The sequence below is a fragment of the Battus philenor genome, unplaced genomic scaffold (genome assembly GCF_028537555.1).
Source record: "Battus philenor isolate CCGP_79_NKW_IND1 unplaced genomic scaffold, ilBatPhil1.0.hap1 SCAF_5, whole genome shotgun sequence".
In the NCBI taxonomy this organism is placed as follows: domain Eukaryota; kingdom Metazoa; phylum Arthropoda; class Insecta; order Lepidoptera; family Papilionidae; genus Battus; species Battus philenor.
In genome coordinates this window covers 7,876,037-7,937,992 of record NW_027181715.1, presented here as the reverse complement: position 1 = coordinate 7,937,992, position 61,956 = coordinate 7,876,037, and the positions used below count along the sequence as shown (strand labels likewise).

General features: G+C 31.0%; 1 protein-coding gene across 1 annotated transcript; it reads left to right on the top strand.

Annotated features, from left to right (window-relative positions):
• Positions 1-8,080: 8,080 nt before the first annotated feature.
• Positions 8,081-59,567, top strand: LOC137929650 (uncharacterized). Its single transcript, XM_068772698.1, has 2 exons — positions 8,081-8,297; positions 56,257-59,567. The coding sequence occupies exon 2, from the start codon at positions 56,632-56,634 to the stop codon at positions 58,426-58,428; it is 1,797 nt and encodes a 598-aa protein (XP_068628799.1). The 5' UTR covers positions 8,081-8,297; positions 56,257-56,631; the 3' UTR covers positions 58,429-59,567.
• Positions 59,568-61,956: the final 2,389 nt, after the last annotated feature.

The window sequence follows — 61,956 nt, the reverse complement described above, 5'->3', positions numbered from 1 at the left end:
ATATATATGACGGAATCTAAAATAATATTTGGTTTAATTACACGTGGATGATTATCGGGTATAGTAACGGTAATATTATAATTTATTTTTCGTATTGTCTTTAGAGCTATCCATACTTTAAGGGTACCTTAATTTAGGTAATAAAAGAAGCTGATGAACAATTCAGTCCGCACTTTCTTTTGAAGTATTATGTAAAATATATTATTCACAATACGCCCATGTCTTTTCAGTTACCCAAGTAACGGAAAAAAAACTGCTGATACCAAAGTATTCTATGAACGTCTATTTCTTCCCTGGTTTATCTTAACGACCAACACGTACTTATATATTTTATTTATAACAGTTAAATTATTCAATAAGATGGTTATTGGCATTTTTTCTAAGTAGACACGAATTGACGTACCTTCTGCCTTGGTAATATTTATAGATTTTAACACTAATTACTATAAGAAATTACATCAAACATGTTTATACATGCTATTATTAATGTTACTATAACTTCTATACACTTAAGTTGACAAATAAATGACAATTTATTTATGAAGCTGTTTATAAAACGTATACACACACTTTCATGATAATCGAATCACAATTTCAGTAGAAATTACCCATCGCCTAATGTTACCTTTCCATTACGTGAAATTTCCTTTTCATCCAATTATTACGTGTTTTTTTAAGTATTGTAAATTGAACAAAGCGATGAAGGTGTTAAGTTTTTTACATATAAATAATCCTTTATCTGTCATGTTTTTTTTAACTCGTTTAAGTCTAAAGTCAAGTAAAATATTGATGATGAACATATTTTCTTGTAAATGAAAATGTTTTTTTAAAAAGTTTTCTTTTACATTAACTGTTTTCAACGAGTCATTTTTTGGCGACAAAACACCTGTAATTGCAGGCAATGACATAGAATTAGCGATACATTTATTTTTTTGCATTTCGAAGGGGATAATAATAATGGATTAATATAAAGGATTAAAATTTAGGACAACACTAATAAATTCCCGATTGTAAGGTGTATCAAGTGTTGGACAAATAGTGTTATGCAAGATCGAATTAGTCCCCATTCTTATTTTTATTCTAGATCCTCGAATTAGTCCCCATTCTTCATTCCCCATTAGTGCTTTACATAATCTGTCCTTAAACACTAGTAGTAAGGCTTTTTTAAATCCTTCCTTTACTAAAATATGTATTAACATAAGATTTATTTTAAGTTTAAATTTATTTCAAATATAGGTCTCTTTTTTAACACATTTCCTTAGTCGTAACAATTGCTGTACGCTGTACGTTCAGCTCTATTTCGATCGCTGGTTTTCTCCAGGATGACATCAGAGTTTTACGAGGTATAGTGCACACTTTAGCCCACAAATCCTGACATATGTTGTAACCGAAAAAGGTCTGGACTGAAGGAGAGCCAATCTTCATTTCTGATGGAGTCAGTCATTTAAAGTTCAAATCAAGCCTGGGTAGTCTCAGCCTCGAGTGTCGGTGTAGAGTCCTGCTGAATTGCCTAAGGCCTCCGTCGAAAGAAGGTGCGAGACAGGTCTTCCAAAACCTTCCAAAACCGTTTGTTGATAAATTTTAGTTTGTACCTAATTCATGGAGTGCAGTAGCCCCTTAGTACACTACTTAGATCACTAACCAAATCGTCACTGATGACGAGTGACGACCACCCTAACTTTTGGGAATAGTGTAGTGCGTTTTGGAGATTGAAAGATTGGAGATTCTACGATATGGAAAATTTTTCCATCTTTAAATAGGATTTGTTGTCTATCACTGGCGTGCTGTTTCAATAATACTCTGATAAATTTCATCATTATTGTCTACAAATGCTGGGTGGTGACCTATTTAATTATAATTAATTATAATTGCTAGTATCTGAACAAATCGAGGGCTGGCAAATCCTCTCTTCAGTTTAAGCACTTCAATATAATTCTTAATACACAATCAAATCTTTGTGCGATATTTAAATTTTTCTGCTAGTCGAAATTCTTAGTTGATAAGTGATCACGACCGTGTAAATCAATTACTGCTACTCGGTCCTCTTTAAGTGTCCACTCCATCGTACAAAATGAACAAGATAATCTAATTCTATTGTGCCAGTGACAATATTATAGGAAAGTGAAACAAGCAGCAGATAGTGCATGCTATGAAAGAAATATGTTTTAACATACTTAATCAATTATTTATTCAAAAATGTTAAATAAATTTATGTTGCACAATACTCTTGTTTGCTTAATATTCTTATTACAGTTAGATAAATTAGAATAACTTTTACAGTTCAACATAACAAATACCTACTTACCGTGAGGATTAAAGATAAAGATATACTTTAAGGATTCAAAAAAGTGACTTTTTTTGAGGAGAATAAGTTTAATAGTAATACATAAGCAATAAACAATACCCAAAAACAAACGGAAGAAATTATTCCAAAGTATCCCTCCTAAAATAAGGATGTCATATTTTCAAAATATTTTAGCAAATTTAATGCACTGTCGCAGTATAAAAATGTTATAGGAGCAAACAATTGTTCGTCTATAGACCAGTAAGTATTATTTGATATTGTTATCGCTTGGCTTAGCAAACCATATTGAGAAGAATTCTGTAACTCAAAATTTAAAATTTAACAATTTTCTTTGCACTAAAATTTAAAATAGAGAAAAAATTAAGTTTGTGGAATTTTAATAACGTCAGTAAATGTGATGATACGTTATGGGAATATGTACAATATTGGTTAAATTACATTTTATAAAAATATTCTGATCGCTGAAATTTGTGTGAATTATTAAGAAGAGTTTACTTTAAAATCATCTGAATAACTTTTGTAATAGTAACCACAAACATCACGCTACATAAATATGAAGGGCTAGCAGATGATGTAGGAGTATACATGACTTAAACAAAATTATGAAAAAAGTGCAGATTAAATCCAGTTAAGGCAAACGAAGCTTTAGTCTGGCCATTTCTTGTTTTCAGCCGATGGACGCCTCCTGCAATGCATAGGCCTCACCCAAAGATCGCCAAAATGACCGGTCCTACGCTGTTTGCAACCTGAATTATGTCGTCGGTCCACTTAGTGGGCGGCCCATTCATGCTGCGGCTATCGGCTCGTAGTCGCCACTCGAGAACCTTTCGGCCCCAACGGCCATCAACTGCATAAGCGATGACCCGTCCATTGCCACTGTCTACTTCAAGCGAGCAATTCTCCGAGTCATGTCGTTGATCTTAATTATTTTGCGGCCTCCTTGTTTGTGATTCGATCTCGCAGCGAAACTCCGAGCATAGCTCTCTCCATTGCTCTCTAGGTGACCTTGAGCCTTCTTATGAGGCCGGACGTAAGGGAGGCCTGGTCATTTACCTACACCAAATCATCAATACCAAATCATCATAGAGTAAATCTTCATCAAATTCTTGTTTATGGATTTTAAAATATATGTTATTATATTATAAATATATTTGTTTAATTTATAAATATATTAACAAGGTGTTTAATATATTTATAAAAAATAAAAAGTTTTTCAAGAAATTTCCTACTTTTATTATAAATTTTGACTTTACTACGTCTTGCTAATAGCACTTTTGATTGTGATAGCTGCAGTCCACTGAAATGCTTTATTAGCCCAGTCAGAGATATGCGAATATAAGGAATATAATGAATGCAAAAATCTTAATGTTAATATCATCAGAAATTAAAACGGCAGTTACTTTCCTTTGCATAATCTGTTTTTTTTTTAAAGGACTTTCACTACAGCCATAGTAGAATTTGCAGATTCCGCGGGTTCGAAGCCGCAGAGCGTTGAGGACGTCTAGCACAAGACCTCTGTTAAAATAGAAAATCTCGAAGGTTCCCGGGGGAGCTTCGGGGAGGATTGGGTCACTACGTACTACTATTTCACCGGATGACGGTGACCACTGAGCTCTTAAACAACCTTGGCTAGCGCTTCGTGGAGCAACTAAGCCCATGGGCCCCCTCGAAGTGATAGGCTTGGACGAGTGACACGTCGAAAATACCCATTTTGCATTCCGAAACAGGGGCGCCCAAGAAAGCATCTTGACTTTGTAAGATGATATTGCCTGGCTAGTAATAACACTACTACCACTTCGGAGTATGTTACCACCAGGAGAAGAATTAGTGGAAAAAACTTCAGTAATATATCTAGAATGGAGAATGGCGTCACCTGTTATACAAATATACGAACGCATACGAAGAACGATACGCAAACGGAGCCGAACGACGGTGTGAACATGGCTTGTGTACATATGCGTGTGCGTCGCGTCATCCAGAAACTCCAATATATGTTTCTTTGTCAAGATAATGCGGTAATGGAATGTACCGGGTGTGATTGTATTGTAGCTGTCGACACCTACTATCAGTGAATATTGTGTATTGGGCGGCAGAGTCAAAATGGTGAATCGATGCCTGTTTTAAGAATTAGGCGATTGTTGACAGTTCCAGGTCGACATGCAAACTATCATTATGGACATACCATGGCGTGCCCTGAGCATATACGTGGCATGAACTTTTTTGTACGATCTGGAATTTGAGGAACACGCCTAGTACAAGGTTTGGGTCTGAACAGGACTGAAATTGAGCTTGTCATTCAGGACGACAACTAGATAACGGGATTGACTCATTCAGGACATTAGACTAATGTTTTCCAACGCGGGGGCCACTTCCCACAGGAAGGCAGATTGGTTGTTAACGGGGGAAATTCTAAAATAGACATGGCACGACTTTAACTTTAATTTTCGCATTAATTTAAATAACATTTTTTTGCATTGGGTTGTTGGTTGCAAGAATTTTTAAGTGGGGTATGACAAATAAAAATTGAGAAATACTGCACTAGACTCTCAATGAATGTGGTTGGAGATGTTGTGCTTAAAAAAGAGCATTTTCGCAATAATAATTTCGATATTTTATTTAAAGAACCATCGTTCTAAGACGTTGGTTGCGGTCTAGAGGCATTTATTGATGATGCTGTTGGCAACAACTGGTGGTGTAAAGTGTAAGGTGTGTCTGCGAATAGGGCGAACTCTACTCTCTTGATGCGTGAAAGGTCGTTAGTGTAGACCGTATTTGGAGTTGGTTCGAAGGACGATGTGACGTGGCTATGACCAGACCCCTTCGAAGCGATACTGAAACGTTCCTTTATATATAACTCTCCAAACATTCCTGGTTTATCACCTTAATAATGTTTAGAATGGAGAATTTAGACTGACGCTTAAGATTATTAATGCACAAAAAGGAAAAAAAAGTTATGTAAAGAAAGGAAAAAATCCAAGTGATGCAGAGCAATCTGTAATGGTAATCAGAAAATTGTCTAAAATCGATAGAAATAATTTTAATTTAGCGTAGAGGACTCAGTTTTGCGATAGTAGGCCACGGGTTAGATTCTCGGGATGCAATATTACATAATTCACACTGCGATTGCCAACCCGCTGGCCTAGCGTGGTGGTTATGGTAAATCCCCCATTAGATATCTTTGGAGGAAGCTCTGCAGTGGATATCCATTGGCTAAAAAGAGTGTAGTTTTACCTTATTTTTTTTTACAATTAAGTAAGGCTTTTATACACGGAAAATGGGTTTCTAGATAAACTGCCTCGGATTTTATGGACTAAAGCTATATGTATGGCTTGAAATTTAGTGATAGATTATTGGAAGTGATACCTGTTTTGAAAAAGTAACATACTTACTAAAAATAATAATCTTAATTTAATACAATATATAATTAATCTTAATTTAATACAGTAATTAATCTTAATTTAATACAATAAAATTTAATATGTGAATATAGGGCCGGTAGAACTGTAGTCGTTAGAGTAATAACAGCAGTTGTTGACTATGACAGAATCACATCAAAGTTTTTATTATTTTATTAAAATAAAAGATAAGCCATGCACTGTGCTGTTTTATAAGTAAAATTAATATTTTTTTATCCAAATACATATTTCGAAAGTTTGATAATATTGCATTAGCATAATTTTTAAATAACATTTTGCATAACTTTATATAACTTTAAAATGCAACGTACACCGTCTGTCTAAGTTTTAATTATATGATTTCTTCTGGTTTATCAGTGCATTTAATTAAAAATTATAAGAAAACTAAGAAACGAACACGTATTTATATTTTACTTTCTTAAATCATCATCCTCAATTTAACAATCTTATTGTTAAATTGAGGATGTGTAATTAAGCACCTGAAGTTAAAGTCGTTTTGTCGAATTTATCACACAAATGAACTCATTTATTACGTAAAAATTGATATTGGTATACTGTTAAAATTAAAAATAAACAAAATATTACTTTGAATTTGGAATCTCATTGTTGTATGACTGTTCATTGTGTTTCTAGTTTTGCGCCATGTGTTGTAACATATTTTGTAATATTTTAGCAAATGGAGATATTAAAATAATTTTAAAATCCTCCATTCGCTTGGTGCTAATCAAATGTTTGTGTCTATTAAAATGTACAATGAAACCTCATCTATTTGTGACAGAAAAAGATCTGGCCATCCACATAGTGTTCATAAGAAAAAGGAAATCAAAGCAGTAACACAAATAATCCGAAAAAATCTTTTTCGAAAGCGAAAGATTTTATCTCGAGGGATGAAGATAGCACCAAGTCGCGTATTTTTAGGATGACTGAGGACTTGCAGCCTATAAGAGACGCATTGGTCATTTCATAACTGATAATTTAAAGAAGAATATGGTGGTAAAATAAAAAATAACTACTTAACGGTACGCAACTGAAGTCACAGAAAATTTTCGTATACGGATGAGGATAGTTTTACAATTAAGCTATATTTTAAATAACAAAATGTCTGTATTTATGTTAAAAGCTTTAAAGAAGCTTCCTAATTGCTTACAGAGTACAACGTTGGTATTATCCGAATTGTATGAAAGGCAGCTGGGTTTATCTGTGAAGAAATGATTGTGCCTAATTTTTGTGAAAAAGATATCAAAACATCGGCACAAGAGTATCAAGATCCCATTCACAAGAAGGTAGTTAAGCCTCTTAACAATACCACGTTCAATACTCAAGAATGGTATTTTCTACAAGACTCTGCGCCGGGTCATCAAGCTCGATCCTCACAATCTTTGATAGAAGCGAAAGTTCCGGACTTTATCGGAGCTGAAGACGGGCCCTTATCTAGTCCTGATCTTAATCCACTGGATTATGATTTATGGTCAGTTTAAGATTAAGACTTCTCTTATAGTCAGTTTTAAGAGAGTCCATATAACAATCCATAAGATTGGCAGGGAAAAAAATTCCCATAGAAAGAGTGCGTGCTGCTATTGATAATAAGCCTCAACGTTTAAAGGACTGTATTGCAGACAATGGTGACCACTTAGAATAAGCTTCATATGACCGTAATGGTTTTATTTTAATGTATTACACTAATAGTAATAAATGTTACTTAGAATAAAAATGTTGTTTTTCTTATTTTTAATACTAATATATATGTGTGCCTTGATATGTCTCTTAATTGGTATAAAAAAACAAGTCCTTTATATTTAAAAAGGGTCTTAAAAGCCAAAACAAGAGACGTAATTTGTAATAATGTGGAAGTATAAAGGGAGTAAAATATTTTCCAAGGAAGCAGAGCTGTTCGGTACCGGTTTTGAGTCTAGTTATTTTACGCGCCGTACGACGTATGTTATTGCACAAATACCAAACTAAAATTATTGAGTAGATATTATAGAAGTAAAGTACAGGCGCGCTGCTACGTGCTGCGGCGCGGCCGTGTATACCGAATCGTAAGATCAAAGCACGCATAGGTACTTTACCAACTTCGCCACCCACACGTCTTCGCCACGTCGCTAGCGTTCATTTATTCGTTGAATAGAACACACAGATGCATGCTCGAGACAACACTAATAAAAGTATAATAAAAGTTACCAAGACAGAAGTGCGACGTACGGTACTATTTGTTTGGAGGGAGGTTCGTGGCACTCATACAGGCGAGGGAGAGGCTGTGTTGGCGCGGGCAGCCAGTTTACCGTTGCGAGGCGCGTTGTGCGGCCGGACGCTGGACCGTCACCCGCGCGCCGCCGGCACCCCTAGCACTGAAGCTTCGGCTTGCACCCCACAGCCGCAACCAACGCCCCCACTACCCTGGTTCACAAACCAGGACTCTTGAGTTTAACCGCTGTGTTCACAACGGGCTGCTGACAAACTTTATATTCAAGTCTTGTTCTCTAACGTAGAGACGAAGTGCTGCAACTCGTGCTTATTTCACTAAAGTGCTAATCCGATTTCTTTTTCTTTTTTGGATCGCTTTTTCTCTGACCAAGGTAAGTTTCATATTCTTAGTATTGAAACTTTATAATTAATCTAAAACATATCGTTTGTATATGAAAAACCCGTAAATTACTAATTAAACTAAATTGTATTTATATACATTTCTTTATTTTTATGGTTATTTGTACAAAAGCTCGCATATGATATATTTTAAAAATAAAAGTTATTTTATACAGCTCCAAATTTATAGGAAAAATAGAAGAGATCTTTGTGTTAATCAAGTTTTAAATTAATTCAGATGCAAAGATCATATCGATATATGTACGAATGAAATGATATGTATTGATATTACCTGTTGAGAATTTAGAACCATTAGCATTAACAATGAAAATAATAGTGTCTATTAAAGATAGAGCTCCTAGTTTTTAGTATGGGAAATTTGGAATAACTTCAAAAAACAAATACAAAGCCAAATCATAAGAAAAAATTGTAACTTTAAATCCATACAATATATTGGACACTGCTGTTGATTTGTGAAACAGATATAACGGATATTAAGTATATTTTTCTTACCAATATGTTAAATGTTTCATTTTTGTTAGTGTCGTTATATAGGATAGATTTTTTATTTTATTTGGATCATTGTGATTATGCGGCTTATTGTATATGAACTATTGCTTTTTGCATGAAAGAATCAACTTATAAATACTATTCCCTCTTATATGAAGCATTTTTATATAATTATTTTATGCTTCGATTACTTTTTTAATGACTTCATCCTAAACATCGAACGCGTGGCTTGTCGACTAAGACAGCGTTGTTTCTGACTCACAAAACCCGGACTCGAATACAAAGTGAATAAAACTTCTGGGCAAATCCAAGACTTTATTATGAGAATTCACAATACTGTGTATTGATAATGATTGGTTTTAAGACTACATCCAATTGTTTATATGTTTATTTATTTAAACACACTGAAAAATACACTCTACTTGACTACCTTCAATTATTTTTTTGTTTTAATTAAGGTAATATTTTCAAGCGCAGCGGCCTGCAACTGCTAATAACGATATTCGTCTAATTGCTTTAATAAGTGAACAATAAAGATGCCAGAGTTATGTCATGATCCATAGCTTATTTCCTGCTTACTTTTATTTCAAAAGACATGTTTGAAGTGTTTTTTTTTTTAAATGACATCTCATTTTAAGTTTCAAAAGTCAACAGAAAATTGTACTAACTTTCGTCTATTTATCTTTGGTATGCGAGTAAATATTACATACATGATATATTATTTGCAAAAAAATCAGAATCGCTAGTGGGCCTGAATAAAAACTGACTTTTGAAGGAAATATTTCGTTTTTAGCTGCTATCTAGTTCATTAGGGATTAACTTTTAGTTTCCATGTAATTTACTTCTTTTCATTCGTTAAATTTTATATTGATATGGTTACCATTTTGCTTATTTTTTATCGATCATTTATATATGTAATGGGAAATATGTTAATAGTACTCAATTTACAAGAATCTAGAATTTATTTCAATTCCCATATGAGAGCATTCTAAAATTTAAATATGTGGGGGTTGCAAGCGCGCCATGATCTAAGAAAAGTCCATATCTAATTTAGTCGGGTTCTTTCGTTTGACCATTTTTACAAACATCCTTAAAACAATAGTTAAAGCAATTCATTCCCGAGTTATACTAGCACTGAAAAATCATTTACACTTTAATTTATTACACGATAATTTAAATATATTGTGTACTGGAGTTTAATTTAAAAGAACCCAGTAGGGAGAGTAAAGAGTTACTAATTGAATTTAGCACGGAAAAAGGTATCGAAATTGTCTTTATTTCTAGTGCTACCCTTATAAATATTGCCATTTTTCATATATTTATTATTTGTAATGGCTGATTTCATAAATCTAAAGATACCAAAGACAGAACACAGGGTCGTCGATAACAATGGCACGTTGCTTGTTAACGTGAAGGTTACCAACAATCATTTAACTTATCAAATTTTGGCAATTATCACAAAATCGTTATTTATCTCTTTAGTCTGGTAATGCAAATATATCAGGAGGGTCATGTCTTCTTGCTTATTTTAGTTGAACAAATAAAAAAGGTAAATTAATCATATGTATGTATGTACCCTTAAATCGTTTTCAAAGGTCTATACGCTATTTAATTGTTATTTTTGGGTAAATAACTCTATTACTACAGTTTTTGGTAGCAATAATTATATCGGTTTTAATTTTAACTCCTAAGGTTTACTTGTTCCAATGTGCTACAGCAATAAGTACAGAAGTTTTAAGGAATTTGTGCATAAACGTAAAATAAATGATCTCTGTCTTGTCTGATGTTAAGCGTTGACGAGGTCTACGGTGGTATACGCTTGCCTAAAAGATACCTATTCAGTCTTGACTTGAAGACTCCCAAGTTATAGCTAGCGGTAAACTACTACGCTATTAGTATGTAAGAGCTTCTATTTTTATTTTAATATAAGCAGTCTGATTTATTGTTTGAAAACAGCCCTATTTTTAACAGAAAACATCATTATTTTCTTTTGTTTTTGATGCGTTGATGTCTTTACTTCATACCAAGTTGATGAAATTATGTACTGTCTATATTTCGAAGAAAACAGATGAATTTTCATATGCAATTGAAATTATTAATAGTATGTACATAAGTCTGTTACCTTGTTTTGAGGATTCATATTTTAGCTGCTGAATTTTTCAGTATAAATATTTAAAAAACGCTCTTTATAGAGTTACCTAAAGAATTTACTGTACATATAAATTCAGTATCATTCATTGTTACTAATGTATAGCGGCTCGACTAGCAAAAATATAATAAGATGCGTGTATTAATATGTAAAGTGACATTTATACATATTATTAACGACATTTTGGACTTTAGAAAACCACCCTATAAAAATAATAACTCTATCCAACTTAATCTGTTATATATCAATATTCATTTTGTGAGTACTAGTAAAAATATATAAACACCTATATTTGGTAACACCAATTAGCTAATATAATATCTTTATTTATTAAGAATAACGTGTTAATTTCTTTGAAGCGAACATATGCGATACAATTAAAACCCCGGCAATTTGAGCCACAGTCCAGATTTACCAAAATCACTTGTTTCGACATTTATTACGTTAATTCCAATGCTGCCGTTACTTGCATGCATCACGCACACGTAGTGTTGTTGGTATAATTACAACTCTTTGATTATATCAATTCAATAAATGTTTTTGACAACATATTGGAATATAGGATACCGAAAATTGTTCAGTTTCTTTTTTAATTTAGATCATAGCGGAAATGAATAATTTTAAGCAAGCATAGTGCTTAAAGTTCGCATAAAATGAGGCATACATAAAATACAGAAAAGTGTTCTATCAAAAATTTTGATAATGTTCCGTTTTATTTTAATTAAATAAATTTTAAAGCTTATTTTTTTTTAGAACAACATGTGTGAGTAGTAAGTGTTATATTGTAAAATAAGATATTGATTAAAAGTAAATTATTTCGGTTTCAGAATATGGTTAGGTTGTAAAGTATATTTAATATTCGTTAATTATATCTATCAGCTGTACTAAGATATTTTATAGCTTGCTAATAATTGAGGTCATGTCTCAATTAAAATAAATTTGATACGTAGGTTATAAAGTTATTCAGTGCTTTAAGAGATTGGTCATACTTAAGAGTCCATGATTTTTTTGTAACCTTTTTAAAAACAGTTATTTTATAAAGATGTTATTTAAATTAATAGGATCAAACCGAATTTAATGAATATTGATTGTGAGTTTCCACTTGAGGTCTACGGACAGTTTATAGAAGAAGATTCAATGAGTCATTCTAAAAGGAATATTTTGTAAATTATGTACCATTATTAAAATTTCATATATTAGAATTATATGAGTCATAATATAAATAATGATTATAATAATAGTGTTCTCATTATTGTTCCCATAATATACTTATTGAACTATGTACATAGAGTTAGAAAAATGTGCTTAATACGTAATCGAGTAGGGTAAAAGAATAATATACGTGATTTTAAAAATATATATGATACCAGTTTATTATATATCACAAGAAATATTAATGTTTATAGATTAAAGAAAGCGATAAGCGATTTATTGCATGTATCGTGTTAAGCACCCGAATTTGTATATAATCAACGATATCAATTCACAAATAATCGATGATTAAACTTTGTCCTTTGGCAGAACGTTTTTTCTGCAAACAAAGCTTCTATTTTTTTCATGTAACCAAAACCGAATGACCGGTGTTTGACACCTTGACCCTTTCTAGGTAATACTGACGAGGCACTAGGCGGAAGATTTGTGTTCAGCCAAGCGAGACACACTCCTACGCAGAAAGTGTTTGTCCTTGCTCTCCCATTATGTTTAACCTTTGGCCCTGAAGTTTTACTTTTTGATTGTCCTGTTATACTTTGTTGCTTTGATAAATTGTGCGCATTTTGAGTATATTTACTAATATTCAATAATTCATCCCGAATTCTTTCTAACATGTGTCTTTCTATATTTCAGTGAAATTAGTAAAATTGTTTGTATTAAAGTTATTAAATGTTTTCCTCGTATTTCAATTTTCATAATTATATTATAAATAAACTTGGACGTTGTAAGCAAAAACAAGAATCGTTTTTATTACTAGATATTAAAATAGAGTTATGAAAGGTCAAAAATAGATACGCAAAGAATTCTGACTGTATTGTTTTGATGTCAATAAAAATATAATCATTGTCGGTTCTGGTTAGTATACTTTTTTTGTGTAATTTTAACTATTTTAATGATAGAATCATTTATCTACAATATTTATACTATTAACAAAAATAAATTATTTATACTTAAACATAATTTTAACGCTATTGAAAATCGTGGTCTTAAAATATAATTTTTGCGAGAAAATTGTCACTAGCACTAGTTTAAACTTTATGGTAAGATGTTATAAATATTCCTTAGCCAAATTGAACAAAGTTTAGTTAGAAAATTAACGTTACTGTACTATATATATTAAACATTCCTTACAGTGAAAGTATTAATGTAGTACACGACACATACAGATCACTCGACGCGAGCATTCAATAGAAATGTGTTTACGGTTAATGAATCTTCCTACTGTTATATAACGACATTTTATCCGAGTATTTTTCAATTATGGAAATATAGACCTTATTTCAATATGTATTAATTACATAATTTAACACAAAAATTTGTTAAATGTAATTAGTATCAATTCAAAAACCTTTGTAATAACATTAGCAATTAAATGTATGTTTCTTGAGATGAAAAAAAAATATATTTGCAATCATTATGATAAATATAGTCATTATACAAGTTATATATAAGTCAATATATTCCAACTTTTGTTACCGTAGTACTACTATTATAATATATTAATAATACTTTTTCATAAATGATATGAAATACTATTACCATTCTATTAAATGAAACCAACATTTTTGATAAAAATTAATAAATCAATCCTCCTTCCATCAATTACAATGTGAAATTAACTTCAATTTTCGATCGTTCATAGAATTGGTTTGTATATAGATAATTATTTTAACTGACATAGGGTAAGTAATATCAACTGTCATAGTTTTAATTTTAATAAAAGATTTAGGCACGGTTACATAAAAAGAAAACTAATAGCACTTGTTTCCCTTAAAAAAGCTTTGTTCATGTTTCTTAAGACAAATGCATATGATATCAACAGTATAAATACATATGCAACATTGTTGCATATTTACATATGTTTTATTACTTTAGCGGTTTAATTCCTCTTTATATAATATCAGACAATTTATAAACTTCAAAACAAAAAGGAATAAACAAAACTAAAGGTAGATTTTGCTATGATCTTATAATGTTGTTTATTCGATATCTTGTGGTGCTTTGGAATATTTTTGTTTATAATTATTAATTCTGTCCATTTTTCATAGTTTAATAATCTATACCCACATTATATACACTTGATTATAACAGGACTAGTTGTACAAATTACCATAAACGCGGTTGACCGTCAACGACTTAGGAGGGTGTTCATTGAAATATGTATATTTAGTAATCTTCTCTAAAAAGCATTATAATTGCATCTTTTAAATATTATAAGGAATATCACCCAATAAGTTAAAAACACTACAAGTCAGAAATCGTATTTATTTCTGTTAATTGGTGCAGGGGAAATCACGTAACACGTAATTTTTTATCCTGCCAGCGCTACGACGCGAAATGACCTGTCGAGAAGAAATGCCACAAGAAACTTGGCTTTTGCCAAGCCTTTATAAAACTACAGTACATATGTATTTCTGTATATGCAGATATGTCCCATAAATCAATGTCAAGTCCAAATCGGGTTATACGGCAGGTAGTGGCTAACCTCAGAAAATTATAATAAAAATCTATGTATTTTTTTTTAATTTGATGCAGTAACACTTTTGACTATATGACATGTACAATATGTGGTATTTCAATATCGGGCGATTGCAGTGATTTTGTCCATTTGTATCATGTGTGAACAGGAAAACAAAATTTAAAAGTACAGATATGTAACAATAGAAAGAACATAATTAGGTGTTAAGAATTAATTTGCTATTTTAAACGGAAATAATTTTAACAGTATATGATGTACACTTTTTCAATTAATTTTCTGGGGTTAACTACTAACAGCCATATCGCCAGATCAGGCTTAACGTTGATTTACAAGTTTATAAATAAAATTAAACGCCGCTGTATCCAAATTCTGTATATTTAACTAAGGAATTCCTCACACTAATTAATTATCATTCGTTCGTAACATGACATTCATATAAAATCATGTTAATACCATTAAGTCCTTGAAATTGTTAATGTACATTAAATTTATTTTCCGTAAATATAAATTTAAAACTTAGGCGTCTTTAAATATTAACAATATTTTATCATCATCATTACCACAGAAAGTAGGCTTCGTTCTTAAATTTTTAATAAACTAGGTCGGAAACGGCCTGAATGAAGCGAATTTCTGATTATCTGTATGTTTTATGGATGTCCTGAGTTGCCTGTCTATGATTCCCATTCCAGAACCTCAAGGCCCCAGTGGCCAAATGTCCTGCGTATTATGTGGCTTGCTCTCTACCACCTCTGCTTGCCAATCTGCTGACCATGTTGCATGACAATGTTGTTACTTTCATTTGTCTATGGACCTAATCTATTTACCAATATTAACAATTTAGAAATGATTTTTAAGTATACGTACATTTGCTATGCTCGTAGGTATTATACGAATGCTGATATAATCAACATTGTTAGGCGTACGTACAAAATATTTCGTTGGTATACATTTTTACAGAAAACGAATGAAAAAGCGCTATTTAATTTCGGGATATAACTTCACTAGGTATAAATCAGCATAGCGCTGAGGGCGTGTGGCTAAACCAAAACTTCTTTATAGTTACGATCCTGGGGGCTCTCTGTAGAACTTCGCCTGATCGCCATATTGAAGCTTTTAGATCACTTAAGCGGACGTTCTATGGAAAGGCGTGGTGAAAATTTACTATATTTCTAACATGCATCGAAAAAAATGTTATTTGAGTTATGAAACAGAATAAAATATGATAATATTATTTAAGATAGGATAAGAGGATATCAAATATTTTTTGAATCGATAAAAACAATGAATACTTTAGCAAAATAGGTATTACATGATTAAAAATTATGTAAATTGTCTAAATTAGAAATATTTGAAGTAAAAGGAAATGCATTACTAGTTATGAAAAATTAATATATAAAAGATAGTTTATTAATAACGTAAAAAAAAGAGAATAAACATTAAACAAACGTTAAGTCAAACGAAAGGCGGTTCGAAATTAAAAAACTGAGTCGTGATTAATCTCAACATTAGACCTTAATATGAAAAAGTTACTTAAACTAACGTACAAACATACCTTATTCATAAATACGTATGCACTCACACATATAGACCTCTTGGCTGTTTTTGTCGAATATTAGACTCGAAGAAACCGCCGAATACCGCTAGCACCGCCGTCGGTTATTGCTCTCAGATTCCGCAACAAATTAACATGTATTCGGTACAACTACATTTTATATTTAGTAATTTTTACGATAAATGTTTCTTAGCTATTTGTGGATATGATACTGGTAAACGGTTTTTAGCTCAACACCATTGTTGAAAATTATTATCGTAACCTTCTTGCTGCAAAGGTAGTAAAGTAAATTTTCATATTTTACATGTAGTAAAAATATTTATATTATCATGGTACATATATCATCCCACGTTTTAAATTAATGCAGGAAACCGTTTGAAAAAAATACTGAAACAATTTGATGTTCATTTTATTTTCAATTCATACTATCGACAATTACAAACAATAATCTGAGAAATTGTACATTAGAAAAAGAAACTTGGAAAAAGCTTTCCAGAACTAAACACGACTTGAAAGAGGAATTAAGTTACACTGTGTCTAAGTATTAAACACAATTTTTAATAGACTTTTATATAAATATCTATTTAAATGAATTTTGCTAAATTCATGTTAATAATGTTTGCTTATTCATAGTAACTCGGTAACACTGTATACAGTTTTAATACAAATACTATATTAAGTGACGACATAAGGTCATTCGTGGTGGTTTGTTTTCCAAACGTTCAACTGTGGTTTTCCTCTGTTTTTTAATATAAATGCTTTGGCCTTGTACCCTAAAAATAATGCATATTTTTAATAAGTTTATTTAAATTCTTCTGCTATGTATGTTAGCGCAGCATTTTTATTCATTTAATGGATCATCAACGTATTTAACGTAAGTATGTCCATAAAGACAATTATTTTTTTAGGCTCAATAACATATTTTTTAAAATTTTATTTCTCTACATGTCATTACAATTAATTACACTTGAACACTCAAAATCATTAACAACTCAAATACACTACATTATTTTAAAATTGTAGAATAAGTAGTGAAAAATAATAAAATTTAATTATTACAAAAATAATATAACTATAAACACAAGAGTAATAAATTTCAGCATAATTGGCAAGTATCTAGAGAGTAGTAAATTAGATGAAAAAGTTGAATTTGAATGAAACTTATATGGAAAAATACAAATTACTAATTGTATTAATTGCAATAAATATTTACCGATATTACAATTTTCTCGCATATATATGTTCATATTTTTCAATAATCACTGTCAAAGATTTTAACAAACGATGTATCGATATAAATAATGATATTGTAAAATATACTGCTAAACTTTAGAACATGCGACGGAAATAACAGATTAAAACCTACAAACAAATGTTTAAAAATCTACTACTGTATCGAAGATATGTCCTATTATGTTTTTTGTTATTTCTGACTGCATAAACATAAGGATAACCAGATTGGAAGTTATAAGGCCGGTTAATATTTGTCGAACGCAGTAGGTTCGAGGATTCTGTCATCGTTTTTGTTGCAATATTCTAAATTGTCAACCTGATTGAATTCCGTCCAAATTGCTAGTATACAATTGAAATAAATTACCGTGATATTCTTGTACCCCACATACATGTATATTAACAGTTTTTTAGTTCATTTTTAATTTTAATTTGATGCGAAACTTGGAAATAAGTGTGTACGCCTTATCTTTTTTTTAGAAAATTATAACGAATGTAAATATATTTAATTCTTCTAAATAGTTCACAAAGGGTTTTGTTTTCCAAAATATTGTTAAACATTTACCTGCTCTCATCTTCTTTAGGTCTAAGATAGTAACTGAAACGTAACATAATTTACTACTTCTTGGCGACCGATATAGTAGACCCCGCAGTTGTTGTTACCTAGACGGCTCTTAGAAAATAGAAAAATGAAGGGCCTACTTCCAATATTTCGAGTGCGCGCGCGGAGTTTAATTTCTCTAGTAATCAGAAGAATCTCAAATAACATAGAGCTTTGGCTGTAGTATTAATATGTATATAAATAATATGTATTATGTATTGAACAATATTTTGACCGTCTTTACAAACACATACGCACGAGATTGCCGATTACGCGACGTTATATTGAACTGGTATAAATTACGAAGGCTAATGTGTTGTTTTTAAAAGAAATGCGTAAAATTACAATTAATGCCGGCGGTACTACCATTACAGTTTACATTTCAAATTCATCCACAAAAATGTGAAAGTATTTATGCTCATACATGAAATTATATTGTCTGTTTAATGTATTAAGTTGTAATGTGTTTGCAGGCAATATTAATTAAAAAAGTTTCATTCTTAAAAAAATACAATTCGGCGCGTATTTGAAATAATTTCACTTTTCCCTATATATATTTAATCCATTTTACGATTTTGAGTTATTGTAGTGATTTAATGAATTTTTATAATTATCCTTATACACCGTATTATTAATGATTTTAACGTATAATAATAAACGTAAAAGTGTTGTTCATCAAGAAAAGTTGGCAATGCAAACTAGTCTTCAAATTAAGAACTGGTTTGTTGTTGAAATATTCGATGATAGAGTGCAAGTGAAAGTCATGATTGGCGTACATGTTATATACAGTCCCGTTTTGGTTTTCTATTCGATCTTCAGAGCGTATGTAAATACTTAAAAAAATATAAAGTGTTTTTCAACAAGCGCCTGACTTTGATAACGACATCTAATGTCCTTCATCGAGAATTCGATGCGGAAATTAAATGACTAAATTACTACCTACATTCCGTAAGCAACCGACAAGTCGTGTTTGCCAGACTAGGTTTCAATTATTGTAAATTTGTTAAGCTATTTTCTATAACTACGTACAATACAAACATCTTATTATTTATCCTGCTCTGGTGTTTGATTACTTTTCTCAACTTCATATTAAAAGCATATATGCAATCATTTATGTTTATTATGACAAGTGAAATTTGTTCTAAAGAAAGGTTTCGCATTCTGGAACATTTTGAACATAATGAAGTAAATGTTGAACGGATAACAGAAAGATTGATGATCTAAACAAAAAAACTATTCATTGGGATATCGTGTAAAATGCTATTAAGAGCTGTGTATTAATTTTAAGACTTTTCATAACCTGTCAATGAAATAAAATATACTAAAAAATGAACTGAAATTTCCGGCGACATCCTTATTTTTAGGATATTTATCGCAAACTACCGAAGACCAAGTCACCGGTAATGAATAACTAAACAATGATAAAAAGTCCATTAATGTGTTTTGATCGAGTTCTCGTGGATGGGATTGCGTTTACAATTTAGGTACAAATTAAACTTTAATTTGTCTCGTACTTTTCCAGTAATTCAAGTGACCTTCAGCTTTTAGCGTATAGCCGGAACATTTGTCAAGGAGGCCTGTTCAGGTAAATAGACATTTATTTAATTTACCTACAGACGTTTTCATTTTAGTTACCATATACGTATTTGTTTACAATGAACTGATTTTGACGAAAACGAGGTAGGTTACTTAAGAGTTATAAATTTTATACAAGATTAAAATGTTGTTCAGAAAAACTTGCGCTAAAGATTAAACGACTTGTTACTTTATGCTCCAGTTGTAAACGTGATATTTCCAGTTTTAATGCGATATAGCGGAAGTTATTTTGCAATTATTGGCACTGATTTGGTTCCTTCTTTAATGCGCAAAACAGTGTAAAAACAAAATGATTACATTTTATTTATGCAGAAACGACAGTTCTGTTTACATTTATTTTTGGATCGGTGTAAGCTACACTGCTCTAAAGTATCTATATTTATATATTATGCTTGTACTAAATCATCAAAAAGCCATTTTATTTCTTTAATTGTAGTTTAATTTGACTTTTAAATGGTATTATATAATACACGTAAATATCAGTGAAAACTAGACACATAGCATATACTGTACATAATGAATAGTTCTTTTGTTATCCTGTTATTGTATTCGCCTTTTTATATTTTAATTACTAAGCTAAGATAATCATAGGAAAACTTTAAAAACAAGTAATTTTCGTATACGCAATTTTTGACTATTTATGCAGTACTGCTGGCATGTATAACGTAATGTTGGAATGTGTAACCAAAGACATTTGAGCTTTTTGATAGTACGTTATATTAAATTGACAATAAATAGATTTCATTTGGTATTTCTTGCCTTCCAAATATCGGTCGAGATGAATCTGCAAAATGAATAAAGCCGCAACAGTGGTATCCAATTAAGTGGATTGCTAATAAAAGTGAAATCGAAGCGAGTGCAGTGGCCGCAGCGGGCGCGGCGCAGCGATAGTGTTGCCATCTATATAAACGACAAGTGGACTATTCACATATAATATTGTTCATATTAAGCGCATTAAAGATTCGTTTGAAATAAATTTAATATTACTAACTTATAATTCAGTTCATTACTTTTTTAACACGTCATGGACCATACTAATAAAATGTGTTTATATTCAAAGGTATTAAACAGATCATTTGAAGTTTGTTTTATGTCCTGTATTGTAGTTATTTATTTCAATCCTACTAGACGCCATGACGTCACTCAACCGTGAATAATACATTCGTTGCTCTTGTTGTGCCGGTTCCTATAGTAAAGAATTCGCACGTCAACATGCGTTAGCATGTAATGTAGATTTAGCGGTATATCTTATAACGAATAGATGCCTCCCTGCCATTGACTCATTTCATCTTATTCCTTTTATGGTCGATGACGCGAGTATTAAAATAACTCAAGTATTAATAATATTTTAAAAGCTCATTCTCGTTATATTGATAATGGTATATACTTTGTCTTTGTTCTGTTTGTCTTAACATTTATCTACACACTAGAACATATCAAGATAGATCAAAGAATTATAATATATTTGAAATAATAGTATATCTGAATATAACCGAAGTTCTATTTCGTAGTTTTTGTTTGATGATGTGTTTTTATAGTCTAAGGTTATGATTTTTTTTTAAACAGAAATGCAACTTCATTCATAATATTTGGGTAGCAAAAGAACACCTTATGTAACAGTAATTATGATAGCAACTGAATCTAATTTGCCATTTGTTGATAAGGAAAGTCACCGGTAGAATAAAAGATTAACTTTCGTACAGTCCAGGTGATATGAGAGAAGAGATATTGTGAAAAATTTACTTTTTCTTGCTTACCAAAAACGTTATATATAGTATGTAACTTATCCTAGTTAAATTATAATTTATAATATGAAATGAAAACACACAAGTGATCATAATTTTAAGTAATAGTCAAAATCTCTATGAAATAATTAATAAAAATCATAATGGTCTGAGCACGCGGTATTTAAAATAAGTCACAGAGAGTCGGACATTGCGAGAAGGCGCTGTGTGCGGTTTATACTAGGCATGATTTATCGCGAATTTAGATCCGGTTCGCGTCGACTCTGAGCTCGCACCCACGCCTTGCTATGCTCTTTTATCAAGCCGAAATGATCGCTCGCCACTACGTTCAATTATTTGCTGGCCTTTGTTGTAAATCGAAGGCTCCGCTGAACGTTTTGAACAAGTACAGACTGTTGGTCTGCGATGGTCAAGTTTATAAATTTACTCAATCATACCTCGGACATTCGGCAAAATTTATCGAATTTACGATCAAATATAAACATTGTAAAATAGTAAATCAAATAAAATGCTTAAGCGTAAGGCGTATGTTTGATACTTATTAGACCCATATACTAGCATTCTGTACTTGTTCCTAACTACAAGAAGTATTCACGGTTAATTTAAAACTATATTTGACATTTGGAAAAATGTTGGTCAAGAGGCACTTGTGATTTCCGCGAGAACAGTTACGAGTTGCGTTTGCTTAAGATCGTTAGATATAACAAAATGGATACTTTACACAATTCGGTTCGCGGTTTTTTGTTAAGTATAAGGAAAAAGTTCAAATTAATCTATTAGTGGATCCGTTGCTCATAACGCAGATAAAAGTCGATAAATTCGATTGAAGTTGTTTTATATATTTTTTTAAATTTTAAATCTATTTATTAGGTATTTGTTAAGATGTGAAAATCGATTAATGAAAAAATAAATGAATTGTTATAATAACACTAAATGCAGATTATATAGAAATAGGGAATAAATGGGAACAATTTCTGAAATGTTGTTAGCTTAATTAGTTTATATTCTTATATATACTCTTGAATAATAAATCGATTCGAACTACATAGATACATAGACAAAACACAATTAAAACGATATATAGTTGTAATTGTGTTTTGTCATTGTAATTAAAAAAATCAAGCAATTCTAACGTTTATTAGTAAGTTTAAAAGCTAAAAATTTTTAAACCTTTAAAGCGTTTCAATGAGGTTTATGGTGAAATTTCTAATGAATTCCTCGAATTATTAAACAATAAAAAAATATTAAAGAGATAAAGCGTCTGCGTCTTTGTAAATCGAAAAGAAAAGTAAAAAAAGGCTACAAAATAATCCGGTCGCGGTTCAGGTCAAGCAAGCGAAGTAGAACTCTTCTATTATCTAGACACATCACGATCTGCCCGACGTAGCTCTCACATCGATGTGAGCCCTCGTGACTTATTCGCGACTGCGTGGCGGGCCAGTGGCAGCCTATTGGCGTGCCCATGTTTCGGTATTACGGTTAATACGCTGTCTTGCAACACGCAGCCATTCCCACCAACCACAACAAGTACAAACAATATAAAAACATTATAGATTTTTTGGCACACGAGCTAACATATTTATAACTCTAAGAATGGTAAAAGTATATAGCAAGGAATAGGAAATGGCTACATATTTATTTATTTACTGGTTGAAAGGTATACCTAATGATATTTCACAACATTTATATATACATCTGTTTTGATAAAGATCGAAGTAGGAAGCCCTTCGAATACGCGTTATGGATGATTTCTGTAAATGTTATAAAAATGCTCTAAGTTCGATGAACTACACGTCACTAATTCTGATTATATTAAACGTACACATCTCATTCTAATGTTCAAGTCACTCCGGCATTAAGTGTTGATTTGCGTACACTTTCATCGCGCCTGCCCATCGCTTGTCAATGCATCATCATTATTGATTGACCATCTGACCTCGAGATGTAATTTGTTTAGCTTTTTTTGTATTATGACAGAGATAATCAATAAACTGTTACAATCATGTCTAAAATTTAGATTTAATTTTCATTTGTTATTAATATATTCCACATTCGGTTAATAGTGTACGAAATTTTTTTTTGGGTTTAAATTAAAACCCAGTCATTAGAAAATCTTTGAAGAATTATAACAAAGCTTGTTTTTATTACCAAAGTTTTATTTAAGTATTAATCAGTAATTCGCTACTACTCATTTGTGAACTGAGCAATTGTGTCCCAAATAAAAATGCTCAATGTAAAATAACAATAAAAATGATGGATTCAATTGGATCCAAACACGCTACTTTGCCATTATGAATACAGTGACGAGCCAATAATCACTACACCCTATTCTAATCAACATACAATTAGAGTATTTGAAAAGAAACTCATGTATTAATTTACATGGAGAATAGACTTACATGATATTACAAGATATATTGCTATTACATACACTGACTACGAAATCCATTCTTTTTTTCATCCTTGTCGGAAAATATTGATAAAAAATAGAAGGCTAAGAAATCTGTTCATTATACTATTATAATTATTATTGTAATATAGAATAATAATCAATGATTTAAATTGTTTGTATTATTGCAGCTCTACCTGTTTATAATAATATAAATGAATATAATCCAGAATTATACTGTGATCTTTAATTACTTTCTAATATTCTACTTGCAATTTTCCTCATATGACATGTGCTTGTGAACTGTTTACAAAGATCCATTAGAAATCGAATTTTGCGATGTATTTTTATTTATACCTATAAATAAAGTATATGTTATTTTCTTTAGAAATTATGGAAGAGGCTTCAATAATTTTTTAATGCATAGATTAACTTAACTTATTGAAAATCCAGCCTACGTTTAATAGGCAGAGAAGTCTTACGGCTGTTATGGTGATAATTATGATATTAACAAAAGGAACTATTTTTATAATGAGCGGGTACCGTAAGTCATCCGTCTCATTTTCCTATTCGTGTAATGAAATTTCTATACAAGTGTATTCTGTAATCGGCCAACACTTTAAGTTTAGGTTAGCATTGTATTACACAACAACATTACCTTTATCGATCTATGGAAAATACTTTATTAAAGGGATGAGAAGTTAAATAGTTTCATTTTATAAAAATGCTATGAGTCAAATATCTAATAGTTTGAAATAAACTCCGGCATTGTGGTTGAGCTGCTAATAGAATAGATAAGCAAAACCACTTTCTTCGTTGACACTTGTCATCACTGATGCAACATCTGTTCTAGATGCACTTGTGGTCAGATATATTATATTAAATCTTATGTGTAAATTTTGAAGATTCGTTGACATTCTCTACGCGTTGATGTGTTTTACAGTGCAATTAACCATGCAAAATAAAAAAGTGGTTTGATGCGTAACTTTAATGTTTATGCATTACAATCGGTAATTAAGCTAACAAATTATAAATGTCCCTAATTAAATAACAAAATGAGAGACGTCTGGCTGTCAGGCGGTACTAAATTAATAGGTGATATTTGCGGCTAGCTATAATTGCGGACGCGTTGAGGTCGAGGAAGTTTATGCGGCATCGTTCGTAATTGTGTTATACTCTTTCATTTAAATTACCTTGCCGAAAAGAAAAAGTGTACCAATTGAGGTGTATAAGAGTTAGACGTAAATCAAATTGAAGATGCCCGATAAAGTGGATAATAATTAGTGGAAGCCGAGAAAGTGTTGGGAGAAAAATTCGTGAGAGCTTGTGTTAGTGATTGTACATCTCCGAGGGATATCCGGTTGCGGCGCCGGCCTCGTGGATACATTAAAAGCTCCCGGTTTTACTTTATAAACGTTTCAATTTTTACGAACTTTAAGTTAAAATAAAACTGTGATTGTTTTCTCAATGTGAAATTATAGTAAATTTTAGTAAGATTAAAAGAGTATAGCAGTTTTATGAAATGCAATTAAGAATCGGATTATTTCTTTTAATTTTTTAATAAAATACTGGCAAACGTTTTTCGAATTTATTTATTATCACAATGATGATTAAGCTGCAATATTACGAAGGCTGCATAAACCATATGAATTATATAAATGTGATGTAATGAAGACTATAAATTGAGATTGATTAATTATTGGTTTAAATCTTTAGTTCTAAAATTACCACATTAAGAATATATAAAATAATATTCTTGCTAACTTTTATGAGTATTGCTTTAATGTTTTACTAATTAAAAAACCAAAGCTTTAGATGTCACATTTTTTTTATAACTTCCTGATGGCTTAAAGAGATTTTTAAATACAGTTTCCTTTTTTCACGGAACTCTAGAAAAGGTTGCAGGGTAAATAAATATCAACATTCTTGCCAAGAACGCCGTAAAGGTAAAGAATGTATGTACGTATGCGCATTGAAATAATTTATTGGCTTAATGCGCTAGCAACGATAAATTAACGATATTGATAATGTTAATAGATTTTCATATCATAAGTTTTAGCGAATTATTGATTCCAATATTTTTATAGGTAATACTACTATAGACACGATGTCAGTAGATGACAAGTAAATTGTTGTGGTCGTAGGTACCGGTTCAATTATGCAACGAGCCGGACCTGGGACAATGATAAGTATATTTGTATTTTATAAGTTACTTGTCTAGTTCTCTCGAATTAACGACCGGCTATTAATACTATTTTTATACATGGTTCTAAGAAGACAAAGCAGCGGAGTATCATTTGCATGTATAAAATAACTGTCGTTTCTAACTAAATATATAATCTAATATGGAAATGTCTTACATACCTATGTTTAAAAATTACGAACCTTTTTAATGTTACTGGCCACACTGAATTATATGTAATTACTAAACTTTTAAAAGTAGTAACAGTATTTCTTTAATTATAAATTTAATTGAATTTCATAAATTTTAGCACTTAATCAATAGATTTACTGTACATTAGTTGGTGCCTCAATATACGTTATATTGCCAAAAAAGTGTTGGAATTTCGCAGTCATACTTCAAAGTATATAAATATAATGTTATTTAAAATTATTTCAATATCTACTAATTTAATGTCTGATATTGCAAACGTGTAGTAATAATGTGTTTTATATTTTCATTGTAAGGCTTAATGGTATGATATATTTTGTTTAATTACCTCGTTCGTTTTGGATTTAGATTGACATCAAATGTTGTATGAATCGTGGCATCAAAAATATGCCAAATAATTAGTAAAATAGGTACAGCGGTCTCCGAATGGTGTACCTAGCAACGCATTTAGCAATTTATTTTCATTTATATAGATTCGGTAATAAAATTATAAAATATATGTTTAACCAGATATTACGGAAAATATAGTACGTACAAATTTCTATTCTTATATGCTTGAATTTTTACAAAGCGGTCAAAAATGCTTACATAATGGTTTTACGTTATTGCATACTTTAATAAACTCGCGTACATAACTATCTCGCATGGAGAGACGCTTGATTTCCAATCTTCTAGAAACGTGCGGCAATCAACAGGTGTGGCTGGTGTATTCCGGTGTTGATGGTAGCTATGCGCTAAATCATGTAAAGCCTTAATAGGCCTATTCTCTTTCTTAAAAAACAAAGAAGACACGTGAAAAGGAACTTAGTCATAGCATGTTAATGTTTTTAACGATTTTTTTATACGGAGTGATTGGTTCTATTTGTAATAGCTTTAAAAAGAGTGAACGTATAAGTAATTTGCTGTCAATAAATGGACAGTACACTCTATTCAAAAAACTACATTTTCCGAAATACTAAATAACGTTATAATTATATAGTAAGAAAAAGCATCTTAAAATTCGGATAATTACAAGTTAAAATTAATTATAGTTTGCTATGTATTCCAGGAGGCTTTGTACTTACAAAAATTAATGTAACATATTTCAGAATGATCATTTTGTACAGAATAATTGAAAATAGCTTTAAATCTTTTTGTTAACAAGTGAGCTGCACATTTAGCCTTTTAAAATTTTTACACCATCAAGCAATCATCCTGTATATAAATACAATCAATGATGTTATATAACAAAGCGAATAGTTTGAATATAAAATTAGCTGTTTGGTCTCAAATATTCATATTAACACAATTAGATATCTCTCAATGTAGAATATTATTTATCTATCTCAAATATTATCCCAACTGATTTGGATGTATTGATATCTATGGACTTCATAAATTGAAAAAATAGTACTATCTGTGCACATATTTATTATCTGTAAATTATATTTATAAAGATAATAATCACTTTTGTTTTAGCATATAGACAAATTCTTTACATATATCACATTGGTAAACCTCTTTTTTGATTACATTAATGTACTGTATAAGCTAATTTGTCAAAAGTCACGAATACTAATTTTAAAGCGAAAATAAGTAATGAATGAAAAAAAAAAACGAACTTCGTAGAGTAGTTTCTATAAATGATTGACGCGATACTCTCACTACATAAGTCTGCTCTACCGTCGAGCATAATGTTGATTAGTCATCGTAGTTATAAGTTCGGGACTAAGCGTTCTTTTTTTTTAATTTTGAGTATTACAACTAGTATAATTTTATTCGTAGAATAACGCGTCTTTTGTTTTAAATCGATTGTGTTGAACTAAATTGTATCAAATTATCTCTAAATATGTTTACCTAATGCCACTTTCTAATGATTGTTAAAAAATTTTTTTCGTGTAATAAAATAATGTAGATTGTCGAGTCATTATTATTTTTCGAAGTAGGCTAACTATTCTATAACATCAAATAATCACATAAATATTGTGTTTGTCACTAAACAGGTAAGAAAAGTTTATACTTAATAATTTACTTTAAATATTTAAGAGTCCAATGCATTTACGCGTTAAATTTATTACTTCTGGCCGTACAAACATATAAAATCTAAGATTTTATGTAGCTTCTTATGGAAAGATTAATTGCACGGGCTTGGCTTTAGTAATACAGATACTCAGTGAAACGCCTCTATGTCCTATATCTTCTTTATTTTAGGTCCTTTATCTTCTTTATTTATCTCTTTATTATAGGTCCTTTATCTTCTTTATTTTACTGGCTACGGTACACTTCAAACCGATATAGTGTTGACATACTTTTAGCCTAAATCGGGCGATTTGGCAGGCCAGGTCTAATCCCAACAAAAAAATTTAAAACGCGTCTCAAGCTATAGCCCAAGCTTTGGTTCCTAATCGATGGTCTTATTACCCGGTTACTCTGCGGAACGTTACTCTATGAGAGATAAGTACTCGTCGCTTTGCCAGTCCGGTGAAGTACAAAACATGGTCCCTGGAGTCTGGAAGTTCTGGAGTGGAGACCACGACCAGCAAGTGTAGCATAAAGTCACCGTCAGGATACACAGTCTGCTTCCAAATGGCCCTATTGTATAAAAATAACAGTCGGGCACGACTTTAATTTAAGTACATTAAGTAAAGTAGCAAATAATGTAAGAAAGAAAAATACAATGGTGCTAGCTAAAAATTAAAAAAAAATGAAAATAAATGTAAATAAATTAAATAAATATGAATTGATACTATGATACTAAAGTTACCTGTAATTCAAACTATAATCTAAGAGCGAAGATGGGGGAAGAAGATGATGAAAGGCAGATGATATGTAAGCGATGCGAAGATAGATACTGTGAAGTATGAAAGGAAAGCATGAAAGAATACGTGAAGAATAGAAGGAAAATGAGAAATATAAATTTCAACAGAAAAAACTTATTTAACCGAATATGTAACGTCCCTGTCCCACATGTGGCAGAGGAAAGAAAGATCTCCCAAGCACGGACCATATAAAAAAACCGGTCTTATTGCAAATCTTTGGAGTAGGCCTATACACAACAGTGGTCGTCCAACTGTAGAAATGATGATGATGACTTCAAACACCAGGTAAATTGTGTCCGTATTAGATATCGATTTTTCGTAGTGTTTCCTTCTGGGTCTATTTTTTTTAATAAATTTCTTTCAATACATTTTATTGTTCAAGCCTTGGTATTTGAATCCTGTGGTCTATCTAGAGGAACATTGATGGTAATAGACTAGACTTCTTTCAATTTTATTTCATAAATTAATAATGTATCGTTAATATTAGGGATTTTACATATAGTTGCCATGAAATATATAGTTGCCATGAAATATATAACTCCGGTGGGAATAGTATCCATTATGACTAAAGTTATAGGGTTCGACTCTATGCCTATAAAACATAAAGAGTTACCAATTGAACTTTATATCTTATTATATTTTCGATTAGACATAATAAATTATATTGTAATATACAAGACTTTAAACGAAATTATGAACATTTTATAGTGTCAATAGTGTTGTTTACTTGAACTTTATTTAATTACGTCATGAAATATTTAATTACACGATTACAATCATTTCATACAGTTTGTACATGCTCTTTTGTTATTTTATAAAATATTATAAAAACTTTAATGAATAGATGTTAACAAAAATAAATTGAAGTAAAAACTAATAAAATTTTATTTGTTGTGCAAAACGAAAGATTAACCTTAATTAATATACAAAAACATTATTAACATTAATAAATTTTGTTAATAATATTTTTATAGGCAATTACGTTTACAAGGACTACATAAATTACGAAATCAATTCAGACATTTAAGCTAGAAAGGACTCTTGCGGTGAAAGGCAGCTTCGCTTTTTTTCGCGTTAAGTATTGTCCAGCTCTATTCCTTAATTTAGTTTAATTAATGCTACTTGCAATTATAGCTCGAAGAATTAATACAGTAAAAGAAAAAAAATTACTATCATCAATGCACAGTTAATGCAAAAAAAAAAATAAAGCGGAATATGATTATCATTATATGGATTGTCGAAACTTAGACCATGTATTATCCGATGTAAATTTATTGAAACAATTTACATTTAGGCGTAGCATAAAGCAATGTCGTGCATGGCGGTATTTACATAGCAAATGCTCGAGCAGATAACGTGACTCGCGACGATGATTATAGAGCTGCTTACCATCGTGCCAATAATGCAACGCTGTATCTGCGTAATGTTCTAACAATGGCACGGCTGTGCAGTGAAAACAGTGTACACTTCAATGCGGAAAAGGAACGATTATGGATTCTAATGTTAAAGACACTTTAAAATTTTCCATGCCTTAATGGTGGAATTGCCAGCAGTAAATGCAGATTTCGCGGTTAATTATAATATCAAAATGTATAAGTGCAAACATGATCGAAAGCATCTGGCAGCGAGTCTGCGCATGCGCGGAGGCTATCGCGGTCGGTTTCTCTTCACTTGTATCTGATCTTGTTGCAGAGGCGTTTCGTGCACCTTTTTTGGAATAACTCGAGCAAATTTCGTCGGAAACTTTTATTTCGCTCCGCGCGAGTTGCACTCTGAAATCGGATTTTTATTTTAATGAGCCAGTTTCGCGGCATCGTCTCGCTCGCACCCGCCGCTGCACTGAATAAATAAATGAGTTGCTCTACTTTCTATGAGATCGTTTCTTTGGGCGGTCCGATGAGACTGGCGGGTTCGCCTGTGACGTGGCGCCGGATCTTTGTGCACGTTGCTTTGCGTGTCACTCGGTGCGTTGTGCTACCGTCCTTTCTTAATTCGTCGTAAATTGTCACTTGAATATTATTCAGCCACGATTTTATTTTTAAATACTTCGTCTTACACCTTTGTCTGAACTTAAAAGTTACAAATATTTTTTAAAGAATTTTATGCTACACCATTAAAATACATAAAATACTAGGCTTGTAAAAGTTTGTGACAATATTTGGTCTTTTTTCTGGCAATATAATTTACGTCAATGGAGACGTGTAATAAATAGTGCAATGTACTTATATGCGTCATGAGAATGATATGAAGGACACGCTTTGTCTGGATCAGGTGGCCCCGCAGTAGTGCGGGGAACCGGCGACAGGAGGGGGCAGGGCGACGCGCGGGGGAGGGGGGCGTCGGCTCTCGAGGCCGCTTCCTGTCGCGGGACTGGTTCTACGGTTTGCACCACTTCGCTTTGCACCAGTTTCCATCAAGTGCACGAGTAGCCTTCTCACTCATAGACATTTTTTATTTAAAGCGTTTACATTTGCATGTTCGGCCGAGCTTAAATATGTGCAAATTGCATAAATTATAAATAAGTAAGCGTTGTAACAAAACTCTAAATGTATTAAGAACGTTTTTTATCTTTGCTTCCTGCATAAACTCGGTTACTGTATAAAAATAAATAGAAATTAAGTCGGATTAACATTAAACAGAGAAAGCGTGCAGTTTTTGAGCAAAATAAAAGTTTATGAAAACCGGTAGAAATTTAGGAATAATTTGATTATCTACTACGATCATTACCTTTTAATATAGACATTAGAGGTCAAAAAAGTCTTAACATTTAGATAAAGATAAATAAACTGTTCATTTTGCTAAAAAATTCCACACTTGGAATTTATTACCCGTGAAATCATTAGTTTGAATAAATTCATATACTGTCATTTAAAATACACAATACAGGACTTAAAAATGTCTAAGCCAACGTATACAAAATATTACAAATTAAAATCAATTCTTTATTAAAATCTTCTAACAACAACACGCATAAATTGTTAAAATTTTTGATATTAATATTTTGATATAATATAATATTTAATAATAAATATATTATAATATAGTATCATATATTTTATAATAATAATGTATATTTTATAATATAATATTTAATAAATAAATAAATAAAAGGCTTTATACTTATTTATTAATACTGATATTTCTGACATACACAATTTTTTCCGGATTGTACAATGTTAATTGTTTTCGTGTAAGTTCTAGTTTAAATCTTTTGAGTATAATATATTATTAGCACTATACATACGTATTTGGAAAGGTTTATCCTAGAATAGAATTTAATCTGAACTTTATAGATTGTGTTATTTGAGAATATTTTGAGTCTCGTTCGTGACGTTAAGATAACAATTAACTTATTAATGCGGATACTAGAGTTTGCTAAACATCAATATAATTATAACCTGAATAAAATCTTGGTAAAAAATAAATGCTTTCTGCCAGCGAAAGTATGGTCAACCTAGATGTTTTTAACTGAACATACGTCATATTTATCTTAAACTCCTTGCAAGGAGATATTTTGTATCACGGTCATTTTGATCGCGTTAACGACACGGAAGGGCTTCGCGGTTTTTAGTGCACTAAATAAAAATATACATTAAAAGTATCGATTTCTTTTTAACCGTAACGCATGGATTTTAAACTTTATACTTATAATATCTGTTTTAAGTAAGACACTGTTTTAAATCATTTTCGTTTTGTCATATCAAGCAAAAAATCAAGCAAACATGAGATATAGTAATGATACGTTACTATGTAAAAAAATAACAAACATAAAAATTCGTATAGTGGTTTAAGGTTTCCAACTATGATTTGTAGGTAATCTGAACGAACTTACGTACATCTTATATTTATAATATTACATAAGGTTCCCTACGTGTATAGGAAGCAATAAACTATGCAGACATAAGTAATTTTTTCTCCGGAACTAATTAAAGGTGCTGGATATAGTTAAATGTATTCGATAGTTTTTAAATTTATTTCATTTAAATAACATTATAAAGAAGGGTCATAATTTTTGAGAAGATGTAAAGAAATCATTCACGTTTATATTTGTGCTAACAGAGTTAACAGTAACGAAAACAATCAAAGTACCTTTTAAGTTATTTACATTACAAGCTTTATTTATATCTAAAACGTCAATACTTCTTTAACACTCTGAAATGTTACTATTACGGATAGGACTCTTGGTATTGCTGATGAAAAAAGTAAAAGATTACAAAGCCTATCAGTATCGTATATCTACTGGCTGTTAATTTACTTTTTGTGCTATTGATGTACCGCTGTTGGTTCATGACTTGACGCCGTGATATTTTCGCTTCCGCGTCGAGTAGCGTTGCGCTGCGCCCACTTATAATCTATATTGTGTAGGTCATTTTATGGTTTCATTCTTACAATTTATGTTCTTACGTTCATATTATTAGAAAAAAAAACTTTATATTTGACCACATCTTTAATACTTTGTTTATTTATTTACTAACCCTTTTTACAATCTTTGTACAGGCGAAATTAATGCCTTTAGGCATTCTCTACCAGTCGTGATGTACATTTGTTTTATCATATTTACTTTCTTTTTCTGAGTTACCTAAAAATAATATCACAAGTGTTTATTGTCGTAATTACTAATCGATCCAAAATTTTGCTGGCCACGTAGCGGTTGGTAATGATTGACAAAAGTGTGGCACATAAATTTGTTGATTTATGTACAATTCCCTTATGAGGGTTAAGTATCACTTTCCTTGGACTGAACATTTTTAAAAATATTTTATCAGTTAGTAGATAGTCTCGATAAAGTAAATAAACTTATTCTCAGAAATAGTTAACACTTTTTTAATAAATGCTAGTATTATTATTATCTGTGCATAGAAATTGAAAATCTGTAATAAGTAATAAATTTAATGATTTTGTTTTATTCCAGTAAAGTTTTAACAGAGCTTTAGGTTTTGTATAGCACTAAGTAATACATTTCTTCAATTAGAATAAAATATTAATTCAATTAGGATAAAAACACACCAGTAATGCATATATCTTAAGATATTAAAATAGTAATATATTTTCGTTTAAGCACAAACGTTATTTAAACAATGTAAATAATAACTGTAATAATAAAATACATGTGATATTAAAGATTTATTATCACTAAAATTTAATCAAATTTATAATTAGCAAATACTAATTGAATAAAATTATTTTATGTCCTCCTAAATATCGGCTGTATGAAAATAACTAAACTAAAAAACTTAATATAAACTTAATCTAGAATCAGACTGTTGTTCTTTAGTGTAAAATCCTTGGAACAACATCATAGAATTTCACGAATATTAGAAATATGTTTTGTTAATGTATGTAATGTATATAACTACACATTTATACACAAATAATATAAATAATAATAAATATTCTATTAGTTTACAGAAGCACAAATGAAAGTAAGAATCGTATTTAATCACAATAAATATATGAACAGAGTTCAGTTATTACGTAGAAAACAATAGGAAACTTGAAAAGGTCAAAAGTAAAATGTGCGTTTAAGTCTTTTATATGAGCGCATGGCGGAATTCCATATAAATATGTATTTATTTGATATATATTCTTTGCTTCTATTATTTGCAATAACCTTAATTATTTACCATTTCTCTTTAAGTATTTTGACAAAACTTATTATCGTACATTATGATTACTTATTTTCTTTCTTCTATAACATATTAAACAGAGCCCAGTAAAGTTTTTCTAACTTCTTAAACATTGTTGTAATGATAATAATATAGTGTCAGTGTTAAAGTGGAACAAGGAACTCGCGTAGTTGGCAACTGGTACGTTGAACCTCCCGCGGGTTGTATGTGTGTGCACGCACACAGGTCTCCGGTCTTAATAAGAATACTTACAATTTTGTTCGTGTACTGACATGCAAGATCTGCTTGTGTGCGACTAATACAAGTATATTGTGACTATTACCAGTGCATAGATTAATCTAATTCATGGAATTTCTTGGGACTGTGGACACGATCTTTTACTTAAGAAAGCTAGTTACACGTCTGATAAATAAATAAAAAAATGTAAATATACGACGATATTTCATTTATTAAATAAGTGTAAGGCACTTAATTGTAGGTTTTTAGTTTTACAAACATAAAAATGTATATTTTACTTTGGAAAATCAAAAATCCTACAGCTAGTAAGTGGCTAACTGCGAGCCGCGATCCAATGATCGGCATTTGTCCTTGTTCACTTGCTCAATAACTGAGCTGTTATATTATCGCCATCATATTAAAAGCATTTGAGTACAGATATAAAATTAAAGAAAAAAAATCAGAATAAGAAGTAATTAAGGACTGGAATTATTTAAAGTGGTGTTTTGTTGGCGCCGCGCACACGAGACTTCGCTTCTGATTACTGACCTTTAATAGTTACGGTTTCGAAATTGTTATACCTATTGAACACGTGAGTGCATTGTTGGCAACAAATACATTGGCGCAAGGCCGCCCCGTTCATAGACAAATGCTATTATGACGTCCGATAAATGTAATGAGTTTGATCTATTTCATATTGCCAATACCCGGAATCTACTTTTAACGCTAAGTTAATACCCAAATTTTAAAAAAAGCTTAACACAAAAATTGTATTTAATTTGATCTTACCGCATCTGCTTTTCAAACCTCATGAATCTTGTTATATGTGCAGAACCGAACATATATTAAAAGATTTAAAAAAACAAAATCGAGGTGTTACCAATACATTGTGCTATAAATGAAAGATATTTTTGTCATTTCAAAAAATAATATTTGAAAGTTAATCTTTGTTTAATGAATAATATCATACCAGCTACGCATAGTGTTATACTGATAACAAAACATATTCAAGCCTTATTATAAACGCACTAACGTTAAAATGCGAGTATTTTTACTCTATATTCGTGGCATTTATTTAATGAATTCCGTAATATCCGTTAGGAGTAATCCAATTTACAAACACATGCACATGCCTGCGTGCGCTCGTGCTGCGTACGCCGAGACGTGCACACACACGTGCGCGGCGGCAGCGGCGTGGAACGAGTCGAGAGCGACCTGCTGCGCCCGCGCAAGACAGAACTCAGCCAAGGACGCCGGCGTAACGGTCCACGGTGGGGAACGGTCACCGTCCGGATAAAGGCAAGGGGGAGAGGGAGCAATGTCCTGGCAACTGTTACGTCACAGGATTACGTTTTGTGACCTTTAATATTTATATGCGCATTAGAGATCCTGACCTGCGCATTTTAAATTGTAAATAATTTCTGTAGAATTTTAATGTCATTTTAGGAAATATTGCATATATATCACAGAAGATTTTTATTATCAACAAAAAAATATTATACTCCTTAGTCACGTGTAAACTAAAGTTCACTTGCAGTAATAACATTTTGATTCGATTCCAGTGTAAATAATAATTTTATGGTTTATGTATTAAATAAAAAAACATAAAAAAGTTCTTATCTGAGTATTTTTAATTGTTTATATTATTAGATATATTTATCTTAAATTGATATATTTTTACAAAATTCAGTTTTAAGTTCCTTTGCCCGGACATCGACCTAAAAACCTTATACGCCGTCCTTCTCGCACGCGGCCAATGCAATAGTTTTGTCTCGCAGTCACGAATACCGCTGCTCTGTCTTTATTTTGTTCCATAACGACCAAGAACAATGACTATTTGTCGATAGAAGTGAATTCCTATATCTATTCCTTTTGCGTTACCGGTTCGTAGTAATAGCCGGAGTGAGATAGCCATATGTGCGCATATTACAACCTCACGAATGTTTCGAATTCTTATTGGACCGCCGTGAGCTTAAAGATGGCCACTTGAGGACCGTTTTGTTGTTACGATAACCTAATTTTATTCCATTACGTCGGCGGTTGTTGTGCTTAAATTTCAATAAAGCAACTCCATTAAGTTCGAATGTCAGGAGGTAATGCGAGTAAAAAGACAGCGACCTCGCGGCGTGCGAACACGCCGCCTGCCCTCTCCCCGCACACCGCAAGCCCTCCCCCATCGCCAACACTGTTTTGTTCGGAAATGTCGAAGGTTTGCCGGACGTCAATCGACACGGAACTACCTTCAGCATATGCAAGTTCCAGGTATCAACGTTTATTATATAGATCTTCGGTCGGTCGACAATAAAATCTTTATTCAACTTTGATATTTAATTAAACGCAAGAAATAAACCACTTAGGTTTTTCCAATTGTATTACGTATGTCACAACTGTTTCCGTATACCACTTACGAACGAATTTAGTTATGTATCTTTTTTGTAACGTTTATTCTAGTTCAATTGTAATTGCTACTGCAAAAGACTTCAACGAGTCCGCACTGCATGTTCGTTACACGCTTTGTCTTCGGTTGTGTTTTTTACAAGACCAAGCCTTTTAATTTAAATGAATAATGTAATAGTTTTTGACCACTACATAAAATAAATATCAAGACGTTAATTAGAAAGATTTAGAAAAAACTTTTCAATAGTTTAGAAACTTCATATTGAAATTGCATTGCATACATTGCAACATCATGAAAATATTTCACAATTTCTGTATAACAAATAATATTTGTAAAAAATAACAATAATTTCGAAAGGTATAAATATCGTATTATGACATGAAAACTTGATTTTAGAAATAACGGCAAAGGAAAGTTAAACTTTCTTCCGAGCGTGGGTATGGAGCATAGTGTTATATAAGCATCTAATGCGGTGCAGACGCATATTGAAGTAGTGTTTGCATAATTAAATGATGCTATGAGTGATGACGGCTGGAAAACATGACGAACAGCCGTGTCGACGACCGCTTAGCACGGGATGTCAGTTCTACAGTAGTTTTTGCCAAAATGTTTTATTACAAATTTGATACATTTGTCAAACATGTCTCAAGACTCGTAAAGATCAATTTCACTTTTCTATTATGTCTACGTTTATCGTAATATGAGAATGATTAAAAATCCTGATTTTTTTAAAGTTGAAAAACATGCACAGGTTAGCGGAACAACCAAGGTAGACGTAATTCAAAGAATTGCACGTCTGAAGTGGCAGCGATCGAATTACATCGTTTGTGTAACCGATTGCCGCTGGGGCCAAAAAGTTTTCAAATGACAATCACGAGCCAGTATACACGGCATGAGTAGTATTCGTCAAAATGTTATTTTACATTAAAGTTCTTTTTAAATAAGCATTATTTACAAAGATATTTTTTTCTTTTTAATAAATATCTACCTACAAAGATATAATTGATACAAAATAATTTAAAAATCGTACTTACAAGTGTGCATTGCAATGCATGAAAATATAAACACATGACGGATATCACATTAACTATGCGAATAATATTTTTTTGCCTCGAACGAAATATTTTTCCTTTGAGATTGAAACTGAACTACAACAAATACGAATAAAAATTAGAGACCTAAAAAGAATAACTTTGTATATTCTTACATTTGCATCATTGTTTATTTATCACCAAATATAACTCATAAATTACCTTTATTAATGGCTATTTTTATCTACATCTCTATCTATAACGTTTAAATTTTGAAGATAAAAACATGAACTTACATACCATCTGAACATTTACGTCTATTATTTTTTTATTGTAAACTGTAGTTTATTACATTACTTTTACGCTAACATACGAAACACATTTCCCTAACGGTTACAAAAGAGTTGGTTATACGCTTTTAAAATAATTATCTCAAAACACCACAATAATGCCACTTATGTAACACACTGATACATATTACTTTAAAAATTAACATTGAAATAAAAGAAACCTAAAAATATAAATACACTAACATAGAAATTATAAACAATATTTATATTAATGTACTTATTAAAATCTAATTTTCCACATTCACACAATTCTTCTATGTTAAAAATAAATAACCTACGTATTTCACTTAGATATTGAATAAAACCGCAGACTTAATTACTAGCATAGCTACTGAATGACAACTATAAGCGTTGAACAGCGTCGATTCGTGCCTATTGGTATTTATTAGTTACTAAGGGCTTGGTGCGTTATGTTATTATTGTTGTGACAATCTGTCCACGGATGTTTAATATGAAATACTACATGCCACATGATTGATTTATAATACCTCATTGAATGAAAAAAGTAGAAATTCCTCATGCGTATGACGAACATTTTCTATTTTTTTTTTCAATATTTGGTATGATATTTAGAGAGTATAAAAATCCGACAAGGAATAAACTTTTAGTCGCTGTTAAGTTTACCTAAACGTGTCTATACTTTAAAGTCGATGTAAAATGTAAAACAACATAACATAATTGTGTACATTATAAGTAATAGTGTCAAATCGATGTTGCTGCCAAGGTATTTTTAAAGTTTTTCTTAAATAGTTCTCAGTAATGAAAAAAAATGTACATATTTATTCTGAAAAACACGTGTATGGGTTTGAATAGTAAACTAAAACGAACTTTTATAAATTTTTGCCCAAAAGTTTGTTTTTTAAATATTTGTAATAAAATTAACAAAGGGGCTATGCAAGGCCACTTAAATTAGATTGCATTTTTGCACCGAAAATTCATTTGAAATTGCAAGCCACGACCAGATAAGATGACTGCTAGAGCCTTAAGTTTCTGAAGATCATGGACCCGCAAGCGCAGCGTATGATATCTATACTCAAGCAGGGCAGAGGACCTTGTTAAGGTCATGAGAAGACGGACTAGATACGGACCTCTCTTAATCAATTGGAAATCTATGGGGAAAACATAGGCTAGTAAGGGAATAACATAAGCATAGTAGTGAAGTCCTCCGGAAGAAATTATGATAATAATAACTTCGTACTTTTTAATAATTTCTCGAGGAAAGTATAACCACTAAGAGGGACAAATCTATGGTATTACTATTAACATATAGCACTTAAATAAACAAACAAATCTAGAATAAATTTTCTGTTATTTCAAAAATTTATTCTTTCATACGAATTTCATTTTGATAAATGGAACATCACAGTGAAATACTCAATCTTCGTCGTGGTTTCAAGCTAATTAATCATAAGTGAAAAGGAGCGTCGTGGTATATTTTTACAAGGCTGCATAAAAAAGATTAAAATCGCTTCAAGCTGTCATTCACTTCTACGTCGTAGATGACTTATCACAACCTTCTTAATCGGTACTAACGGAACTCTTTTGGGCGATAAAGGTTAATCAACACGTCTTAAACTAGAAAATATGTCTATTTATGAGAATATAAACTGATTAGCACCAATTAACTTAAACCTACTTCTGTTTATTTTTAACTAAATTTATATGTACTTTGAGCTTCATGGTGATTATTTCCTGTAAGTAAATTTCCCTGATTTGCCTTATTTTGTAGAAAAATATTTTAAAGTTAATTACTGCTTTTATAAAATATAATACGTAGTCTCCCATTTGCAAGCTCACGATCGTTCAACGACCCATGGAGAGGTCTAAGGGTTTCTCTGTGAAATGAAATCTGGAATAAGGAAATTCGTAAACGGATAAAATTAACCAACGTAACACAGCGAATTTTCAAGTTGAATTTGCAGTGGGCAAGCCACATAGGACGCAGAACAGGTGGTCGCCGGAACCATAAGATTCAGGAGAGCAGGCCACGGATCAGCAAGCGCAGTGTGGGATATTCAATCCAATGTGGAAAGATGAAACAATTTAGGTCTTCGGAAGAAAATGAATGAAAGTTACTTCCAACAAATCTAATTTGAATAATCTTCGGGAGGTCTTTTTCCAGCTATGGACACCTTACAGCTGAAATGATGATGATCATAAGATATTACTTCATTGGATTATTTTCAAATTATTTCTAAAATAATTTTAGTACATGACAGAGTAAATTGTTGCTATATAATACTGTAACGATCTACGTAGACGAGAGTTTCGTAAAACCGATTACCGTGCAGCAAGATTGGCTCTCAAGTGTGCCGTATCAAATTTATTGCAAATGCGCATCAACGCAACTAGAAATAGGAATGCATTATGTTTATGAGTAAGTCGCCTACGGGCTGCGAGTACCTGCTCAACTGTATAAATCACGAGCGAATCACTTACACTCAAAAATGCATTAATTTTCATGCAAACTTTAATCAGTTCATCACACTTACGTTCAAAGATACTACTGCAGAGTTATTTTAACGGAATTACTCAAAGCAACTCTAAACTTTATATTCTAACAAAGTAACAATCATCATACACGTTGTATAGACTATAAAAGATTATATTTTTCAGAAAAGATATGTTTTTCTGTGTTGTAACGAAGTTAAGTTTAGTTAAATATCAATAGCCAGATAATGAATTATCTTAACCAGCTTGGGACTTAGTTGTCAAAATGGTGGGCAAAAAATGAAAATATTCTAACTCGGTTAAGGTTATTTATGCCATCAGGTTTTAGATTAATGTTTACATAGAGCATATAAAAGCATTCAATGCATCAACAAAATGATGAAATCAATGTTAAAACTCCTAATAAATCTTGATTTAGATTATTACCATAGTAAACATCAGTCTCCAAAATTTTTCTAAAAATTATTGAATCATTAAAATAAATAAAATATAATAATCCTTTATTGCTGTTGACAATCATACACATGTTAAATAATTTTCAATTGGTTTATCGTCCCTATACTAAGTTGGTCTTAATATAATATATATTTAAGTTGTTTATATATACATATTTACATGTACATTTTATTGACGATCGATTTTTCAATCGACAGCTTATCCTTACCAAAGGCTTTTCCACTTTTTCATATTCTTCTTTAGCTTGCTGTTCTCATCGGTTCTTCACCAGGCACTTTTTTGAGTGCGTCTTTCTATTATTTCAAGTGTCTCCCTCTCTTTTATTAAATATTTAAAAGAATTTAAAAAAAAACATTTTGTAACGAGTATTAGACATTTTGACTAGACTCTTCCTTATTAAACGCAGAAATTTTGAGTAATAGATTACGTCAATTCCAAAATATATTACTCAAACATTGAGTCTCTGAGAAAAGTTTAAAAATATCGATGATAATTTCCAAGTTTCTTAAAAAAATGTGCAATAATGTTATGTACAATTCTTATTTTACTAACTATAAGAACTAAATTTTTCTGCAGAGGCACAAGCTTGCTTTCGACGACGTGAAATGATTAGTGTAATGCATAAAACCACAAAACATACTATATATGTTTTAAAATGTCTGCTTCACGGTGATATTATACTCTTACTTTAAATATAACGTAACTTGCATGAAAATAAAATTCGAGAACCTAATAAAATAACAAATATATATATACATACATATATTTTTATTATATATATATATATATATATATATATATAATAAAATAAATACTGCGAATGAATATTAAATAGTCATAGATAAAATACGGATAGTTTAAGATTGATTATCAACTTAAACAATGCCATTAAAATTCTTCGCGGCTTCTTTCCATTATGAAACAAAGAACGTCGATGATCAAATGTCCGTATACGTTGCTAATAAAATTATATTTTCGTCTATTTTTGTAGGTTTTTATCCAATAACTACACAATATTTACACTGTAATAAATGGTGTATAGTAAGCCACAATAATAAATGACCAAATTATATTTACAGCAAACCGCTCAATCAAGTTTTGAGTTTACCTGCGCAGTCATAATTAATATGTTCCGCTTTAAGTAAATGTCAGTAATTGGAGCAACCAAAGGAAAGTTTATAAATAAAATGTTTTCACTTAAAGCCAGTCGCAATTACCTTCACAAAACAGCCTAAAGTAAGGAACCCTTCAATTAAAACAAGAATATACCGGTTTCGTGTTAAAACGTAAGCTTTTCCACGTTCATTATTTTCAATGAGATTTAAGTATGAAAACTTATTTTTGTTTGTCAGCGATCATTTGCTAAAAGTTTTTTTTTATTTCCATTTATATCAATTGTTTTGTTGATTTATATATAGTATATGAATAGAAGTTGTCATATTAATGAATCGCAGGTATAAAAGTAATAAATACTATATTTATCATATACAAGTAAACAAATCATTAATTTATCAGAATTTGTAATTAGTAGCAGATGACAAAACACGTATATGAAGAGATTGGCATATCGAGATGGGTTAAACACATCTGGAATTTATAAATTAATTGTTCACATTATTGTAGTACAAATAAGTAATATTCTATTTCATATTAACTAATAGTTAATACGAATACCACATAGAACAAGTTATACTGCAACTTCGTATGAATTTGAAATATTTAATAAATTATACAATAGTCTCATTGACTATATTTCTTAAGAGAAACTAATGACTGAATTATGCGAAGACAAAAATGCCTCGTAGTTGCGAATATTTTAACGCTGCTTTCCTTGTCAAATTAAATAGTGTTTACTTAAGTTTTGACCTAATCGGTTATAACAGGCCAATGCCTGAATTGAATTGAATTTTCCAATAAAAGTACTATCACTTCAATTGATGGTTTTATTACTATAGTTAGTTCTAAAATTCAACCCCTTTAATGTGCAGAACGATTTTAAAATAACTTGCTCCGCGTGTGTATAATGAAGCAAAACTAATATATTTTTTGGTTAAAAAGTATGTACTTTTTGGAAATTCAATGTTAAATTTCCAGTTTTAGTTGAGTAATGTGTACTTGATAATGTACCTATTAACTAATTTAATACAATGTATAAAATGTCAATTTACATTATTTTAAGACTATTATTTAACGAATATCTTAACACCAAGTGTCGAAAATAATTTCTTATGCAATTTCAGCAGCTGCTGATTAGAATTTAATGTTGCGCATACGGGTCACATGTCCTATCTTCGTAGTCTATAGTCAACGCGTGTAAAAATACATTCCACGTGAAAATATTTTCACATTCTAAATACAAACATGTAAGCATATATTGTATTTGATACATAGTCTTAGTAGAAACGGAAAAAAACAATTGCTCCACTGACAATAGCAAAAAGAAACTAATTTTGTACTTAATCTCAAATTATTGTTTGTCGATTCGTTTAAGACATGTTTAGTTATATTGTTAAGATAACCAAAAACAAAAAGCACTGGTCCGAGAATCTTGAAAAAATATTATGCAACAACTTAAAAGTGTTACAGTTAATTTTAGAATGACATTAGTATATGTATTTGTATATTTGTACACTCATACAGCAAGGAGAAGAAATCATGTGACCTCAGTACAGATATAAAATACAGGCTAATTAAATCCATTACCGATAAAAATAATGGTCAAGATTATTGATTAATTAAGAAGTTTAAGAAATATATAAATTGCCATCTCTGGGCCTGGTGTCCCGTTGACTTTTTAATATCTTCCGTGATTGAGGGCATGGTAGTGGTTAAACACCTGGTAATTACTATAAAAATAAAATAATTTAAAGAAAATGCAGTTTAAAAAAAGAACGTTGCTGTTCGCTGCGTCGTTGCTTTGCAAAGTTTGGATATGCAAGTGTGTAATCACTATAATTAATAATTCTAGGCCTAACGCAAATCCACATTATAAAAAAAAGTTTATATATTAATATACTATTAATAATTTTTCCTCCGCAATTTTCACATTTAATTTAGTTAGTGATTTCGTATAAAATTAAGTATATAAAAAACTCTTGTTTCACAATGGTGTATAGAATTTAATTTGAATAATTGAAATAGGTTCAGAATATAAATGTCGGCGAGTGAAACACAATTAGATCATACTTGGTTGGAGCGCGGTATATCTTTTAGTACCGATCTATGTTAATCGTTACACCGGGACATTAACAACGACACATCGGTAATGGCCAGTGGTCGGTCGCTGGCAGCGTGCTCAAGGCTGTACTCGGTGAAAGGACTCGATGTGAATCTGGATCATCACAGAAACCACAAATACATACAATAAAGATTAAAAATTATTCAGCAAGTCGAACTTAAGCGAGAGCTTGTCATACTATTTTACTAACGTCTGGCCATCCATTACGACCGGTGCTTGTTGTCACATTGTGGATTGGAAAACTGTTCACGCACTGAAGCCGTCTCACCGGCAACAGCATCGACACCATCACGGAATATGCAAATGATTTTACGGCGTCATGTTACGAAATATTACGAACAGATAGACGAGATAATACCTATAAATAAGGACAAACTGTTAATGGCGAAATAAGCTGATGGTGTGAGATCACGACTTCGAAATTATTGGTTGCAGCTATTATCGGAGTTAAGGGACCGCATTACCTTACTTTTATGATGATTAAAGAAGCGTTGTAGTTTATAAACATTTTAACTTTTTGCTTTTATTTTATGTGTTATGAAGTAATGATTTACATTTCTTTAAAAGATATGAAGTAATCCGCATTTACATTTATAAATTTTTATTAGCGTTTCCTATTCATTAATAATATATTAGTCTCAGGTATATTATGCTGAAATGCTAAAACACGCTACATTATTGAACAAATCTATGAAAAATTATATTTCCAAATAATATTTTTATTATTGTCTTAAAAAATATAATTTATGTTTAGTATATTTTTTAGAGATTATATAATTAAGTACGGCACATTGGTATGTTTCATCAGCGATCATCGCTGTATAATTTTATTGTAAATCGAGTAAATTGCTATCGGAGTTTATGTCTGCAAGATCAAGTTTTCTTAATCATAACGTTTTAATGGCAACTAAGATGAATATTTTACGTTATACTAGAAATTGATTTGTTATAATGCGAAATCAAATTGAGCCAACATAAAATTTAGCTTTCTACATGTATTGGCCCTTAACCCTTATTTAATATGTACGTAAAAGACATTATGTACGCATTTCTAAATCACCCCGCTTTCTACGATATATTGCATCATATTACAAATCTAAATTGCTGATTGCTACATTGCTTTTCGAAAAATAACTACCTTAAATTCATTCACATTTAGATTTAAGCAAATGACAGTAAACATTCATACATTTTCTTACTATAGATTAAATTAATATCATTCAACTGATCGGAAACTATTTTTAAAAAATCATAAAAGTAAATGCGCATTTTCCAGGAGCTTTTGGGCGAGTACCTTTTCTCCTAAACGTTACTCTCGGATTTGAAAACAATATCTGTGGTCTATTCTATTATTTTTACCTTATAAAGGGAAATAATAACTTATACATCTACTTTCCGTTGAACTTTATAAGTTTAATATAACCGAAGAGATTTATAATCACTTCCAACATGTTTCGTAGTATTTGTTTGTAAAGTCTTTCACTACTTTTCTTTGCTCTTTTATAGAATTAAAATAAACACATCCGAATACGTATTTGAAAAAAAATATTAAATTTGTTCACAAAAATTTCTAAAGTAGCAATATTTTTTGATGATGTTTTTATAAAGGTATACTACTAAACAAATCATCACGTCCGTCAAAAGACCAATAACATACGTCAATCACGCATGGTGCAAATTGGTGTCATATTCGATTTTGCTGAGTTATTGTATGTAATTACATGTAATTGTAAATTGGTAATTATTTCATTTTTATGCATTTAAATAAAATGTATTCTTGCGTAAACTAATGCGTAATGCTTAAAAATTGTACACATCCAAACTACGCAAAATGTGAGAAATTAAATTTTACATGGATAGATTGATACACCAACAGGCTTATTTCATTTGCAACTTTTTATGTATTATTGAAACATGGTTTAATAGTATGACAATAGTTTCTAAGATAAATATATTATTAATATACATTATTACAATTACATGAATTATAACTTATACTGTGCCATGTTTTATATAATTTAAAATTTTTAAACAAACTAGTTAAATTTATGTTGAACTTTAAAAGATAATTAAGAAGATATGTAAATATTCGAGACAATAAAACACTGCCAACTTTTCAAGGACATCCAACTTAATTTTGTATTTATTTAAATGTCCGGGCTCAATCAATCTTAGATAATATATACGAAAGCAATCAATACTATAGCAAGTATTGGTAAATTAAGTCTTTTATTGAATATTAACAACGAAAGAAGATTCTTTTGGTTTTGAATTTTAAACACGACTGCTTTTTTATTAGAGACAAATCTGGTGTATAAAATTTGTAACCAAAAATATGCGTTGAGGCAGTTACAACACTAAAAGGAAAATAGTTACATTGGCTGTTTCATGGAAGTAAATACGGAACCGTGGTTATTTTTTGCACGTTTATAAAAACATAACCTATTTACATTCCTGCGTACTAGAGAGCGTTTAAATTTAGTAATTGGTTAAAAAACAACAACGATCTTTGCTACCATATTTTGTACTATTATCGTACTATGCTGTGTTCATACAATTATTGTTTATTATTCCATCTAAATATTCTCTTCGAAAGTATAGATCTACGATTTTACTATATAGGATCTATGATAAATAGCCCTCCTGAGTATAATAAAATAATATGGACAGGTGAGCCACAACCGTTAATACTTTGATGATATTTACTTTCATCTACTAGATACACATTTATATATTAGTTTTCTAAAGAGATCTCACGGTTTATGTTGTGAATGATATAATATACATTACAAAATGAACCTATTGGTTAAAATCATATCTATGTCAAATTAATTATAGAAATCATTTACTTGCGGTATTATTTTAATTAAAACAATTTCTTTGCTTTACTTGGACTGGGAATTAAATAATATTAAACAAACTGTCTGTAATAAACTTTTACAAAGAAAACCAGATATGAGACTAGTATTTATTAAAAAACAACTTTTAAAATTTTCAGAGTAGTACAGTAGTACAGATTTTAATACTACTTTAATAACTGTTGTAGCATAAATGTACTAGTAAATTATTTGTACTTTTCAGTTTCACGTCAAGTAGACTTGAAACAACATAAAAAAGCTACTTAAAATCATTTATTTCTCATTTTTAATGATTTAAACTTCGACAGAAAACACACAACGAATATAAGTTTTTGTATGTACAAAAACATTTTAAATAAACACCTATTAATGTATTTCTTTCGGCTTCTACCAATGTTTATTAATTTAGTTTTAATAATAATTCAAGTAAATAGTAAACTGTAAACTCAATTACATAACATAAATAGACGAAACTGAAACGATAGCTGAAAGCATGCAGATTTGAAATTGAATCGTTTCAAACAAATATTTATATAAAGGTAGTACATAAATAATCGCTAAAGGTGACAAAATTAACATAGGGCTGTCTTAGCCTTATTGTTATTTTTCATAAGTACAGAAAATTATTTTATAACTACATAGTTAAACATAATTGAACATTAAAAAAAACTATTACTTTTGCAGAAGAATCAAAATGGTTTAAAGCCTTAAAAGAGTGAATGTAAGTTTACACGAAACGAAATCAAACCGGATCCAAATCGGAGGGAGCGTTTTCTGTAACTGGAGCACATCGACGTCTCGAATATCGCCCCCTTATGTCGATAATAAGATTTTCTTTAGTGCGCTGTAGTAACACAGTTTGTTTTTTTTTTGCTACAATACAAAATTATTATAAAGTACTACATTATTAACCATAGTCTCATAGAGATATTTTCAGTTCGCAAGTTTACGTTTTTTACGTCACACAAAAACTGGACAAGGATATTGTCACCCGGCACTGGCCCGCCAGTGGCTTTTAAAGCTCAAAGTTCTTAGAACACGTCCCTTACTAACTTGTTCTAACGTATTTAAAAGATAAAGACAAAATACCGGTTTCTTTTAGATTATTTAAGCGAATCTCTTCCTGACCTTTGCGAACAATAAATTTCGCATATGGTTGCGCTATACGATATTAAATCTCATTCATAGTTAATGTGAAAATTTATTCAAAGTCACAAAGGTTCGACGAGCATATAGAACAAGAGGTTAATATTAGTAAAAAATTTTTACGTCTATATAAGTTAAGTTGATTTTTCATTCCTACAGATGTTGTTATTTCTAGCTCTTGAACAGTCAGTCGTTAAAATCAAGCTAATACATACTCGTAACATCTTGTACACAATCATCATCTCGGGCTGCACCAATAATCTAGTATCAAAGAAACAAAATCGTATAGATCACAAAATAAGTAATGTAACATTACAAAAAAAAATTATCAAACTTTTAAAAAATGTTCATTATATTATATTAGACAAAAGGTACTTGCTCAGGTAATTTTACTGTTAACTATTATAAATAAATGGTATGTTAAAAAATGGTAAAAAGTCGTACGCTTAAATGCGCTGTAGATTAATTCGTTAAATTTCTTCCGATTGAATTCATAAATATTCATAATTTTGTGGGTCGACGTTCGGTAATTATTTTTAATAATTGACACCGCTGCTTTATTCTCATGTACAAAGATCATTCATTATTCAAATACTGTTCCCAGGTTCATTAATGTATTGCCAATGAATGTGTGTATGCAAGTAGTCGCAAATGAGCGTAAAGATTTTTTTATTTTAATGATTATTAACTTTTATCAGGCTCATACCTTTCCTATAATTTAGAATTTCATTTAGAATTTATTCCTAAAATTTATGTATTTCTCAATGACCTTTTAAATCATCAGTTACAACAATACTTTACATCAATTTAAATAATTGATCAGTAAATTGAATTTCTTTTTAACGTATGTGAAAATAACAAGCAAAAACCTGAAGATAGTTTTGCAAAAGTGCGTAGTATATTTGTTCCAACAAAGAGCACATGTGTTTGGGATTACTCAATTCAAGTAAAATAAAATAAACAGTAAAAATCTGGTCTAATAAGGCATAATACTTTAGGTTAATAAACGCAAGTATTGCTTCATTTTGTAAATCAAAAACGTATATTAAATTATTTACAAATTGTAGTCACAGGTGAACGCTCTGATCGACTAATTCCTTTTTGATAAAAAATAGTATTACGTTATATTTTCGACTATGAGCTTCAAAAATAAAATAAAAGGTAATTTGGTCTAACTTTAAGAACTAATTTCATAAGAGTTAAATATTATTATTGTACGAGTATAAACAGGGATTCGTTTGGGAAAATTTAAGACATCACACAACAGTTTTAGACATCGCGAAACAGCAACTCTTAAACGGAATGTACATTTATAACGAAATGTTTAGTAACCTACATTTAATGTATAACAGCGTGGACCTGAGTTTAAATATACGCCAGCGACAAGACACCGGTTATCTGCGTGGGAAACTTGAGCATGCAAGTACCGTGGAATAAGCCTGTTCATATTTTAAGATAGAATTCGACGCAGTCTAGTCTGTGCGGGCGCGTAAGTAATCTGCAGTATTAATGTCACGACTAGATTGTGCATCTTGGCCAAGTATCGGCGTTCTCTTGCCTCTGATAATTCACACTACAATGTTATATCTATAGCCAATATAATCAATTTGCTACTAGCAATGCCTTTACTAGGTCAGTAAATTAATTTACGCAGCCTCGTAAAATTGATTGCATAAATTATTCGTATAGCTTAAAAGACGCTGCAGTTTTATTACATTTGTATATTTAAAATGGGATTTTACACTATATTTATTCAAAGGAAGATGACTTGTTTCGTGTGTTGTTTTATAATATAGATATTCCTCTTATAAATTCTTAAGTATAACCTTGGGCCCAGCGTCTAGTCACGACAAAAATCTAATGTATATCTCGACTTAAATGTACTATACATTTGTTAGGTCTATTTTATTAGTTGCGCTTTGTTTACAGTACGTACAGCGTAAGCGGACACTTTGTTAATAGAGAAATAAAAAGGCGTCGTAAAGTTAACGTAACCGTTACCATAAGGGAAGTAGAAATAACATTAGCATTTTGATTTTCTATCAAACGTTAATGTTAAACAATTTTATGGTACTTATGTAACCGATAATAATTTAACATAAAATTGCAACAGGCATTCATAAGAGAGAGATCAAAGGCTGAGCGAAGCAAACGGTCATCTTTACAAAATGCCAGAGGTGAGTGCAGTGAGCGCGCTAGTGACGCGGCGATGTTCTGGTATGCGTTACCGCTCCATTTTCGATCAGCTAGCATCTATCGTATACAAAAAAGGCATTTACAACTAAAACCGTCTACCTTTTACACGTATAAGCTGTTCCGCAACATTCTATCTATTTACCTTTTGATTATGTGTCTGCTCATAACACTGACCTATTACTATCCTGACAAATAAAACTTCTATATTTTAACATAGTACTTCAATTTAATGAACAATTGCTTATTACAATTTACTTTAAATATATACATACATTCTATGGTACACTTTATCTTTTTTATTATTAAATGTACAATGAGAGCTTAGGAAATAGAAGCGCTATTTGCACTATATCTATCAGTCAATGTGATATCTGAATGGTTAGTCGGCAATCGGATTGTCAGTGCACCTGCGTACCAGGCCCCGTGTTGCCAACGAACAAGTCAAATCATTATAAAGCACGTCTATGTAACGTCGCCAATTAAAAGCATCTCTTTGTCGTTAATGTTCTGTCGAGATTACCATCTCGTTACTTGAGCCATTATTAGATCTCTCTACTATTATCACTTTTATCTTCGCAATAAATACATGTAATATCAAATTTTCTTAACGTAACAAGTTTATATTGTAATATTAACAATTTGTCTGCGAGAATATAAGCATAGGGACCATATAATTTAAGTAGTTTATATTAATAACTTAGTTTTTGTTCAGTCTTTTATTTGTAAAGTAGGCATGTGTTTTAATTAGCATTTCTTTAAATCGTACACCTGTCACAGAAAAGTAAGAAATTAAGGATTTTAAATGTTATCACAAATGTTGCACCTAGTTGATTATAAAAGATTGAATATAAACTTTAAAGGAAAAAGCGTTTTAAAATTCAAATTGATATTATAGATGTCATTGCAGATTCCATATTATTTTTTGTATTTTATATATAAAAAAAATCTAGAATGATCACTTTATAAAATATGATTGGAAATAAGTGAAAATCTTTGAAGATTTTCACTGACCAACGTGCTATACATTCACCCCTCCGAAAGCTCTTAACATATAACCAATCACTCTGTATTTTAATTCATTGTTACGATAAATAGATATATTCTTTTTATTGGAAGACATTTCATAATTAGTTTAGTCTTGTTTTAATATACCGTTATTCCTAATAATATTTTGAATAATATTATCACTTCGGAGATATACCTTTCTCCATCTTATCTTAAGATAAAGGAGTAAGCGTCGCGAATAAAACTTTGAATCGTGAGGGCAAGAATGCGTGCCTTCGTGATCGGATAGCTAGGCATTGTGTCGGACGGTCGGCGGGCGTGCCTCGTCGCGGCTTGCGGGACGTGGCGCAACCAGCTCGTTAACCCACATGCGCCACCTCCACTCGCTCAGTCAAACTCATCAGGTTCACATCCTTACTCATTCGCACTTAAAAAACCACGAAACTCTCTCAACAATTATATTGTTCTATGTCAACACCTATTTTTGCAAAACTTTCAATTAGGTTAAATGAAACGTATACAGGATGAATGTGTGTTACTTCACAGTATATTTTTTTCTGACGTTTATATAAGGTATACACTCACGTTAACATGAAAGTTATTAAAAAATTGAAAAATCTATTTTTGGTGGTGTCGAAACAACAAAACATCAAGCATTAGAGGATCATAGAATTTATTTGCTTTTTTAATAGTAACAAATTTTTAACAATACTTGATTAAGATTTTATTATACAGTGAAGGTTTCGCTTAATTACTGTCAGTTATATTTGATGCACTCTATCCAAAATCAATGATCATAGATAATAAACAAATAATGATAATATAATAAGAAAAGCTTTTTAAAACAAACCTGATTGCTAAGTAGTAATTAAAAATAAATAGTGGTTTACTATTTATCTCTGCAGACTTTGTACTGCCAGAAGTTGTGGGCCTATCGCACTCCAATAGAAATCATCATATTTTAGAGTGTTCACTTTGTACAGGTTGACTTGAAATAGATGTAAAAACTGTAAAGCTGGCGTATTTTGGAATTATAACTATAAAAAGGTTAATTAAAAAATAGTGCTTCAATTAATATTACACATTCTTTTTAACTCTCGTATTTCTTGTTTATTGTTTTAATATATCAGATATTATTTTTAAAAAATGTCATAAAAATGGTATGTAAGAATTCTAGCAACCGCATCTTTTTGACATTTTAAATTCGTTTCTTTCAAATGAAATGAATTGTACAATCTTCTTACTTGATTCATGGGAAAAAATACTTAGATTAAAGAGTCGTCATATTTTTAAAATTTCTTTATTTTTTGTTCTTTAACTTTCTATTTTATATGAAAAATGGGAAGGTAATCTTTGGTTCGCAAGGTCTATGTCCGCAACGGGTTCTATTACTGCAAATCGCTACAAGCAATAAACCAGTACAGGCATGAACAATGTTTAAATATACACGTGAAGCAATGACGTTAAGCACTGATTGAATTTTGAATTTTATGGATCGTCGATTTTAAATTTTATCGATGCTCAGTCGGTAGTTAAAATTTAAGAGTAAATATATATTTATGATCTATAACGAGTTTACCTGAAAAGGATTTCGAAACTATTTTAAGAAAGTAATATTTATGCACTGTTCTATGTGAAAACTTTGTATTTTAAATTTAAACGTATCTAGTAGGGAACAGCGCTATATGCTCGATTTTGATTTTTAGTTAAGGTTATTTATGTACGTGAAAACAAAAGGGACCACAACCATTAGCAATGAGGAAAACGATGCGAGGAGAAAGATAAAAACTACCACATTGCATTGTGTTACAGTAATATTATAGGTTATATAAATATTTTTTAAAAAAGTTTTGTCATTATATATACAAATTATCATAAAAATAATAAATTGGTGATTGGTTCTAGATGTAAAAGCTTTAACAAGGCTAATGTATATATAGCTCATTATTCAAAAAGATTTTTCGTCTGTTTAGAATCACTCTGTATGAAGTGATTTGTTTGAAGTATATTACGTTAATTATTTTTTTCCTATCCGAGTGGAACAGGTAAATAACATCCGGTATTACAAAGTCTGCAGGGTAATATAGTGAAAAACAATCATTTTTTACATAATGTAACTCGAATTTAGAAAACAAATTTCCTTAATATATTGTCATTACGTTATTTATTTTTTCTGAAACCATTAATTTTTTGATAAGGTGTTTTGAGATTATTTTTCGGCAAATGACCTATACTTTTAAGTCATAAGTTTTGTACGCTTATTACCAATCATCCTGTATATCGATGTAACACATACAAAATCGTACAAAAAATAATACATGCTTAAATGTTAAAAATCTTATTTTTAAAAATTTCTTGCAACGTATTGCTTATCAATTATTTGGAATTATACTATTTGAGGTATTTCTTTTTAATTATTGTCCTCAAATTTAACATACATAGGCGTATTTAAAATATATATTACGAATGGATATCTTGTTTACAGATTATATTTATTTAAACAATATTTCGTCAAATTTCAACAAGTTATCATTGTATCACCTGACAGATGAAACACTATACGACGTGTTTCGGTCCTGCGAGTCTGCTCCAATTCATCGTGTCATTTGACAGACCTTTCTCATTTTACGTGTATTGAATCAGTCATGGAGGAACGAAATAATAATATATTTTACTTCATAAGAAACTTTTGAAATATGGCTTCATTATAACAAAATTCGAAAAACAGTATGATAAACACTAACAAAATATTAACGACGGTATGATAAATACAATAATATCTATGGGGGGAATATATCATAATCACCATGCTTGGAACGCTGATTGGCGATCGTAGAGAGGTTTTATGGTACGCAGAGGACGCTCCTACCAATCCTCTGAAAACTTATTTTTAATGGAATCAGACGTTACCTTGCGGAAGTCCATCCTAAGTAAGAAAAGGACACTCTGTGTTTAGCACTAATCGATGTAACATAACTACTGAAGATGCCCCGTGGAGGGGTGAAACACGTGTTGAGTAATTTGGCGGTGTGTGAATCGCATTGTTTGCCGTATACGCATTTGTCAGTGGACTGGCGAGCGGTGCACTCTGTTGCACGACTACCACTGCATGTGCAGAAGTGGCTAAATATTGTTCCTTTTCTTACTCTGAAAACTTGTTTGTGAGCAGTGGCAATCCTATACGATTAATACACAAAAGGTGTATTTTAAAGATTGTATCCCGGCAGTTGGCACGCGACCTACGATCCACTGCTCGATTAGTAAATATAATATACTAAAAAAATATCCATTATTAAAATAACATGCACAAAGTCAAATAGCAACGCAAATAAGATTAACTTGATTCGAAAATATTAAAATATCGTTTTATAAGGTTTTTTTTTATTTCCAATTTTTTTTTGTTTATGATAATGAAAAGCAAGTGAAATTTAATAACATTGCTTTTACCTTATCTATTAAGGTGTGTCAAACATATATTATACCTTTTATTTTATTATAAATTTTCACAAAAAATTAGGATTAAAAATTTAAAGTTTATTAAAAAAATATGTAATAAAATAAATACTTGTCTTGTCTTAAACATATTATTATTTACTGACTCACTTATTTCAAATAGAAGTTTATCCCTAAGTAGGACGATTTGGACAGAAAACAAAAGAATATACTAAGTCTAAGGTTTTGTTCCAATAAAGACATATATTAAAATATATTTATAAAAGAGTTTAGTGAAAACACGCAAAATTTTTCATTCGCAAATGGACAACCATTTGAGATCAAATTGATTTGCAGGGAACGACTCTTATTTTTTAAAGTCAATACATCTCGAATATTAATTAATATTAATAGAAGACGATCTTCATTGTTGCAAAAATCTACATTCAAGTTGACAATGCATCTGCTATCTTTAGACATCCTCCAGAGGACGCTAGTTTATTTGATGTCAATGAGTAAACCAAGGTCTGCAGTAAACAGAATTAGTTAAACCTAGTAAAAAAATAATCGATAACTAATTTTAATACAACAAACTTTAAAACAAATCGTTCAACTGAATTGAAGGAAATATAGTACGAGCACAATAGCACAAAAGTAGAGTGATTGAATTACATTTATAAAATAACTTTTCATTATTGATCTTAAGTTTAAATACAAGAGTTACATGATGTTCGTACAGATAGTGCGTGACTAGTTCGCCCTGATTTAATACAGGATCTAAACACAAAGCAGTAGCGTAATATTTCTACTTTAGGGTATACAAACGTATGCGAACAAAGCAAATATTATTTTTACACTTTACGAACAATAATCACAAATATTTTTTTCTTTTCAGATACATCTCCTCAGTACACATCTACTTATCATCAAGACCATGGCACAACCACTACATCGATTGTACGCTGCTGAAAGTTTGTCGTGCTGAGTTCTTGTCAAACAGTGCACGGGGTTGGGGTGAATAATGGGAAAAAGACACGTCCGGATCAAGTTCGCACATTCCATTGGTCCGCCTATTGATTTGAACAAGTTGGGTAGGTCTGACTAGCACCCCAACCCACGCCCCCACTTACGCACTATCAGTTACCGACGCTCAAGCGGCTGCCAATAAAGTACAAGTCATAATCGGGTTATACATTATTCAATTATTTACATTTAGATTTATTTATTTTAGTACAAAAGATAATTGAAAATAAATAAAGCCAGTTAGCTAATGATAAAGAACAAACCGAGCCGTGGTTCTCGGTTACAAATTTTAACAGTAGTCATGACGGCCACTGCACCAGAATTGTCTAAGTCAGATTTCTTTGACTTTGTGACGTCGAACGAAGTTACTGATGCGCAATATAAACAACAAATGCGTTCTGTTAATGTGTTCATGGAATCACCAGATTCGAGATCGAATCCTTTGTTATCAGAGGAACCAAAGGAGCAAAACAATAATAGTTTACTCAGTGTGGCGGGAGGACAATCTACGGTTGGTAACAGCATGGCCACAGCCACAACCTCAAACACTTTACAAAGTTTTGATTCCATTTGGAACGTGGACCGTGATCGAGATCGTTTGGAGACGGCTATGTTGGAAGACCTTAACAAGTTTTATTGGAATCAAGATAGTGAAATAAACGGTAATCACCCTTGCACCGATACTGCCATCTCTAACAAGCTTATTAGTAACAATACAGACGGCCAAATTTACACACTTACCGTGCTTAATCAAGACATGGTTGAACCGAATCCTAACCGTTATTGGGGAAAAGAAGAAGACGTCTCTATGTCAAGTCCTACTGACATAGAACAACAATCTTCTTTAGACCTCGAGTCAATATTAAATATGAACGGATTTCCAAACGACTTCAATCAAGATTCTTTGACTACGAATATACTTCCAAAAGTTGAAAATTTCAGCTATGACGATGGTGAATCCGAAAACCCCAGTGCAGATATGGGTACAAATAACTTGGTTAAAGTTGAACCGTTTAGTTATGATGAAAATGACTTTCAAAATAATGATAAAAAAGATGATTCCTGTAGTTCTCTTATTGGCACACCGAATATTTTAGAAAGTCAAGGTGAATTTAACAATAATAATAATGATTGGAAATTAACTGATCAAAATACAGAATCTAACGAGTCCCTACTTAGAAGCGCACTTCAAGGGAAAGCTTTTATTAGGTATAGTACAATACAAAAGAGTAATACATCAAAACTTGACGCAGAGAGCGAGTTGAAAAGGGTTATCATAAATAACAACAATAATAAAGCTGACGTTCCTTCAATGTACCAAGATAATAAAGACAGTGAAACAGAACTTTTAATGGCCATCGCACCACAAAACAGAAATGTGAATATATCAATATTGCTAGAAGACCCAACTGCAACCGTCATTTCAAATGGAGAGAATCCATCATCAACACAAAGCGTCGACGACATCTTATTATCACAATTAGACGCTACCTACCCCGACGACTACGAGAAACTAAAACGAATCGCGACAGAGTTGGGTGAATCTGTACAGCCGTTTTGCACTGTTGAGCCAATCGACCCAGTACGAAATGTGTACAATATCCATCACGTAAATGGCGAACTAGTAACAATGATACCTGCAAGCGAAGTGCAAATACCACAACACTTACAAATCGTGACTACATCACCGACAGTGACCAGTACGAAATCTGTTAGTAAGAAATATAAAAGAATTCAAAACAAAAACTCTCCTCCGACAACACAGTCGTCGTCAGGAACTGCTATACAAGCAGCTACTTCAACGTCAAACGGTGTTCGAAAAGAAAGGTCTCTTCATTATTGTTCGATTTGTTCCAAGGGTTTCAAAGATAAATACTCTGTGAATGTACACGTTAGAACACATACTGGAGAAAAACCTTTCTCTTGCTCGCTATGTGGTAAAAGCTTTCGACAAAAAGCGCATCTTGCTAAGCATTATCAAACTCATATTGCTCAGAAGAGTGCAGCCGCCAATGGCTCAGCTAAATCTAGCAAGCAGAGGTAACCGTAGCACCTCTTTTAAGCGTTCGGTGGTCTTCGAAAGATAGTCAAAAGAGACTTTATTGCAGTAAGTGTGTATTTTTCTTAACAAATACCTAAAGGCTGACATATCACAGGAGAATTGGTACGGTGCTAAATAACCTACTAGTTATAGAGAAGTGAAGCTGTTATAAATGGTGATACATTTGTCGGATATTCAAAGCCGTAAAAATATTTGTTAATTTGTACGTAATTCCGTCCGTTACCGAAAACTTTTAGCTTTAGCTAGTTTTAGCTAAGAACAAATACAGTTAAGTGATTTTTTATGAGATTCTTTACATCTTTGTTCCCTATCATGTTTGCATTAAACTGCAACATATTGTAATCTATTTTTATACGCTCATGTGACGATCGCATGTATAGTGTAATGATCTTCATTATTAACTAATAATACTCAAATGTTAAACCTTAGCAGAACGGTAAAAAGAGTTAATTTTTATTTTTTTTCCTTGTATTATAAGAGTAAAAAGTTATCAGATTAGTTGCCAATAATAAAGTGCAGCTTTAGGATTATCTACAAGTTGCCGCCGTTGTAATTTCTCCCGCAGAGCGGCCGACTAAACTTTCTAAAAAATGATAAAAAAAAACGGAGCAAAAGAATGAACGTTCAGTACCCACCATCTTTCACCGCTCGACTATCGTATCTATACGTAATGTTCTTCTTAGGTCAATCTACCGAGCTATTTTTTTCAAACATACACACTGTAACAAATAACCAGGGGTTTTTAATAACGATTTTTATTATATTGTTTATTCAACTTTCTAATTTCACTGTAGATTTCTTAATATCTCTTCAGTGAAGGGCAACTTACTCCTTATATTACATCTTTCATTTTATAGGAGAGGCGTGATTACTTTCAGATTGCTATAAATTTGAAACAGATGTAGTATCGTAACTGTGGTGTTTAAAATGGTACTCCCATTCTCATCGAAGAAATTGGCCTTTCTTTGTTTTATACGTGTAACATCATCATTAAATTTCACTTTACTTACTTTATTACGGAAATGATTGTTTACAAGAATATTGATAGTAATGAAGTGTAGGTACAATTATATCAAAGAAATTTTTAATTATTGTCCGTCTGACTTTCATTCTTTTATCATTGTGAGGATACTGTATTAGGGTTCTGAGTTATAAAAATAAACTTTCTCTAAATGTCGTATTGAACTGAACAATTTTAACAGAAACATTTCTGTTTAGTATTTTAATTGACATTTAGCTCAGAGTATAATTAATTTGCTTAAAATTTTAACTTTTATGCAACTAATTAATCGAATTTTGGCTAGCCTAGTCTCTCCAGTGTGCCACCAGATAATATATACTTAATTTTGATATCTCTTAACTCGTAAGGTAGCTCTTATTCTACACTCTTACGATGGTTTTAACATTAGAACAATTTTACTGATAATTTATCTTTTCATTCAAACAAAGACACTGCCCTTAATTTCAGTAAGTACTGTGATTGAGACAGGCTTGGCACGCTCCATTTTTTTCCACCACAATTGTTAAATTGATTTGCAATTTGTTATGGTTAATTAAATTCGATTACAAAAAAACTAAATAGAGTTAGTGCATAGAATCTACTTTAACTATTGAAAGCAGACTACAAGTGCGCATTTTCAGATGTAGTCATCGTTATGCTTATGATAAATAAGATAAGATAAATATCACTATCAGAGAGTAGGTGTGCTAAGATAATCAAATAATTTACTTTTTGATCTACATTTTATTATCATATCCAATATAATTCTTGCCAAAATTCCTCTTACAAAACTGCCTTATATTAATAATAACTCAGTCAGTACAATTTTTTTTTGCAAAATGTTATGGAACCCTAAACATAACATGATATTCAATAGTAATCATAAGACTTGTTCGTTTTAGTTATTATTAATATGTGTAAAAAAAATTACAATCGTTGTGTAAAACGAAAGAAGTAATTTATGGTTAAAGAAGTAACTGTCTTTAATTATAATTTACTAAGAAAGTAAATTAAAGTAATGCAAACCACACATGTTTGTACATATTTATAATTGTTGTATTTAAATTGAACACTCTTTTTGACTGTAAAACATGTAATTAAATTTTTATTAATGCCCAATCAAAAAATTTTATTAATGCCTTACTCAGTAGCAACAATCTGAAAGAATATCGTGACATTTACTTAATGTACTCTTTATTATATATGTACTTCATTGAGGCAAATCTGAACAGTATCTTTGGCGGAGTTTTTACAGTGATTATTATTATTTGGTATTGATAAGCCCGCTATAGAAATCCTTTAACAATACTCATTATTTGTAAATATGTATAATTGAGAGATTTAAGGAAAATAATTGTGACGTAAATTTATATTCTACCACTTGTATCTCATTAGATGGTATTTTGAAAGTTAGCGAATTTATAGATTTTATAAGCAATAAGTAACTTTTTGAGAGATTTACCAATTAGTTGTAAGTAACTATGGCTACCTTAATATAGTATGCGTTCGCATAAATGGTTGTTAATATATTCTTGTAATATATTAAGTTGATGTTGGTTTTTGAGGAGCTATTTCAAAAAGAATGATTTATTAATATTGATTGATTATTATTGCATTTGTTCCTGAATTGATTAATAGATTTTATCGATTATAATATGTTTTTTTTAAGAATTAATGAGTAAATCATGCATGAGTAATTTAATGTTTGTGTAGATCCTGTGTAGATTTAAGGACGACGTGGATGACTTTAATTCGTTAACATTTGGCGTCATGGAATTAGTTTTGTAAATATTTTGCTATTTATTACGATTTGTTTAGTGTTGCTCAATACGTGAGAGGCGGGTGAAATTTTGCATAGAATTGTCCACTTCATCCTTAAGCAGAGACCGTCCTGTACAATATTTCCATTATTTATTTATAGAGTTATGGTTAAGTTGGCAAAAGAAAACAACAAAAAGTTATTTTGTTTTGATTAACCCGAGCTGTGATTTTGCTTACGTTTATACGCTATAGGCGCAGTGTCATTGAAACACATCGAATTGTAAATCTTAGAGAACCGTACAGGTACTTGGTTAGTTGGCACTGGTCCCGGAACTCTGAAGTCTTCCAAATTGTTCTGTCCCACGTGATACTTTTGCTTGGTGTGAAATATGAACTTACCTATTTAATTGTTACTTTCTTATACAATAACGCTATTAATGAGGCTAATAATAAGTTACCTAAGTGATGAGTCCTAAAATACCTGAGCATCGGTCATTATCATGATTCTTGTTTTTTTTTATAATAAATGACCTGATATTTTTTGGGATCATATAAATTTGTTCTCATGAAAATGTTCTATCATTAACAAAATGTCTTCTACAAATTTCCAATTTGGTATAAATTTCATTGAAATTATTTAAAACTAATTTTATTGATTAAAATATTTATTCAAGAACTAATAATGTGTTTCTGAAAATACTATATATATATAAGCTAAGCACATAAGCTGCTTTATTAGATAAAAAAAG

Coding starts and splice junctions, on each gene's coding strand:
- LOC137929650 (XM_068772698.1), top strand. CDS start 56,632: ATGATAAAGAACAAACCGAGCCGTGGTTCTCGGTTACAAATTTTAACA.